Raw genomic sequence first — 72,089 nt, forward strand, 5'->3', positions numbered from 1 at the left:
GACCCTGTCCCCTGAATTTAATTTCCTGTACCTTAAAATACCCTTATGAAAAAATGAGATCTCAAGGTTATAGTTCCCTTGTCATAAAGAATCCTTTCACTATTAGAAGTCAGTGGAATAGGCTAGTTTTAAAACCTATGTGACAGGAAGAAAGCGTGTTTGAACAGGCTCTTAGCCTAGAACAGCCTGGGGCAGTCTGAATCAAATTAAATGACCAAAAGGTCATTTCCACTGACCTCAGAGGCCCTTTCCAGTTTATTTATTAAATAATTGGCATGGAGATTGGAAATCAGAGCCTTTGCTCTTGTTTCCCACACGAACTTTCTAGAGTAAATTTTAGCAAGGACCCTAATTGCCATGAAGTCCCAGGCTCTGGGGACAGCTGACAGGACACAAGCCCCCACAGGTGAGAACGGAGACCCCCTGGAGGCTCCAGGTCACAGAAGAAAGGAGAACGGAAGAGGCAGCATTGTGTGGAATGGTGTGTTGTTCCAGAAATTGTGTTTTATGGAAAAGCAACACCATAAAATGTAGAAACTAGAGTAAAGTGAGAAGAAAATTCTTGAAACAATGAGAATACAATTATGGAAACCAGTTGTGTGTGTGTGCATGTGTGTAGATACACAAAATTTGCTACAAAAGTACTGTCAAATGCAAAATGGTCTTTAGGATTTGAAAGGGATGAAGTCTGAAAAATTGTTGTTACAAATATTCCTTGGAATCAGAGATTTCAAAGTTGTTTTAGATGACAGGAAAGTAATTGACCATGTGAAAGAAAATCACATTAGAAAAATCAATCACACTTTAAATGCCTGTTTTCTATCTATGAGCTTGGCATAGCACTCTACCAGGCAGTGTTCCCTATGGAATGATATGAGAAAATCGTTCAAAAAGGGCTTTGAGAAATTAAAAACGTTGCAAATGTAGAAAAAGAAAAAACCAGGAGTGGTTTTTCATGGGAGATGTTTAGAATTATTTGATTGTATTTAACCTTCAAAATTATTTATTAGAAAAATTTAAAAAATGACCTTTAAAAAAATGCTCTGGTATATATTTAAACAAAAAAAAAATTGTATTTTCAAAAGTCACTGAATCCTGACCCTGTTGCCTCCCTCCTGACCAATCCATGCACTCTTATCCATGATCGCTATAGAAGGCTGAACAGATCAACTTTAACTCTAGTTGTACAAACAGATTGTGTATCTATCTACCTCAATAGCCCTACTATTTCCCTGTGTTTAAGTAAAAATAACTTGTTTCCATTAATATGTAGCATTGATTCTGGCATAATAAAACTCAAGACAAATACATAGTGACAGACAAGGCAGAGCTCACCAGCATGTATTTTCCATAGTTGTGACCAGTCGCTACTCTGACGCAGAGGCCACACCTTGAATTCTCGATGTTAGGATCCTAATGCAATCCTGTTGGCTCTTTCACTTTTACCTTAAGAAAACCATGTCTCTGGCCTTGACCTGTGTGGCTTAATTGGTTGGACACTGTCCTACAAAAGAAAAGGACGCTGTTTTGATTTCTGTTTGGGGCACATGCCTGGGTTGTGGGTTTCTCTCCCTCTTTCTCCCTCCTTGCCCCTCTCTCTAGGAATAGACAAATAAAATCTTTTTAAAAAAAGAAAGAAAACCATGTCCCTGGACACAGATTAGCCAAGCCCAAGCCAGCGCAGTCACCCCCCAGCTAGGGTTGGAGATGCTCTGAGGAGAGTGAGTGATTGGGCACTCATCCATCTCCATTGCCTAAAAGAAATTCAGAACCAGCACCCTATTGACAGTGGATCTTCCATGTCTTCAATAGGAAAACTGTTACACTCTCAGATTTTAAGTGAAAAATGGGCTCTTGACTGGAAAATAATCTCAAATATTGACACAAGGATGGATAAATTCCTTTGATAAACAGTTTAAAACAATAAAAAAAAAAATGAAATCCAAATTCTGTACTCAGGTAAAAAGTTAGTTGAGGTACCCTTTAAGTAGACTGAGCTTAGGGATATGAAAATTGTCACTTTGTAGAATTACCGCTCTATAACAGTTTCCAAAGAAGTATCTTTGTAAATCATATTAGTTTAGGCTACAGTGTTGTGCTAACCACACAGTTTCAATTACATTGAGAAACTTTAATGGGAATCTTTGGCAAACACATTAATAAATCTTTGTAATGCAAATGGAAGCTGAAGGAGAAATCTTCTAAATCACACTCATGCTTAATTAGATTTGGTTCAGTTACATTTCATTAACTTTTATGGAGAATATCCATGACATGCTTTAAAACAAATAAATCAAAGCACAAAAGATTAGAGGGCACCGCGTGATACAGAGCCACCCACAATAGACCACAGAGGATAATGCATATGGAAACCATGAGGAATTCCAACAGATACTGCCCCTAGACCGGACAAGGACACAAGAAATATTCCATGGAAAGACAATTTTTGGTTTTAAAGTCTTTCTTTTGAGAATGCTTGATTTTCCAAATAGGACAGTGCCTCTAGACTACTTGATTCATGCATTCCCCATCTTACAACAACCAACATTTCTTTCCTATTTATTTATGGCATATGCAATTTTTCCTCTTTCCTCTTGAGGACCACAGGACAGCTTTGGAAAGAGTATACACCAAAGCCACAATGTGAGTTGTGGTGATAGTTGGAAAGTTTACAGTAGCCCACAGTATGTAGATCAGCAGCCTACCATGGTCATATGGCGACAATGTTCAAGGAATAAAGACGAATCGGTCAAGGAGCCAAGCAGGACATCTTGCAAGAGGAAACCTAAGACATCAAGTTACAGCAGTTCTATTTTAGCTCAACTAGTGTCATCACCAGTGGTTGGCTGAGATCTACAGATGCAAAGTGATTGCATGTCTACAAAGAAGGACAGTCACCTGATTTGTCTCCAGTAGAGGAACAGAGAAGTGCCAGAGTTAATCAGTAGTGGGACGCCAAGCAGGTATTCATTACCTTACTATATACTATCTTACTGACCCAAGGGGATGACCCTCGAGGTTGACTCCCACAGTCCATTCTATTTGTCTAGCCCTGTTATGACCTTGAAATAAAATCTTGCTTCCCTTTGGATCTATACTGTTCACATACTCTACTTTGAGTATGTCTCTTTGCCAGGACACTTTGCTCCTGTGTTTCCTCTGGAATGAAGCTAACATTGCTTATTGCCTTCCAGGATGTCAACCGTGTTTATTTGGCCTTTTCAGTTCATTGACCACATCCTGCAGGTCAGATGGGCCCTGGGACTGAGTGATACTCAGTACTGTGTAAACTGGAGCCTGCCTAAATCAGAAAGATAAGGTAGAAGGCAGCATAAAGTCAGGAACAGAGCTGTGTATTATTTTAATGACTTTGGAGGAAAAAGCAAATGCTGATTGTGATCACATGGCTATGGTTTAAGTCCCTCACCACAACTTTCCCAAAGCAGTTAGGAGTGCAAGCTCTGCTCTTTGCACCAACTTGCTTTTGACACATAGTGGATCACTTTGGGTGTTTTCCAGCTAAGGATGTGGGCCATATGAATTGCTGAATGGTTCACTGCGGCACCACAGAAAATCAGACAGCACCAGCAAGAGAGAGGCCTTGGCTTGTTTCTCCAGCTGACGTTTAGAAAAACCACGCAGCCTCATTATCTTGTTTCCTCCACTGTAGAATGTATGAAGTCCAGACTAAGTGGCTTCCCCAATTTGATGGTTCTACTCTCCTCTGAACTAGCTAGGTAGTTCTGCTTCTTCAGAAAGCAAGTTCTAATTAAATTTTGCATGCTGTTAGAAGAGTTCAGATAAAACACTGGAATACAATTCTTAGTTAAGGGGCCAGCCCCATTGCCATGTTAGGCTGTGAAGTTGGACTGCATCCTGCAGATCTATAAAGAGGGTCCCTCCCTGCAGGTGAGAAGTGGCAAGGAGCTGTGCAGTTCTCCCTCCAGGGCCATTATGGACAAAGACCATGCCCTCTACATGGGGACCTCAGTCCTTCCCCATTTCTACACCCATCCTTTCCTCTTGCCCAGCTGTAAAAAATTTCCCTGGTTATCAGTTAGGAATCCTCTGGTTGCACAATGTGTGCCTTGATTTAGCATTTATATGACTTTGATCTCCACTCAATTGTTGCTGGTTCCTGTGAGGTTTTCTTGTCTTATGAGTTCCTCCACAAAAGGAGCCATGTCTTACACTTCCACATTCTCTATATCTGAGTGAGTGGAGGAATGGTCAGTAAGTTTGGTTCATTGACTCAAAGGAGGGGATTGGAGACAGAAAACCAGTATATGACTATTGGTAATTGTATTTGAACCATTGTAATTGTTCAGTCTGAGCCTTTAACCAAGCGTGTTCTAATTAAAGCCTGTTAGAATGTAAATTTAACAGTAACAGTAAACATGACATGTAAAGTCCACATGATAATTTTGGATATGCCAAGCACTTTCCCTCATAATGTAGTCAATTCTTACACCAACCTCGTAGGAGTTTATTGTAGAGGGAACTGAGGCTCAAGTAGGTAAAATGGCTATTTACCTTTCTATCCAGGGTCTTTTTCACTAGTCCATAGATATTTCTTTCCAAAAATAAGATTGAAATTTAATGGATGGAGTGAACTTGGGAGCTGGAAAATTTGGGCATAAATCTAGTTTTTTTCTGAGAAATGGATTGTAGAGATTATGACTCTTTTAGAGAATATGTGTATGTGAGTGTGTAAAAGCATATGTGGAACTGGGCAATAACTTTGTTGCTCATATAGAACTTCCTAAGCCCTAAATAATCTTGATGTCCCAGAAAGCCAATAAACCACGTGTGGGTCTCATCCATAGCTGTTGTCCTTGGTGGCAGTCGAGGGGGCCACCTGGGAACAAGAGAAGTCAGGCCAGGAAAACCATTAAGTGGAAAGGAGTTGTGGCCTAATGGGAAGTGCACATGAGTTTGGCTCTGTGGCCTCCGGGTAGACTGAAGTTTCTACTGGTAATTGGGGATATGGAGCTGACAAGATGTGGATGTCTGTACCCTGGTCTAATTACTCCTCTTCTGTCCATTAGAAGAGGGATGGATTTCTCAGCCCATCTGTGGGAACATGTCCTCAGCCAGCACACTTGCTGGGTCCGGATCTAGTCCCTCCCACATAGAGCCCTGCAGGCAGATGCCCACTTCAGAGGAGTGCAACACAGAGGACTCCACATAGGGTGATCGGGCACATCCAGGCTAGGCTGGCTGTTGGACCAACACTGTCATGTTTGCTTATGAGTCTCCAGACAACAGAAGGGAGATCTTGTTTCTGATTAAAGGTCAAAGCAATAGTCAAGTTTTCAATGATTCCCCACTGCTTTTAAAATGAGAATATCATCAATTTAAGTGAAAAATGCTATTCCTTCCACTGAAGAATATTTCATCTGTAACTTCCAGTTTCTAATAAACCTAATGAAAATGCCAACCAAAAGACATCAAATTCAAGGTGTATAGAGAGTAGAAATGGAGCCAAATGTCTCCTGTTGCTATTGGCAGTAGCTTAGCCCTCCTTTAGGTTGTAACAACCCTGCTGGCTGCCCCTAATGGGTGGCGTCTTCTAAAACAACACACACAAGGTTTTCCACTAGCTAATAGAATTGCGGTGACCCAGGTTTGGACATAAATAAATATCTTCAATTACATGCATATGGTTCCTTAAAGGAAGTGGCCTTTAATTTTACATTAGAAGAGGAAACTGTTCCAGCCAAGAGGGAGATGTAGCTAGACATGCTGTGTCTCCCTCCACAAAGAAAGAATACAACTACCTCAAAACTGGCAACAACCAGAAGTTCCAGAAAATCAAATTTCATGGAAGTCCAACAAACGAAGATATAAAGAAGAAATACTAATCCAAGCAGATAGAAGGGGCAGAGCTAGGGTGGAGAGGATGTGGTGTGGTGGCAGTGGTGGTGGCCAGCCGGTGGAAAATGCAGTCACACATTATAAAAGCCAGGAGGGACACCTGGGGAGCACTCCCAGCATGAGACCAGACCGCACAGCTCATGGTTCCAGTGCCAGGGAAAATAAAACCTCATTGCTTCTGACTGAAAACAAGTGGGGGTTGGGGCAGCAGAAGAAATGAAGTCATTTGTTTAGAGGGCCCCCATGGTCTTAGAATGTCTGCCGGCCCACTCACTCTGGAAACCATGGCCAGGGAAACAGCTAGAGGGGCACCAGTCCCATACAGGAAGTGGGAGAAGTGCCTGGAAAGGGGCAAGTGCTGAGCAAGTGACATGTTCCCTCTCTGACCTCTTCGCCACATACAGCTCTAACGAAGTCACAGGCAAACACAGGAGGCTGTCGAGTTGAAGAGGCAGAGAGGTATGGTCCAAAAGAGGGAACAGATCAGGGTCCAGTGGGAGAACTAAGTGATGAGGAGAAAGCCAACCTAACAGATGAAGAGATGGCCAGCCTAATGGATACAGAGTTCAAAACACTGGTGATAAAGATGTTCACACACTTGACAAATATGCTTGAGTATGGCAAATGCAGAAGGAAAGAAATGAAGGTTAAGCTAAGTGAAAAGCCACACAAAACCAATGGTGAAGGGAAGGAAACTGGGGTTAAAACCAATGATTTGGAACATAAGGAAGAATCAAGAAACAAGAGTTGAAAAAAATGAGGAGAGGCTTAGGAACCTCTGGGAAAACTATAACTGTGCCAATATCTGAATCATAGGGATGCCAGAAGGAGAAGAGGAAGAGGAAGAAATTGAAAACTTATTTGAAAAAATAATGAAGGAATACTTCTCAAATTTGGTAAAGAAAATAGACATACAAGTCCAGGAAACACAGAGCGTCTCAAACAAGCTAGACCCAAAAAGGACTACACCAAGGCACATTATAATTAAAATGCCAAAGGTTCAAGACAAAGAGAGAATCTTAAAAGCAGCAACAGAAGAGAGTTTCCTACAAAGGGGTACCAATAAGACTATCAGCTGATTTCTCAAAAGAAACTTTGTAGGCAAGAAGGGACTGGCAGAAAATATTCAAAGTGATGAGAGAAAAGCACCTACAACCAAGATTACTCTATCCAACAAAGCTATCATTTAGAACGGAAGGGCAGATAAAGTGCTCCCCAAACCAAGTAAAGATAAAGGAGTTCATCATCACCAAGTCCTTATTATATGAAATGTTAAAGGGACTTATTTAAGAAAAAGAGGATCAAAACTATGAACATTGCAATGACAACAAATTCACAACCATCAACAGCAAAACCTAAAAAAATAAAAACAAAAACAAACTAAGCAATCAACCAGAACAGGAACAGAATCATAGGTATAGGGATCATTTGGAGGGTTATCAGCTGGGAGGGGGAAGGGGGAGAAATGGAGAAATGTTGCAGGGATTAAGAAGCATAATTGTTTGGTACGAAACAGACAGGGGGAAGTTAAGAATAATATAGGAAAAGGTGAAGCCAAAGAACTTATATGTACAACCCATGGACATGAACTTAGGGGTGTGGGGTTGCTGGAGGGAAGTCGGGTACTGGGTGGAGGGGAGAAAAGGGAGAAGAAATTCAGACAACTGTAACAACATAATCAATAAAATATACTTAAAAAAAAAAAGACAAGGAAACTGTTTGGAAGAAATGAACTCAGGTGCTTCTCTGGCAAGCTGTTTCTGTACCAGCTCTTTAATGTCCACAGTGTGGTTCCATTACAATAAGTAGCTAAGGGCCCAAAACCTCTGGCTAAATGTCAGGTTTCCAGGACGGTGAATTCCTCTGCGGAGGATCAGATGAATGAATGCTCTAAGTTCATTGTCATTGAATTTCATTGACCATTGTTACTCAGAGGGAACTTGAGCATTCTCAAGGCACTGTCATTTGGGCTGAACAGAGCTGCATGTGTTTTGGGGCACATAGAAAAGTGGTTAAAAAATAAAAGTACCCATAAAAGGCAGATTTGGTGAGTGGCCAATCATGCTGGGAGAACTCAACCCCTGTCCTTTGAAGCCAGATTAGGTCTCTGACAACATCGGACAGGGAGCAGGTAGTTTTCCGGGTAGCCAAGACCGCCTGAAGAATGTTATGTCATCAGCAAACATTTCTCTTCCTTCAGAGTGCTAAAATATAATCGGCAACATTCAATTTTGGCCAAATCATCCCTTTATGTGCCAGTTTCTAGCTATCTCCCTTGTTGTTTCTGGGGGACCATTTTAATAAAGGCTACGGGTTCCAAGGACTCATCTCCCGGATCTCACTGCAGATTGCTGTCATGCTAGTTGCAGTATTTGAAATATTAAAATTGCTAAAATAGACTAAATATTTTAAATAGAAGTGTAGCCCACAATGATTGGATTCTTGAGGCAGTGTGTCAGGTATGCATGATTTTATTTCAAATGTGTCCAGTAAGATTTTCCACTTGGGGTGAACATTTTTCCTCTTCCCACATATTATTATTATAAACAGTACCTCTTCATTTCATGGAGTTTCTTAGAAAGGTCTAAGTAACATAACAGAGGAGAGAAATGAAACCGTGGGGAGATTAAATAACAGGAAGTTTATATCACAGCAGGGTGCTCACGCATCCCAGCCTCAGGGGACACACAAGTGACTACAGGGTGAAGAATTAAACCCGGTCATGCAAATCGTCATACAATCACTTGGTATCCTTTGGCAGTTCTGGCATTCCCTGTCACTAGCACACATGATAAAATGAGTCAGATGACTTCAGTGAGTGGAAAATTGTCTTTTGGTTTTGGTGGTGGGTTGACCAGCAGAGAGAAGACAGGAATAGAAACTCGCTGTCAGAGGAGCATCTCAGGATATCGGAAGAGACTGTCCGCATGCCACCACCCTTTGCTCTGAGCCCCAGGGAGCGTGCGCCTGGCATTTGCAGGTTGTGTGTCCCACTGTGGCCACAGCAGCCCTGCCTTTCACATAAGGGCTCTGCTTTCTCTGTGGACACCACCCCATCAACACAGAGAACACATCTGAACCAAGAGGGCAGTTGTTTTAAATCACTAGAACCTGGCAATATTAAAATTTTGTTTTCATGAGCCAAAGGTCATAGCACAAATGAGGTCTACATGTTGTCACACGGGCCACAGAAAGACATGTCTTCAAGTGATGTTGCCCTGCCAGGGAGAGAAACAGAGATAGAGAGCACAGCAAACACGTACCGGCGCTGCAGGGCGCTCCTACGGAATATGAATGGTGCCACTGACACGAAATGGGTTGAGCAGAGGGCATCGTGTTGCCTGCCTGCTCTCTGGAGCTGCTGTCATGGAAAGAAGCTAAGGGTAATGTGGTCAGGGTGGAGGGGCGGGGTGGGGGGGGGGGGGGAGGGGAGGGGATAGGAAATGTCACCATCTCAATATTTGTTCTACAGTGACCTAGAGATGATCATTCATTTATGATAGAAACTTAATCCCGAACAGCGTTTGCTCTCTCTTTCTCTCTGTAAACACATCTGTTCATAAATAACTTAAATGTCTCCTTGGCATTCAGGATTCAGTTCCGGCTGGAGTAAAAAAGGATGGAGGACGCTCAGCGTTGAGGAGGAGATGGGGGTGTCTGTGTGTGTGGAGAGGCCGCCGAAGCGTCAGAGGCGGCATGTTGCAAACATCAGCCATCAGAGACGGGAGGGGTGACCCAGCCGTACTTTTCATGCGTCTTCACCAAACTCTTAAAGGTGGCTTCCGCTTCCTTGCGACTGAAGGACTTTTTTGATTTGCCGGCTTTTCTACAGATCCGCCCCTGTGGGAGAGGGAAAGAAACCAGGTTAGAAGCCTGGCAGGAATCCTGTTTCCCACCATCTGTGTTCAAACACATAGAGTGGGCTGCTAAAAGGGTGAAGGAAGACTGGAAGAGAAGACAGGGAACTGCCACTTACTGACTTCTAGAAACTTCCTCATGTCTCACCAGGACATGACTCTTAGTTTTAATTTTATAACTTCCTATGGAGCGTATTTGGTGTAGTTATACTTGATTAAAAGGGGCCACCAAAAGCTAATACATTTATAATCATCATCATGGGCTGAGATCAAAGTCCAAAGTTACTTCATTAAACATATGCAAATGCATCTGTGTAGTAAGAGAAACATCAACTTCTACATGAGTGAGAACAAGTATTAACAGCTATGTTTTTTGCATAAAATGTAAATTCTAATCACCTCTATGATCCTTTTCTATAATACTGAAAATTTATGGTGTGATTTGAGAATTCTGTACTAAAAGCAGCCAGACAAATACAGGCTGATGATAATCTTGAAATATTCTGTCGCTTTTGGCATGAACATATACATTGCCTGTTCTTTGTGAAAGCCCCAATTGTTATAAAAAACAACAGACAAAACCCCAAACGAACAGACCACTCTTTGTGGCCTTTTTTCCCGGGAAGAATTATGAACATAAAGCGCCAGCACTCAGTCCATTCAGCAGCCAGGAGACAGAGCCTGCTGTCAGCTAGCTGGAGGTCTCCACGCCTTCACTGTACTCAGCTGTCCACAAAGAGCTCTCCTCTCCTCTCCTGTGTCCTACACCCCACTTTCAGTTAACAGACACCTTTTCATAGATTGCCTGCTCTCTGCTGATTGGCTATTTAAGTATCACCCAGTGAAACCCTGAGCTTGAAAACAAACACTTACATTTCCTGGCTCTGCCAGGGTGGCTGAGCCTTTTGCTGAAATGCCCTTCAGGTGCCCACTGAGTGAGGAAGGGGAGGATTGCTCCATCCATCCCGGGCCCCTGATGTCCCATGGCCATGCTGCCGTTGAATTGGTCCCCATTCTTCCTTCCAGGGTCCAGTCTCCTGGAGTCTGGACTCCGAGCAAACCTTCAGCTTCACTCGTCTGACTGTATTTTCCTCTATAAAGTAGGGACAATAAGTGCTTCACAGTATCACTATGAATGCCATATAGATACTGAATTTGGAAATACTGTACTTTGAGAATTTTAAAGTATATATACTTAATTAAGAACTATTTTCCCTATTTTCATAACATACATATTTCTCCCTTGCCTATTTCCACTTAATTGAAAATCAAAGAGTCTATTCTGGGCACTTCCATTAGAGTAACTTTTTCTACTAAAATACCTACTTGTATTTAATGCTGAAAGACCCGAATGTGACAATTTACTCCACCCACTGTGATCACATCATTGTCATTAGGGAGTTAGATAAGTAAACACTCTCCTGAACCACAGGTTGTAAATGTAGAATTATGAACAACATAGGATTTTGTCCCAAGCATCCGAAAAATCTCACCATAATATGGGTGCAAAACAGTGTTAATGAGAATACAGTTCTCTGGGGCTGTTTCTGTCAAACAAAAGCATTAGTTGGTGCTTCGGTTTGACCTTTTTGGGGGCCAATCACAATAGTCAACATGAAATCATTTCTACATAGCTATAAGTTTCCCCAAACTCAGGTCCCCAGTTCAGCCACCTGCTCTTACAGGGTTTTCATGACCTCGGTGTGCACATTGAATTTCAGTCTGGCTCCGTCACTCTACATTTCATTCATTCATTCATTCATTATGCTGGGTGCTTAAAAGACAAAGTGACCTATGCCCCTGCCCTTGGGGACTTCGAGTCCATTATGGGGAGACGATGTACATCAGGGTTGCTCAGTCTCAGTACTATTGATGTCACAGGCTGGATAATTCTTCATTGTGGGTGAGGGGGCTGGCTGTCTTCTGGATTATAGGATTCTTAGCAACACCTTTGGCCTCCACCCACTAGATGCTAGCAGCACTCCTTGAATTATGACAACCAAATTGTCTCTAGGCATTGCCAAGTAAAATCATCCCTCAATGAGAACCTATGGTGTACAGAATAAAGATGGCCCAGAGCAAGGGGGAGTCAGTTCATTCTGTTTGTTTGGCAAATGATTGCTACAAGGCTTCTCCATTAAACACTGTGCTGGTTACTGGGACTGCAGGACTGTTCAGGGTGGAAATAATTCTGTTCCTCATACAGCTCAGGGGGATAGGGATTAGTCTATCATGGGGAGAGAGAAAGAAAAGATGGGGAGAGAGGTAGTGTCAGTTGTCTGTGCATCCAGAAAGATTTCTATGCCTAATTACAGTTGAGCTGAGCTTTAAAATATGGGTGGGTAGGAGTTTACCAGGTCTGATGATGCAGATAAGGGGTCCCGAAGAGAGGCTGAAACAGCCAGCTATACTTAGGAAATCATAGGTAGACACTTAGTAAAGTTGGGGCACAGAGTATGCATGTGTGTGTGCATGTGCATGTGAGTGTGTGTGTATGTGTGTATGTTGGGGTTGGAGGTGGTATAGAATTCAACAGACCTGGCTTCAAATCCCTGCTCCAACAATTCCTGGCTGTGTGACCTTGGACGAGTTACTTAACCTCTCTGAGTCTGAATTTTCTTATCTGTAAAACAAGCATAATAATAGTATTATATGACACTGGATGTTTACAAAGATTTAATATGTTAAAGCATATGATATGCTTGGCACAGTGCCAGGCACAGGGTTAACACAATAAATAGCGCATTTTATTTTTTAAACTATCAGAGGGTCTTCTTTGGCAAAGTTAGTTTCACTGTGTCCTCTTGAAAAAAAAAATACACAAAATCTTCTTTCTTTGTTGTGGATATTATAACTTGGTTTATTTGGTCACAAAAATGTCTTCAGGTAAATGCAATATTTGAAATTTATGTGACTAATTTCTCAGCCTTCTAAATAATGTTTTTTTTAATGAGTTTACACAAATACATCCCTTCTTCTATAGTTCTCCCTTAATTAGATTTTTCTTCTTATTTTTTTTCCTTTATAAAGATATCTTTATGGCATTTTTGTGTTTCATTTACCTATGAATTACAGGCTTCTGCTCCTTTAAAAACAGAATTTCCGACAACTCATGTAAAGTTTTGGCTTCTTCACTCATTTCCTGGACTGAATTACAGAGTACCTATCTATTTTCAAAGTCTTGGAAAGTGTAATTGCTAGTCTAATAGCACTCACAACCCCTGATCCCTGCAACGTGGGTTTCGAATGTGTGTTGGGCTCCTTTCAGGCAGGGGAGACTTCCTGGAGGAGGTTGTTCAGGAGCTGGACTCAAAGGATAAGTGGAATAATCCAGCCAGAATGTTGGAAGCCAGGAGGAGCTCTAGGAATTTGTGTCCAGGTACTTCTGGGAGGAGAGGGAGAGAGGAGGCTGTTGGAACAGAGTGTCATGGTGTGTGGCTTCAAACAACAGAAATTTAGCCCTGGCTGGTGTGTCTCAGTGGATTAAGTGCTGACCTGTGAACTGAAAGGTCACTGGTTCAATTTCCAGTGAGGGCACATGTCTGGGTTGTGGGCCAGGTCCCCAGCTGGGGATGCACGAGAGGCAACCAATCTCTGTATGTCTCATACATTGATGTTTCTCTCTTTTTCCTTCTCCCTCCTCCCCCTCTTTCTAAAAGTAAATAAATAAAAATAAAATCTTTAAAAGGAGAGAACTTTCAAAAAAAAAAAAGAAAAGAAAAGAAAAGAAAAAAGAAAGAAAATAATAACAAATTTATATTCTGATGGCTCTGGAGGCCAAAAGTCCAAAACCAAAGTATGAGCAGGGCTGTTTCAGGAGGTTCTAGGATGGAATATGTTCCACGCTGCCCCTTAGCTTCTGGTGGTTTGTTGGCAATTGTCAGTGTCCTTTGGCTTGTAGGCAAATCACCACAATCTCTGTCTTCATTTTCCCATAGCCTTCTCCCCGTGTGCCTCTCTGTCTGTGTCAAATTCCCCTTTTCTTACCAGGACACCAGTCCTAATAGAGAATGACTTCATCTTAACTTTACATCTGCAAAGATCAGAAATGAGGGCACATTCACAGTGGGAGTGGGGGAGCGTTTGGAGTTCAATATGTCTTTCGGGGGGACACAATTTTCTCTGCTACAAGAGATAGGGTTGATAGAAAGGTCTTCAACCCCCTTCTACAGCATCTAGACCTCTCCTGGGGGTGGCAGAGCATCAAGTCAGGTGGTTTTTTTGGGGGTGGCAGAGCATCAAGTGCAGGCCATCAGGTTGGGGTGTTGGCAAGTTAGGTTATGGTCACAGTCCAGAGAATATGGGCAAAGGCCCGGCCTGCAGCAGAGGCAATGTGGGAGGAGAGAAAGGGGCTGGGTCCATTGAAGGCCATGTCAGCAGAGCTTGGAAGGCATGTCACTGAGGGAAAGGAGGACTAAGGCATAGAGGTTTCTGACCTGGGAGAAAACAGGTTTCCAGGATAAGATAACGAGTCTCTGTGGGTAGGCTGGGCTTGGCCTGAGTATCATAAATCCAGGCACACAGGCCGGAGGCTGTTGATGTAGTGCTTGGTGCTCTCATATTACGGGAAATGGGCGTGAAAGAGAGCCCATAAAGGGAGATGCAAGGGGTCAGGACTCCACTCTGACCACTAGCTACAGGCTTTGAGCAAGTTGCCCTCCCTGCACCTCAGTCTCCATGTCTGATCATGTGCTCACGGACACCTGTGGTGTGGGGTGAGCCTTTGGAGAAGGATCAATCACTGGCCTAATGTGAAGGGTGCCAAGTGGGCACAGTGGTGGTGTGACCAGTGACACAGGAGAGCCTGTGGGTGACACTGTCTTAGAGGTTGCTCCAGAAAGGGGACTGGGGAGCTGGCAGTGGAGGTGTGGAGGTCAGGCAAGAAAAGAAGCAGAAAGCCATGGGCACAGTGGCTGGGCCAGGCAAGGGGAAGTCAGGGAGGGCATGGATGGGGGTCTGGGCGCAGGCTGCAGGTAAGTGCCTGAAAAGCACTGGTGCCAGCCCTTAGGAGGAAACAGTAGTCTCAGGAGCATGATGCTTGATTGATTTATGATAAAATCAGAACTTCATAAATTCTTCTTGATCTTATTTTTTTAAAGCAATCTCTGCATATTAAAGAAAAATCTGGTTCTTTAGAAGAGTTCGGTTTAATAATAAAAAAGTTCCAGGAGAACAACCGGTATTTCCCACAGATTAATTAAGTGCCTGCCGTCCAACAGACCTTGTGCACATTGCTGGGGACACCCGGTGACCCCAGGTGATGCCGGGTGAGCGACATGCGCACGGCTTAGCCAGGGGCCTGGAGGGTGGTAGCAGTGAATAAATGAATGAATGAATGAGTATAAATGGCCAGATTCCAGCTCCCTTTCCTGACAGGGCCACAGACAAGCTCAGCTGTGACAATGACTCTTAGCAGGGCAAAATATAAGATTAATGCCCAAGATGTAAAGCCACTTCACTCAAAAAGGAATGTTGTCTTAGTGAAACATTCTAAAATTTTCCATTGAGAAATATTATGTAACTACAGACTCTATTAAAGTCCCTGAAATATTTTCTCAAGTATTAGGTAATAAACATCGTCAGATATTTTCTCTTAAGTTTATGAAAATTCTCAGGATAACTACAAAGCCAGCATCCGTTTTATTGTAAGAACTTGCATAACATTCAATATTATCATTAAAAAATCCTCAAGCCACTGGCAGCACCAAGAGCACAGTTCTTGGATATTTTTGATGCTTGCAAAACATAAGCATCTCTTCCTTCTACATTTGAAAGAAAGTTCTAGCAATTATTGATTCTGTTTTGAGACATACTATATTTTCTCGCAAGAAGCAAGCAGAGGAAAAGGGACTTTCTGCTAAAAATTTAAATATCAGATAATCATTTCCAAAATATTTTTTTGGAGATTCTACTAATACTTATACTTCTGCTTAAGCAGCCGGGTCCCAGTGGGTTTCATTAGCTGCACTGGAACTCAGGAAGTGACAGCTAGACCTACTTATTAAAGGCACTGGTGGTGGCTCTGACTAGTGCTTGCTCTGTGCCAGGATGGGCTTGCACACCTTCATTAAAACCTTCCTGAAACTCTGCCAAGTGGGCCCAGCCTTGACTTATGGATGAAGGAACAGACACGGAGAGGTCAGTGTTGTGCTTAAAGTCACACAGGGTTCCAGTGCAGGATTGGAGGCCATGCTCTGAACCCAAGGCCCAGCTGGGTCTCAGAAACATCCAGAAGGGTCACAGAAATGAGAGAAAGAAAAACAAGATACTGGCCATTCACTCCACAAATGCTGCCCGCCCTGGCTTTCCCCCACTGGACGAAAGATGAGCCACTGTCACTGAATCCCCCCTGGCCCTCCACACTTCTTTTCAACACGGAGCTTCTAGCCTCCATCTCATGTTCACCACAGAGCTTGTTTAAGCCCTGAGCTGACTGATCAATACATTGAATCTGCCTCCACCGCCAAGAGGCTGGTCTTCCCGGCCCAGGTGTGTGGACCCTTCTCAGCTCTGGTTCTGGTGTGAGCGGAGCAGGTGGACCACCCTTGTGAGAATCTCGTTCACTCACAGTCCCTGTTCCCACAGATGACTGGCAATCTGTGGTTCCATTTTCGCTAGACGCAGAATGCTGCTTTTGACAGGCCAAGTCAAGGACACCGCATTCCATTTTCACGGTTAAAACACTTCTTTAGTGCAGAACAGTCATTCCTTCCATGTTTTCTACTTATGAGCTAATTCCAGCTACCTCCATGTGGGGCTCCAAAAAGCCGCGTGAGCCCACCCTCTGCCCCTGGTATCGTGGGCAGGCTCACAGGACCATCAGACAGCAGACCTGGCTCCACTGGACAAACAACGTGTTCACTGTATTGGCCTTGACCTCGTTACTGAGGACCACTCTGCCTCTGCTCTACACTGAGCGAGAGATTGGCAGCAAACGATGGCGGCCTTTTCCCACTCAACTTGACTTCTTAGGTCGGAACCCAGGCTGACCCTTTTCCTTACACACGTCAATTTTCTCAGGGAACCATATTTTCCCTTCTTCTTGGAACACATTTTGAAAAGGATAAGAATCAAGATTCTTCCTCACAGTGCCCCACTGGTTTTTCGCTCTACCCATTCATTCTCAATGACTTAATTGTCACTGCAGTCCTCCTGTCCTGGGGGTGGGGCCTTGCTGACTCCAACCTGCCATCACCTCTGATGCTCGAGGCTGCCTCCAACTGGCCACATGGCCTTAATTAAGCACGGGGCACTCTGGACTTTCTGCTGCTGGGAGTCAGAATAAAAGAAAGGATGGATGGGGTGGGGACATTTGTGAGAGAACCTGGGTCTTCCTCTCTACTAGGGAAGGCAGAACCCTGGGCAGCCAGGAAGAACCAGCAGAGTCAATGGCTGCAGAGAGACAAACTGCCCACCGTCCATACCTCCTGCCTTCTACTCACTTCCCCACAGACAGCAGCTGTGATGACTAGGGTCACTTACTCCTGAAAGCTTCACCCCACACACTTGAGAGACCATCTGCATCCAGCCAGGTGCCCTTCCCTCGGGCTCACTGATCCCAACACTCTCCATGGCACATTCCCATCAACAGATGCAGTTCTGTGGTAGCACAGACAATAATGACAGAATGCCATTGAAGGGAACTCCAAAGAAATGACGGAGACCCACACTGTCACTAGAACTCAGGACAGTAATCAGTGCTGGGAATTATCCTGTCAAAACAGAGGACAGCTATCTTCCCCCACTTTGCCTCTGCTATCAGGGACTTCATGTGTTTGACAAAATAATCCCAAAATGGGTTGTTCTGGAAAAGCTGCATCAAGTAATGTAAGATTTTCACAGAGAACCAAGGTAACATCAGCATCACGTTTTCACCCTCAAGATGCCTTGTAGTCTCAATAGGCATGTCTATGTGATTTACAATGACATTTCACAACCTCGCAATCTTCCCCAAGCATTGTGACTTGTAGTGACAGAGAATGTTGACACCACAACACAGTAACACAGGAACTTTATGATGTGAAAGAAAATTCTACAACATTAACTAAATAAAGCTGATGAGATTTTTGGAATTGTTGGAAGTCTTAAGATAGATTTTGTGGGAAAAATTCAAATGTACAAAGGGGGACCCAAGAAACCCCCAGAATGTATTTATAAAAAACTGTGTACTTATTTTTACATGTTTAAATTCCAGTCACCATCAAAGTACTCTCCATCTGATGCAATATGCCTACTAAAAAGTTTTTCCCACTGCTCAAAACAGTTTTTGAACTCGCTGATTTTGATGTCTTTAGGTGCTTCTGTTGTTTTTTGTTTCACCTCTTCTAAACTGGCAAAACATTTCCCTTTGAGGACTTTTTTCTTCTGGGGAAACAAAAAATAGTTGCTCAGGGTGAGATTGGGTGAATAGGGAGGTGGGGCACAAGAGTCATGCCGTTTTTAGTCAAAAACTGCTGAACACTCAGCACAGTGTGCGTAGATATGTTTGTAAATTGCCCATCATGAAATGGGCAAATGTGTTGAAAGAGTTTTCAAAAAAAAAAATTAATTGAAGCCAAACGTACCTTCTCACAACAATGCCAGCTGGTACACTTATACTGATGGGTTCCTAGAACACTCGCCTAGCAGGGGAAGCCTGTACTACAAGGGGTCTGCTTTCCAGAAGATAATTCTGATATTTTTGGAACCCCCCCCCCCAATGAAAACGTTATGATTTGGGCACAAATTATCTAAAATACATATTACTCTTGAGAAGAGTCTGTTTTGCTATAGAAACACAGTAATAACAAGACTTCCAATCAAGATGCAGAGGTAAGTAAACAAGCTTCGCCTCCTTGCAAAACCACAGAAAGAATTACAACTAGACTTCAAAACAAATAACACCCAGAACTGTCAGAAAATTGAGCTGTATGGAAGTCTGACGACCAAGGATTTAAAGAAGCCACATTCATCCAGACAAGTAGGAGGGGTGGAGACATGGAGATGGGCAGAGAGGCACGGAGATGCAGTGTGGCATGGAGAGATGAGGGTGGTGGAATGGGTGGTCTCACATTCACATTTGGTGGATAAAATTGGGAGGGATACTTTGGGAGCAAGTGATCCTAGCCCCAGGCTAGACCATACAGCCCCGAGTTCCAGTGCCAGGAAGATAAATCCCCATAACTTCTAGCTGTAAAAATCACTGGGGGTTGGAGTGGTGGAAGAAACTGCCAGATTTTCAGGACACTCCACTTAAAGGATCTGCAAGGACTTAAAACATACACAGGTGCACTCCCTCTGGGACTCAGCAGCAGGGCAACAGTTGGAAGGCACAAGTCACATAAGGTGAGTGCTGCGCAAACCTCCAGAAGCCAGGCAGTGGCATTGTCCCCTCTCTGAGCCTTTTACCCACACAGAACCACAAAGTGATAAAGTGGGCCCTGTCTTGGCAATTACCTGAGGCTCTACCCTACATAGTTTACAGGTGCCTCTTCTACAATAGGCCATGTTACTAAGACAGGGAGTCAAAACAGCTCTACCTAATGCACAGAAACAAACACAGGGAGGCTGTCAAATAGAAGAGACAAAGAAATAGGGCCCAAATGAAATAACAAAATAAAACCCCAGAAAAAGAACTAAACAAAATGGAGGTGAACGACCTATCAGATGAAGAGTTCAAGACACTGGTGATCAGGATGCTCAAAGAATTCACTGAGTATGGCAACAAAATAAAAAAAGACCCAGGAGGAAATGAAGGTTACACTAAGTGGACCAACAGTGGAGGGAATGGAGCTGGGATTCAAATAAACAATTTGGAACATAAGGAAGAAATAAACGTTCAACCAGAAGAGCAAAAAGAAAAAAGAATTAAAAAAAACAAGGACAGTATAAGGTGCCTCTGGGACATCTGCAAATTTACCAACATCCAAATCATAGGGATGCCAGAAGAAGAACAGGAAGAGCAAGAAGTTGAAAACTTATTTGAAAAAATAATGAAAGAAGACTGACCCAATTTGGTGAAGAAAATAGACATACATTTCCAGGAAGCACAGATAGTCCCAAACAAGTTGGACTCAAAGAGGACCACACCAGGACACATCATAATTAAAATGCCAAATGTTAAAAATACAGAATCTTAAAAGCAGCAAGAGAAAAGCAGAGTTACCAGAGTTACCATAAGGCTGTCAGCTGATTTCTCAAAAGAAACTCTGCAGGCAAGGGACTGGAAGAAATATTCAATGTAATGAAAAGCAAGGACCTACAACCTAGATTACTCTATCCAGCAAAACTGTCATTTAGACTGGAAGGGCAGATAAAGTGCTTCCCAGACAAGGTAAAGCTAAAGGAGTTCATCATCACCAAGCCATTATTACAGGAAATGTTAAAGGAACTTATTTAAGACAAAGAAGATCAAAATTATGAACATTAAAACGGCAACAAATTCACAACTATCAGCATCTGAATCTAAAAAACCAAACTAAGAAAACAACCAGAACAGGAACAGAATCATAGGTATGGAGATTATTTGGAGGGTGATCAGCTGGAAGGGGGAAGGGGAAGAATGGGTGCAACGGTGCAGGGATTAAGAGACAAAATTGGTAAGTAAAAAATAGACAGGGAGGCATTAGGAATAGTATAGGAAATGGAGAAGCCAAAGAACTAATATTCATGACCCATGGATATGAACTACGCGGGGGATTGTTGGCGGGAATGGGGGTACTGGGCAGAGGGGGGCAAAGGGGAAAAATTGGGACAACTGTAATAACATAATCAATAAAATATATTAAGGCCCTGGCTGCTGTGGCTCAGTGGATTGAGTGTCGGCCTGCGAGCCAAGTGTCGCTGGTTCGATTCCCAGTCAGGGCACATGACTAGGTTGCACGTCAGGTCCGCAGTTGGGGGCACGAGTGAGAGGCAACCACACAGTGATATTTCTCTCCCTCTCTTTCTCCTTTCCCCTCTCTCTAAAAATAAACAAACAAACAAACAAATAAATAAATAAAAAACCTATATTATTCCTGAAAAATATATATATATTAAAAAAAGAGAAACATAGCAATAACAAAAATCCTACATGGATTATTTACTTTACCTCTTTATTACTTTTTGATTCTTAATAAAGGAACAATGCTCTTAATAATGTGAAATTTCATTTCTGGTCATTGGAGATTCCCCCACTCCTGCTTTTCACATTGTTTTAGCAGGATACATCTGAGCAGATGTCAAAGGCCTGTTTTTGGCTTGCTCTTCCTTATTGAAGTGCTGAATAAATAAAGAACCAGTTCTTCATATTTCAAAGGTTGAGATAGTGGTCAATGGGGACTCCACTCAAACCTGACCTAGGGGAGGAGAAAGTGGGGCAGCTTCCCACCAGTTCCCCACCTAAGCCCATCATGCCTGCAGCAAACCTCAGCAGGCTGCCTTCAGTGTGAGGGCTGGGTGTGGGTGCAATGCACCAGGAGTCCCTGGCATGGCTGAAACCATGAGCTCAGCCTGAGATGGCAACTCCTCCTACATCAGTTTGATTGGAGAGAGCTCACATACTAGAACCAAACTGTTTGTGAGGCTCGGTGAATGCCCAATTAGTCTGAGGCAGAAGACTGTGTGTGTGTGTGTGTGTGTGTGTGTGTGTGTGTAGGGTCTGCCTGTTGGCCTTGTCCCCTGCCCCTCTCTATCGCCCCTGGGGATAGGGTACCTTCGTGTGACCACGGGCCTTCAACATTGATGTGAGCTGGTGATCCCAGAGCTCATGAGTCAGGCCACTTGCATGAGGGTGTTTGGAGACCAGACTTTCTGAGTCCCCGGAGTAGGGTTCATTGGTTTTCACTTCTCTCTACCCCAAGCAGGGGCTCCTGTCATGTATGCAAATCATTATTGGTGTCAACCAGTGCCCAGCAAAGACAATGGTGGTTTGGTTTTACAAATCCAAAGAATGTTTTCCTGCTGAGGAATCTAATTAACAAGTGGGCATGGCAAACAGCACATGACCGGAGGCCACTCCAAGTATGAAAAGAACCGAAAAGGATCACCTGGAACAGGCTATGCATTCACTATGTATTTCTGCTTCTTGTATTACTTTCACAAAAACTGTCATAAGCTTTGGGCCTGATTTGGCCCACTTGCGGAAGGCTTTGTGTGACTCCTTCACACCCCCTCCCGCAAGTTTCCACTTCATGGGACCACCCATAAAGAGTTACGGACCCTGCACAAGCTCTTCATTGCGACAATGCCAGCCCAGCAGGGCCGGCCCCAACAGTGTCTTCAAACGCGTGATTCCCTGTGGGAAAATTGGTCCTCTGTGTGCTGAAAATTTCAAATAGCAAACACCTTATAATAAACTTGACAGTGCCTGGTAAATTTGCCTGAGAACACACTTTTGGTTGTTTTGTGCACCAGCTGCTAATGAGGCGCTAATGAGGTTCCAGGGTGGTAGATGCTGGCGGAAGCACCGCTCTGCACAGAAATCAGAGGCCCCACCTGCAGGCCGATGGGATGAGGAGGATCAGGAGCGTGATTGGGAAAACACCCCTCTGCCCTGGAGGTTTGCAGACACTCACCTACACCATGTTCCAGGCCATTTCAGGAGTGTGATGGCTTATCCCAACTCAACTAATCTTAATGCACTTTCCTTTAAAAACTAAAACTAAGTGTATCATAAAACAGCTTTCTTGAGGGTCTAGTGGTGAAATTCAACACTGTAACAAGGGCTGCTCTGGAAAGCCAGCTCATTTCCCACTGTGGGCATGTACTGTACCAGGTCAGCATTTTGATTCCATGGCTGGAGTTGATTCTCCCTGTATCCCACCCCTGTTTTCTCTGGTTCCCTCCTCACTCCCACCCCTCCATCACCCCCACACCCTGCCTTCCAATCCCCCCCCAACCCGGCACCTACACTGGTTTCCATTAAATCAAGAGCTCTGAACACAGAGAGTCCACCTGGCCATGTGGCATGAATAACTGGATAAAAGTGAGGACTCCAACTGTTGCAGGACTACACACCCCTACCCCACTCCCACGTTTGCTGGTGTCACTCAGATGATGGTTCCAGTGTAGCTGGAACCCAGCACATGCTTTTTCTGTTTGTAAGAAAATGCAGGGCCAAGAAATGGCATAAAATAGTTTCCCCAGGCTTAAGAAAACAAGGTGATGGGGATGTTTCTGGACAATGTCATGTTCTGTTACCATAAAATAGTCCTCAGATCGTAATCAAGAAAGGAAGTTGGTTCTAAATTTATATTTCTAGCCTCTGACTGAAAAGCTTAGAAAACCGAGGGACCGATTTTGACTGACCTAATAAAAATTAAAAAGTGATTTTCTATAAGCAACTGGGATGGCTATTATTATTTTTAGGTCATTACTTTGGGGATGCTCTGATTTCAACTCTATTATTTGTGTAAGGGTGTTGCTATAGAACCTTGTCTTTTTTGATTAAGAATTATAATAAGTAGAGAAACGAATTCAGTCAGTGATTTTTATAAACATCATGGGGAATCTTCAAACAATACATACTTTACAATACAATGCAGGTAAAGTGTGTCCCAGTTACTGTTCCAAGGGCTTTACATATATAAGCGTGCTCAGTCCCCACCAGGGAGGGACTGCTATAACCTCGCTCATGATGAGGAAGCTGAGGCAGGCACCAAATTAAAGTGCCCAAGCTCATGTGGCAGGTAGGTGGTGGAGCTGAAACCTGAACTCGCAAAGTTGGGTTCCGAAGTTCCTGCTCATAACTGTTCTGCTATACTAGAGACACTAACAACAAATGATGCAAGTGCTAATACTGGGGGGCCCACCATCACGGCCTACACCCAAATGTGCCTCAATTATCAATATCGACGCAATTTTTAATGGAGCATTTCACAACTGTATTTAAATACTAAGCAGATTTTTAAGCAGTAATATATTTAATTGTGTCAGGCCCTTTTTGGGGGAAAAAAAGGTCATTTTACTTATTCATATCAGATTACTGGATCATTTCCTATTCCCATCCCTCCCTGCATTCACACACCCTGTTAGGATTTTATTTGATTGATTTTATCATTTCCTCAGATTCATTTTCCTCTTTTGTACAAGAGCTCTGTGCTTTGGGGCCAGGAAAATCTTCCATTTTTCCCCTCCTGCTGTCTCTTCTGTGATGATAACCACTTGATAGGAGGATCTTGGCTTTAATCAAAATACATGTGAGTGCTGAGAACAGCAACCACAGACCCCACAAGGACACATGTGTCACACATCCTTGCTGTGATGAGTGTGCAGGCATTACAATGGAGGTGGGATTCCCAGGTTTACTAGTGCTCTACCTGTGGGTTACTGGGCTTTACAATGTTATATAAAGGAAGTGCGTCTTATGACTTGATCAGCATCCTTGCAGAGTTTGCTATTGTTTCTACATCTTTTACAAATCACTTTTCTCATCTGCATCTCACTCCTTGGTGTGGCAGACAGAGCAACTATCCTCTTTCCTGACACAGCTGCGGAAATTGATGCTGGCAGGTGGGGAGCATGGTCACCCCACTAGGAAATGTTGGAATCAGGATTTGAAGTGGAACACAATCACTTTGCTAAACATTCCTTCCATGTGATCCAAGCCACTAAGCAGTAGCTTCCCAGATTCTGCCGAACACCTACTGCGATGGATACTAATTAGATGTCAAGGGAGTAAAGGAGAAAATCATCAAAACTGCCTTTTCCCTAGTAATAGAATTGTTAATTCCAGATATATTTTGCAATGATAGTTTAAATATCCTAAGAACAATTAAACACATTGATTTTCTTGGCTTTGTTATATTTATGTTGAACCTTACTATTAAGGTTCAAAGATTAAAAAATCAAGCTTACTCAATCTTCATATTAAAGGTGGCAAAAATAAGTTTGTTCTAGCTTTGCTTTCCTGCCTCTCATCATATTAACAATTTTTCTGGGCCACTAGGATGTGATATTCTATTGATTTTATTTGTAGATGATAGAACTTCCCACCTCAAAAATCCTAAAAGTCTCATGTATATTTTTAAACCACTTTTATTGAGCTCTGACTGACATACAAAAAGCTGAGCATATCTTATGTGTGCAGCTTGGCGAGTTAAGCTGTGGCTATTTCTGAGGAACTTGATGTGGTAGAGAGTGCTGGTGATCCACAAATAGCCATGAGTTTCCTTACATATTCCGCCTCCCTCCTAATCAAATGTGGCCCTGTGGCTAGTTCTGGCCAGTGGGCTGTGAGCAGAAGTGATGCGTGTTCATTCTGAGTGGGGGCATTTATTAGCTGATGAGCTCACGCATTCTCATCTCCTGTTGCTGTGAACTTGGCGGCCACATGTTCAAAATGGAGAAGGGAGGCAGGCTGCATCGGACCGTATGCAGGAAAGATGCATTTATTACAGTTTACTGAGGCTTCAGGGTATACTTGGTTGTGGAAGCTAGTGCTCACTACTATGAGCAAAATTATTCACAAATAATTGCAAAATTTACATGGAACATTAATGAGCTACAAAAAGTTAAGATGATTTTTGAAAAGATGAGCAGAGGAGGACTTGCCTTATCCAATGTTTGACAGACTTGGAAGGTATATTCCTAAAAACAGTTATGTATCATATTTGTACTGAAGAAGGCAGATAGATGAGTGGAACTGGAGAGAATCAAATTAATATGGGACTTGCATGTGATAAAAATTACAAAAAAGTAAGAGGCAGCAGAAAAGAGCCAGGTGGTTCAGCAGACGGGGCTGAGGAGACCTGTTCACTACATGGGCAGAAATGAAGATGGACTTCTCTCTGACAGAAAGCACAAAGAAAATAGATTAAACTTAGAAGACAAAATATGGGAGAAAAAAGGAGCCGATTTTGTGATATAATGGGGAGAAAAATGCTCTTCACATATAGTTTTCACTGTGAAAAGATGGATAAATGGAATAGTTCAAAATTAGATTTTTTTTTCAGTGTGTGTGTGAGAGAGAGAATATGACTCTATACTGGGAGAAAATGTTTGAAATGTCTAAAACCCACATAAGGAATTAACAACAGAAAACCAAAAGAATTCAAGAACATTGACAAGAAAAAGCCAGACAACCAGAAAACCCAGAGAAAAGTAGAGAAATGATATGAACAGAGGTCACTGGGGTGGGGCCTAATCCTATAGGTTTGGTGTCTTTATAGAAAGAGGAAATCAGAACACAGACACACCAGAGGAAAGGCCATGTGAAGACACAGAGAGAAGATGACCATCTGAAAGCCCAGGAGAGAGGTCGCAGAAGAAACCAACCCTGCCTGAATCTGGATGTGGGACTTTCAGCCTCCAGAACTGTGAGAAATAAATTTCTGTTGTTTAAGCCACTGGGTTGGTGGTACTGTTACGACAGCCCTAGAAAAGTAATCCAGGTGCTATGCCTCAGTAAAATAAACATGTATCATAAATTTAAAACTAAGATTTGTTTTGTCAGTGAGAATGGGCAGTACCAGGTAGAGGAGGAGATGGAGATGCCTGGGGAGGCATCTAGGTCCTCCAGTTGTTGGGAGTGTAACCTGGCATAACCTTCATGGATGGCGATTTGACAATGTGTATCCAATCTGTATATGGAGTGTCCACATCCTGGGATGCAGTAACCAACTTCTGGTGGTTTCCTTCACAGGCAGAGAGGCGCAAGTGCGAAAACCTGATGTACTGGGCGGTCCTCGCAGGGTGTTCGTAAGAGGGAAGGACTGCTCACATGGCGCCACCACGCCGGGGGTGCTCGGCCATCATTTAGGAGTGAGCCTTAGAGGTCCACCGTGCACTGATGCGAAAGGATGTACAAACTCAGACTTTCACGAAGAGTATGAGCCCCTTACTGTGAAAATGGTTATACCAGTGTAATTGTGTGTGTGTGTGTGTGTGTGTGTGTGTGTGTGTGTGTGTGTAGAAAAATAGTTGTTATCTCTGGCAGGTGGAACTATGGTGCTTTGCATTTTCTACCTCCTATTTTTTGGTACTGCATGGATTTTGTACAATAAGCATGTACTTTCTATAATCAGAAGAACTAAGAGTTTTTACAAGGCAGACAGAATAACATACAACATTACAATTGTGTGCATGATTACAAGAGCTATGCTTTTTCAGATGTCTTCATGAAAGACTGAACCATGGAAGAATCTAGAAATAAAAAATGAAGAAGATGATGATAAAAGCTATACTAATGTATAACTGGCTTGCTGAAGACCCTGATTTGCATGGATGCACTGGAGATGGACAAAGCCACATCACCAGAACTACCCTCTGGGAAGGACAAATCGTCTGAGGGGCCCATCTTTCATGCAGAGGACAAAGTCATGACATCCTATTCACTCTTCTAAGTACTGAGTATTTGGACTCAGCGCTGGTGCCCAGAAACAGACCTGCAACTTGGCCCCTGATTGCAGCAGCCCACTTGTCACTTGTGATCGCAGAGACCCACAAAGGGTCTTGCCTGAGTCTCTAGCCTAAAAAGCCTCCTGTTTTCACTTTCATTGCAGAAGGACGTCTGATTCCAACTCAATAATTGTTGTTTAATTAAACCAAATTAGAATAATTTACTTCTCTAATAAATCATTTTCATCATGAGGGCAGATCAAAGTTAGTAGTAACAGAGAAAATCCATTTGTTATTTTTCATTTAATTGGCTTTCTGGGGGTGGTTCAATGCATTTAGTGGAAGAAAAAAACCCTACAGATAGATCATTTTGGTTACGGTATTGTGAAAAGTAGGAATGTCATCCTGAAGTTAAAATGCAAACATTGAAGTCTCTCTGTTTGAATAAGAAAATTATATAAATACTTTAAACATTTATATATATTTTATAAAAAGCCTTGGGTCATATATATTAGTGCCCAGTCTTATGAAATGTTGTTAGGCTTTGATATTTGTGAAGTTCGTGGACAACCTGTCCACTCATGAAACATCTGGGAATGGCAAGCCTTGGCGATCAAGCGTGGAAAAGACGCAGTGTCATCTGCTCAGCTTTGCATCTAGACACACAGAAATAACCTAATTGTGATGGAGGAGGTGCAGGGAGGGTTCAGACAGCGTTGCTGCCCTCGGTTAGTATTGGTGATGAAACCAAGTCCTTACTCTACAGAGTTCAAGGTTTCAAGAAGACAGGATTCAGGAGGGAGAGTTTAAGATGAACTACAGCTGAACAAGGGGCGTGCACCGGTGACGAAAGGACGGGGGTGGCTGTGCTCACACGCCATGGTAAGCTCCTCCAGAAACCACCACACGGGGCCCTGCCAGCCTGTTCTCAGGTCTTGGCAGAGATGTTTGGGGATATTTTACTCTACTTTTGAGTAAAATAGGAACGCATGCAAAATACAAATGGCTGAACAGAACTGCGCTCCTCAATAAATCTTGCAATGAATCTTGTTAAGTGCTTAATTTTAAAAGTTGGATCAATAAAACTGCCAAATAAGAATTGTTTTCTGATGTAACTATAAATTGAATGAGTAAAATTACAATAAAAATGAAATTAAGGGCTTTTAGAAAGTATCCTACATCTAAGTTTGGTAAGATCATCTAAATTGATAAAAATAACTTTGGATTTAAAAAATGCATCAATTTGGGTATATCAGCATAAAAACCAATTGGATTAAAACATTCACAATTACTTCGACCTCAGTCGTTTCACTAGTGTGGCCTTCCAGGATCACTGGCCTTCTAGGATCACTGACTCTGGGGCTGTTGTTTGAATTCATCACCTCCTAAGCAGCCGCTCTCCCTTTCGGTTCACCTGGAATGTCTGTACTGCTTGTTCCAGGCTGTCTCCCCTGTACCCTGGCTTTGCCCATGGTCTTCTTTCTCTGCAGGCCCCCAGGCAAATGCACTGGGTCCCTTTTCACAGCCACCTGCTCCCAGGGCTGAGATGACCCTGAGGGAAAAGGGCAGACACTGAACCCTGGGCAAAGAGGACAGGGAATACTGAACCAGAGAGGAGCAACAGGACAAGTGACAAGTCCAGTGTGGACAGGGGTAGTTGAGACAGTAATGGCTGGAAAGAAAGGGTTAAGAGTACTCTCTTCAACCTTGGACAAGTTCAGAAGCTTGGAAAAGGGGCAGGGTGGGAGACTTACAGAGACCGTGAGAAGGAAAAGCGGGACAAAAAGTCATCAGGTAGACAGGACTAGAAGGGTGAAACCAGGAGAATGCCAGAGAAGAGGGAGGGAGCCCTGCTCATAAGTTTTACTAAAAGCAAGGGGAGAAGCCCGCAGCAGTCAAAGCCAGGAGAAATCCTTCAGGTGGAAAGAAAAAGGACAGCATGAAAAAATAAAGGCAATTATGGTTACTGGGAAAAGGTAAAAAAGAAATTGTGGGAAAGCTAAGAAAAACAAAACTAGGAGAAAAGCCGATTCTGGGAAACCTAAAGTTCATGAGGAGGAAGACTGCCAGAGGGAAAGGGGCTGAGGAGACATAGAAAAAAAGTCCAGTTACTAACACAGGAGACCTGGAGGCAGCAGGAGTGAAGGGGCCAGGCCTCAGGACAATGACAGGGAAGACGGGAATTCCAAGATCAAAGCCACAAGAGGAAAAGTAACTGGTCTAAATTAATATGTATTTGGAAAGAAGACTGTTTTGGACTGAATTGTGTCTCCCAGTTTTTATACGATGAAATCCTAATCTCCAGCACCTAAGAATGACTGTATTCGGAGAGGTGTCTTTACAGAGGCCATTAAGGAAAAATGAAGTCATTGGGGTGGGTCCTAATCTGAATTGACTGGTATCCTTGTATGGAGACTAGGAGATTAAAACACACAAGCAGAGGAAAGACCTCATGGGGATATAAGGAGAAGATGACTGTGTGCAAGTCAAGGACAAATAGCGTCAAAAGAAACAACCCTGCCGACACATTGATCTTGGACTTTCAGCTCCAGAAGTGTGAAAAAATGAATTTCTGTTGTTTAAAGTACCCAGTCTATATTACCTTGTATTCCAGCAGCCTTCCAATAGTAGTACAGGTTACTATAGGCTGCAGTACGAAAAGCCAAAGCTGAACGGATGGAAGAAAGGAGAGGGGAGAAAGGAGGTGAGAGAGAGAGAGAGAGAGAGAGAGAGAGAGAGAGAGAGAGAGAGAGAGAGAGAGAGAGAGAGATTCAACATAGTACAGAAACCTCCAATCAGAAAAAGATCACAAAAAAACCAAAGAGAAAATGTCTAGAGACACATTCTTTAAATAACACCATTCACGCTGAAATTACAAAATAAGCTCCAAACCCTAATGTGCTAATTGGTGACCTGGGGACAGAAAGCAGGATCCCCCACTCACTATCTCTTGGCCCCTGAAGACAAGACTCCATCCAGTGTCCACCTTATTTTCTGGCAAATAGTACGATGATGTTTCCAGGGCACATGATTAAAAACAAAAACTCATAACACTAATTCTCATATTTACTAAAATCTGATCAATAAATTCAGTGTTTAGAGAAAAACAGAAAATTCAATCACATGGGATGCACATGGTGCTGGAGGTGAAATTATTTTGGCACTTGGCCTTAACCAGATAACATCTTTCTGACCCGGTGTTGTTTTGTTGCTAAAAATGGCCACTTTCTTGACACTGCAATTATAGTGCACTCAATACCCGTAATTTTTCTTAGATGATTCATGATCTTGCGGTACCTGAAAGTCATCAACTCAATTTCACTGAGCAAGGGCTGAGTGCCTGCTTGGTGCAAGGTTTGGGCTAGTCCCCACGGGCCCCAAATGCCCTCCTGTTGGAGTCCCACCAAACTGCTCCGCCTGTGGGGAGTTATTCCCCCTGTGAGGAACATCCAGCCCAGCTGGGTGGGGAGACACAGCATGGCTCCCCACAGCAAGCTGGAAGCAGAGTTCTCCAGCGGTTGCACAGAGAGCTTGGGCAGGCAGAGGAGCAGAGCCTGCAAGGAGGACGTGACCTGGAGATGGGCCTGGTGGGTGGGATTCCAACAGGAGACTGGACCTTGGGGTACTGAAAGGGCAGCTAAAATCTTTGCAGCTCACTAAATCCTCTCCAGGAAACCAGGTGGCTGCACTCTTGTTTCCGTTTTCAGAAGAGGAAATGGGGAGGAGAGGGAATAGGCCAACTGCTGCTAGGCCACCAAGAGCTGATCTCCCTAGTCGCAGTCAGAGCACTGATCACCTTCTGCCAAATGAGAGGACAGGGAGCAGAGGTGGGGCGTGGGGAGCAGAAGGGAGGGTCGGGAGGAGAGGGGGAGATTGGGAGAAGAGAGGAGAATGGGGAGCAGAGGGGAGCATGGGGAGAAGAGGGGTGGGGGAGGAGAGGGGAAGGTAGGGAGCAGAGGAGAGGGTGGGGAGAAGAGGGGAGGATGAGAAAGCAGAGGTTTCCAAGAAGTAAGTTTTAAAGGATTTACTCACCCAACCTCAGAGTGAAACCTTCTAGGATATTCTGTATTTTTAAAAAATGCTACTTAGCTGTAAAAATTGTGACTTACTGACTAGAAGATTGGCAGAAAGTAGTGAAATGGATGATACTGGCAGGAGGTAAAGAAAATAAAGTTTGTATACAAGGTACCAATAGTCAATGAGATTATATAGAGAAAAATAACATGATAAGGAAAATATTAGGTAGCAAATGATGGTTGACTTAGAGATTCATACTTTCAAAGGGTAAGATTAGTTATGAGAAACTAATCCTTTTGTCGCTCACTCAAACTATGGTCGACTTACAAGGCTAGTTAATATCACTGCATTATTCTTCTTAAGACTGAACAGATGACAAAACAGCAGTCTTTCACTGTAGATTTAGGAACCAGCAACGTCAGGAAGCATTTGCTTGTGGCTGAGATCTTGAAACCAACAGTTAACAGTAAACATGTGTAGGTATTGGATCACAGACTCTAGAAATATAGTTCTAGGCTTCAACTAAATACTTCAATTGCTCTGATTGTCAAATAGCTTATAGTCAAAGATTAAGGAAGTGTGTTGGTAATGTCCTGGAGGCCTGCCTATAAACCAAGTTGCAGAAAAATTGTTTAAAAGTATGCTTTCCTTGAGATAATAGAAAAATGTGGCTAGTTAAGCACAGCAATGATAGTTTAAATAACAACAAAGATCACAAGATGTTCAGTCTCTGCCATTTGCTTTAAAGATAACATCACTGATGTGCAATCATGAGATGTTTGTGGTTCCTCAGCCCAGTTAGATCACCCGACCACAGAGAGGAAGGCTCCAGACAGGATGATGTCAGGAACTAAATTAATCAGACTAAGGAAAACCACAGAAGCTTAGACAAGAACTAACCAGTCAGTGTGATTGGTTAGTTCTTGTGTAAGTTCAGTGGTTAGTGTCACCCCTAACCACTAACCCTCAATCTTTGCTTTTAGAAACCCTTGATTAAAAACCATTAGGGAGTTCAAGTTTTAAGTGATAACTTCCTGTTCTCCTAGTTTGGAGTCCTGCCAAGAAACTGCTTTAATTTCTCCAGGATAATTCTCAGTGTTCAGTGTTCAATTGCTGCATGTCAGGTGGTTGGACCCTTTTAGGTTTGGTAGCATTCTTAACATTTCCCCCAATATTTCGGGGGCAACTTAATTTAATGGCAGAGTATGGAAGTTTCCATCGAATTTATGGGACTGTCCACCAGACTTTCGGATAAAGCATATTCTGTGATGAATGCAAGCCTAGCAAGGGCCATCTCTTACTTCCTGAGTCCTGTAACATGTTTTCTGCCCAGCCGTTCATCGTGGACCATCTGCTCTCTACTTAACAATCTCTCAAACTTGGATATTTGACAACTACTGGCTGATGCTACAACATGAGACAATATAAAGGGAAGAAGATGCCCCTTTTTGGAAATTCTCAGTAAGCCCCTCATTGCTACTTTAGCGGTAATGGTTTGGCTCAATAACGTTACTGACGGGAACTTGAGAAACAGGCACTTCCCTCATCCCTCCTGTGTGCCAGCTGCCTTATTCCTCATGCTGGGATGTCTCTCTGTCTTGGGCCTCTAGAAGGCCATGCGTGTGGAAGTGCTTGTGAAGCTTTGGTCTGGGATGAGGGATCTGACTTGTTCTTGCCAGCCTGCTTCAATCTCAGGCCCTCGGTGGCACCTGCTGGCAGAATCCTCACTCTTTTCTGCTTGCTGGCTGTGTCCTGCATACACTTCCTCCCAAATTTGGGTTTTAAGTCCTGGGCCTTGGTGTTTTTCCTGGCTGGGTGCTGATCAAGACCAAATTCTGAACTCTCTGAGGGACTTCTGGTCACAGAGACTGGGTGGCACTATTGATCCTCTTTGCAACAGGTCTCAAAGGGTTAAATGATAGCCACCTGCTTGTGTGTAGTCTACTGGCCCCTCAAGGGCAATAAAGTCAAGTGGTGACTAACAGAGCCTGCTGGGTTCATCCTTTCCAACTAAGCCCACTGATTTATCGAATAGGGAAACTGGCAGCCTTGGATACTCCAAATGGTGTGTAGTTGGTGCCAAGGTGTGGCTTAAGGGTCCTTAATATTTCTCTTAGGATAAAGCAACTGAAATGACCTCAGCCAAAAGATTCAATGACAGCTAAATAATTAGCTTACAGGAGAGAAAAAGAGACATAAATAACTGTGAAAAAGCAATCTGAGCAATGCTGGGTGGCTCTGCTTCTATTTGCTATGATGCTGAAAACATTACAAACCTAAAGGGTAGTTATGGCAACACCACCCAGGCTGTACACTGATTTAAATAGTGTTATATGCTCCCTTCCACGTAGATGATAACATACCTTCTTAGAATGATCTGCTCAGCAGGGTGAGAAACACTGGGGACAGGATGCTTCATGCCTCTAATGATCTCAGATACTAGATTTCAGATTTCAATATTGCTAAACTATGGAAAAATCATTGTGAGTACAACAAAATCAGCATAAAAATCTTGGAGAATCAATGAGCTGTACACCATTCCTCCTGCTTGTGAGAATGCTATTCTACCCATCTGAGTCCTAATGCTGGAGACATCTAGTCACTCTCCTACCAATGTAGGAAGACTTACCCTAGACATGGGGCCAATGCCCAGGACCCTAAGTGTTTGTGTTCCATTATTAATTACCCTCCATTTGTCTTAATATCATATATAATATCCCAGAGGTTTTTGAGAAAATTCAATAATTTGTGTAGGTTGAACATTTCAACTAGATTTCTCTTGAATTTCACTAAATGGAAGGGTAACTGACTACAGCTGCATTTTTTTTTTTCAGTTGTACTGAGGCAATAATTGTGATCATTGTTGGAGCCCACAGCATTTTACAAAATTTTAAATTCAACTTCTGAACCAGCTTTCCATCTTGAAACAAATTGATAGCCACAAAGCTTTCAAGTGGACATGGCATTCTGTAATGAAGAAAGAATCTCAACAATATTTAATGGCTATCAAGGACATCACATGCAGTTAGAGATGATAGAGGCAAATGCTTTAAAGAATAATATTTTCCCACATAGTTTTCTAACATAGCAGCAGCAAAGGAAATCAAGATAATTTAAAGCTACTACTAACAAACAAAATTCTTCAGAGAGCAAAGTTGTAAAGGAGGAAAACTTGTAGCCAGATGATAAGATGATCATTGTCATTATCAGAAATCAACTCCATATGATGCAAAATGACTTGATGATGGAAAGCCAACAGAGGCAATGACAACAGTCCATAATGAGAGGATACAAGAGGCTCTCCTGTCATTTTTGTCAATATTTATAAAATTATGATCAAGTATGAAAAAACTGGAGCCAACTGGATGTCAATATTGCCCTGAAATACTAATAATTATGAAAGCTGAACCCTTTGTGTAATGGTTGTTGAATGGAAGCCAAATTCTGGGTCTTGGGTCATACTTTTCCTGTGTATTTATTTCAATAAAAATTCTCCTTCTTTAAAAGAAGGGATATCTATTGATCACCTACTCTATACCTGACCCTTTTGTATATCGTTTGTTTTGAGTATCGTGATCTACCTGTGAACTGGGGTTTATGGTCATCTTCAGGAGAGGTACCTGAGGCTTGGGGAGGTTTTCACCTGTCTAGCAGGAAAACAAGCCCAGGAGAGGGATGGTAGCGAAGCCCTGCCTCTGCCTCTAGGCCCAAGGCTTTATCCAACCCCATTTAAGAAGAACCATGGTGAAATTGAGTCATATATTGGGCTCCTAAATCTTGTTCCCAGTGATTCTGGCACTGAGCTTCACAATTAGCTTTATGATTTCTCCCAAGACAGCCATCAACACTCAGAGACATACACTACATGGAGTTCTTAACCAGGGACCCATGCACCCCCCGCCGCCAAGGGTATACAAATTCGGGTGGGTAAAATGTCTTTACTTTCACTAACTCCTAACTGCAATTTAGCACCTCATTTAATTATGATGGAAAGTGACAGACTATAGCAGTATCAGCAACGTCTTGACTTTGTCACCACTAGAAATTCCAGATTTAAAAAAAATATCACATTGTACTTGTAGATATCTTGAAATGTCATCAGTACTTGTTACTATGTCTAATCAGGGGAGCTGTTGGGCCTGCCTCTAGATCTTGAAATTGAGTTAATAAAGATATGCCTTTTTAATTTAATATTTTAGTTCATCTTGTTTTTAAAAAATATTATAACTGTATTTCAGTATATAGTAGTCCCTCCTTATTCATGAGGAATATGTTCCAAGACCCTTACTGTATGCTAAAACTGTTAATAGTACTAAACCCTATATATGCTATAATTTTTCCTATACATACATAGCTATGATGAAGTTTACTTTATAAATTAGGCACAGTAAAAGATTAACTACAAAACCTAATAATAAAATAGAACAATTATACCAATATAATGATGTCAGGGTCCCCTGGGAAAGTATGGAGACTTGGAGCCCCACACAGGCCAGGTGAAGGAAACAAAGCCTGTAAGACTTGACCAGAAAACCAGGAAAGCTGGGTGCATACGTGCCTTGACACTATAGCCAGTGGGCCCCAGTGGGAATTGGGCCTTGAGAAAATGCTTTATGTCCTTTGAAGCTTGCCCTGTTCTTTTACCTCACTTGATTGCTTTATCATACCAGCAGCAGAGCTTTAAACTTTAACTCAAAATGAACTTACTCTCCCTATTTTATGGCCATCTGAAGTTTTTGTGTCCAACACACTCTGACCTGAGGGAGATCTCAATGTTCCTTCAATTATTGCCCCTGAACAATATCTGTTTTCTGTAATCTGCACTGTTTAACATTGATTGATGAGCTTTACATGCATGCTATATGCCTTAAGCTTACTGCACTCAATAAGAGACCTTGGAGGAAGGTAATCGAGGCATTTGTCTCTCAGACATTTGCTGGCCTTCTCTTGCCTAGCATAGGCTGCCTGGGAACTCTTCATTTCATCCTCAACACCAGGGGATCTTTGAGGGTCGAGGGTCCCCAACATACGGAAAGAAATGTTATGTAAATGTGGTCTGTCTCACAATATCTCATTGTACTGTATTCATCTTTTCACTTAAAGGAAGCGCTTTATGGCATTTCTCTGACACATCTGAACTGCCAGCATCACTACTCTTGCATGCTGGGGATATTTTAAGTAAGGGTGACTTGAACACAAGCACTTGTGATACCAGGACAGCTGATTTGATAACCAAGATGGCTCCTAAGTGACTAACGAGTAGGAGCACCTACAGTGTGGACACTGAAGAAAAAAGAATAATTTGTGTTCCAGGTACAAGGGAGTAGAATGCAGCAAGAATTCATCATGCTACTCGGAATGGCATACAATATAAAACTTATGAATTGTATATTTCTAGAATGTTCCATTTAATATTTTTAGACTGAGGTTGACTGCAACTGCAAATAAGGATGAACTACTATAACTACATTTCCTTTGAAAATCTATGAATTTATCTTAATGCATTTAAAAATATTATTCTGAGGAGGAGCCCACAAGTGTCACAGGTGCATAGGGGCCGTGCAATCCTCCATGTGGCCTTGTGGGGGCCAGAGGTGGCAGGGAGGGGTTCTGGGGTCACCTGTTACTCTATGACTGATCTTCAAGAATAACCAACAAGAGTCCTCCTTCTCGCTTATCTGTGAAAAGCCAGATGCCAGGATCTTCTTTTAAGTAGAATTGCTGGAAATAAATCACCTTAATTCAATCCAGCAGCATTCAAGTCACTTCTTATTAGATTAGTTTTATTTATGAATTGAAATTATTTTCTTTAAGCTTTACTAATTTTATTGATTAATCCTCTACTTAGAGAAACTACCTTTTATGAGCTCTCCAAGATTTTTACAAAATATACATTATAAAATTAATCAAAGGGAAAAGAAGCAGGGTAGGAGTGGCCACCTTGAGCAGTTCATCTACATAAGTTTCAGGCCATCTTCACATTGGACACAGGTGCTTCCCCAGAGGGCCCTACCTGCAGTTTCCTGGGCTCTGCCTTCCCCAGGCCGGGCTGGAGGGCAGCTCTCACCCTATGGGAGAGTTCTCCCAGAGCTCTCCCACACACGTGGGCTACAGAAGAAGCTTCTGTGTGAAAGAGTCCCTTTCTCACAAAGTGAGGTTAAAGAAGTTATGATTAATTTAGTATTTTGTTGACTTTTTAAGAGTTACATTTTAAAGGCTCATAATAAGTCAACTAGCTACAGTTAATTTAAGCTTGTAAAAAATTCAGTTGAAGTTTCCTCCATGGTATTTCTACTTTTGCCTGGCTGGGAAGCAAAGTAGAGGAGGGTATGTCATAAACCATGAGGGACCTCAGCACAGATAAAATTCTTGCAGCAATTTATATATATTTTGTATGATTATATCGCATTGTTGATTGGTGTATCCTGGGAAGCAAAATGGATGCCCACCTTGAAACCCCCAAATTGCCCTAATTCACATGTATCAGTAAGGCAAAAATAATTGTTCTAATAATTATGCTCAACTCTATGCAATAGTAATAACTGCTTTCTATTATAACCAACAATAATCAATTCTATAACTCCATGTTTTGATTTTTAGAAATTTATAAATTTCAAGATCAAAAAATGGCAAGCACCCCCTTAACAATATTGTCTGGAATTTTTCCCTTCAATTCCCAAGTGAGATGAATGCACTTCAACTTTAACTAGAATCACTTTCATCAAAGAACTCTTAATTAAAAAAATATTGAGAATGCTTGACAAATATTGTGACAGAGAATTAGTTTTTATTTTACAAAAATTAGTTTTTAAAGAAGGAATTTCTTCAATCTGAGTGGTTTCCACCAATGTAACCATTATGTTAAAAAAGCATTTCCTTCTTGAATTATTTTCAGAACTTTTAAAACGCTTTTCCCTTTTGTGTATTGCAGAAATAAAGCAGCAATAATTATCTTTCTCCTACAGCTCAAAAGAATTAAAATATTATTCTGTTTTGCATAATAGGAACAATAGCTTATGGTGAATTTGAACCATTCCAGGCATCCAACTTTGCCGATAATTCAGTACCATGTTAGATTTGATGGCTACATTATCTCTTCCCTTATGGGTCAGTTCTGGGTGTCGCAGCAAAACCAAGAACAATATCATTGCCAAGGTTCCCCTAAGTTGCATAGGGACCCCTGGGAACAACCAAGCTGCATGGGCTGCTTAGTGGGCTGGCTTCCACTTGCCAGTCCCACAGCTCTTCAGAACTAGGTGGCTCTAGCACTGGACTGCTTCATGGCTACTCAGCTCTGTTCTTTACTAGCCTTGTGCTTTGGGGATGCTCAGTTTCCTCCTCTGTAAGAGGGGAATAACAATAACACTCATCTCATAGGTTGTTGCAAGGATTTAGCCAAATGACCCATAAAGCATCTTGCACAGCACCTGATACATGTTCACTATCTGATGTCACATTGCAAGAAGGGTCAAAGCTAAGGGATGGGATATGTGCTCAGACCAGCACTCTCATTTATTCAGCACAAGTGATGTGTTGGGCGTTGGTTGAGGGGGAGGGGAAATATCGTTTAAATATGTAAATGTAATAAAGCAGGATAAGCATAGAAATGAATGCCTTCCAGAATATGCAGAGGTGGTTCAGAGGAGGGAGCCATTGCTTTATTGCAGGAATGGTTGAGGGGCTATTTGCAGAGGGGTTGGAGTATCTCGGCAGGGTTTTGAAGGATAGCCAGGGGCTTCCCTGGTGTATGGGGGGAAAGGGCTCTCCCGGTGGGGGCACACCTGTGAGCTAAGCAGGGGTGGAGAGAACCAGCTAGTGTGAGTGTTCTATGGCTGGAAGGGATTGGTGGGAGAGGGACCTCCATGGGGGCCATGGCGGCAGAGGAGTGCCACCATGGGTGGGCAGCACTGGGGGCTTGGGCTCTGTTCTCTAAGGGTCATAACCAATTGTGTGAGAATGCCAGGTCTGCATTTTCAAGGAACCAGGAAGGTGTCAGTAAGGAGTATGGAAGGAGACCGAGAGACTGGATAGGGGCAGTGCAGGAATCCAAGCAGAGATCACAAGCATCTACTGAGGTGGAAGTAAAGGGTGGACAGGAAAAGCAGGGCTTGACAAACGTGAATGAAGAGTTCCAGTTAATCCTGCTCCCTGACCACACCGAAATCTGCTTAGCGGGGAGGGGGATAACCTCACTTGGTTCCCATGCCCTGTCTTCCTCTTTCAGTCCTTTGCCACATCATTGGTCCCAGATCTTCTACGTTCCCTGACTTTCTCACCCTGGGGTCTTTGGTCCTCCTGCTCAGCTCACCTTGCTTCTTCCTGGCCTCCCCAAAGTAGCCAGCCTGGGAGATGGCCAAGAGGATGAAATGACACAAAATGGGAAAGAGTCACCCCGGCAATGCCAGGAGTTATATGGTCATAGCACACAAGCTGTGGTAGGCCCTCAGCAAATGGGTGCTGAATGAATGAATGAATGAATGGATTGAATGAATGAAACGTGTGACAATGAGAGAAAAAAACGAACAAAACCTTATCCTAGTTTGCTGACTCCCTGGTAGGAAAGCATAGATATTACTAGAAACATTTCTGCTATTACAACAACTGCTTTATATGTTTGAGAAATGCCTGATCTTTCCACTTATTAGCAATGAAACAATGTTCAGAAAATAGGCTAGCCCCCAACATTAGAGTCAAGTCTCATCCACCTGTAAGTAGAGTGTTCCCTCTGGGAAAGTCATACAGAAGTTTGAAGATGCTGCTGACCCCGGGACCTCACCTCTCCCAAGCCCCCAGTGCACACACAGCCCATATGTGCTCAAAAAGTGGGCACTAACCTGAATACCAAGCAAAATATAACTGTGCAGCTGCCTGCCTCGTCAAAGACATATGAATGCGTTTGCACTATCTCCACTGGAGAGTCATTCCTCCGTGCCTAGCACTCCATACCTGTGCCCTGTGAATTAGCTGACGATCCACAGTCCTGGGTCATCTGTACTTGAGTCCTCCCAGCTGTGTCTAATGAAGAGTGAGTGACCTGTCTAGAGCACATGTCCTCATGCAAGGTTCATGCCCAGTCTTGGTCTATGCATGCTGTCCAGGGAGGAAGGACTTGGTCTTATGATGACAGGGCTTCGTGGGGGCCTTGTTAGGGTTGACAGACAGTGGGTCCAATCAAAGGTAAACAGGTGAAGGTTGGGGGTTTGAGTATACCCCCCACCTCCTTAGGCTTCCTGCTATGGCTGCTGGTGGGAGGACACATCCCAGATGGGGGGACCTGGAAATGATGAAGAATTACTGGTCCAGGGTGGCTTTTCCCACCCTGGCTGCCCAGCAGCAACACATAGGAGCTTTTCCAACAGGTCTCTCCCATGGCCTGATGTTAGACCCAGGAAGTCTGAATCTCTGAGGGTAAGGCCCTGGCATTGGAATAATTTAAATACTTCCCACGGCATCTAAATTGTCAGCAGGCAAGAACCACTGACAGAGGAAAGCAGTCATACCTGTCACCCATCCTTCTCCCTCCTCACTACCTCATCAGCATAGGAGAAAACTAGGATTCAGAAATGAAATATGGCTCAAAGAGACCATATTTCTATGAGCTGCTATGAGCTGCCTTTTTTTTTTTTTAAGAAGAAAATAAATTAGGCATTTCCAATGTGGTACCTGAGGCTGCCTTACTGGATTCACACGTCCCTGTTCCTGGGGGTGAGAATGGGCACACGGGGTTGTGGCTCCCAGACTTTAAAGCGAACTTCAACTCACTGTCTGCCTTGGTGCTCTCCATTAAAGAACAAGCAAATATAACTCCTCTAACTATGCTGTTTCTTGAGAAGAAAAATAAACCTCTCAGATCCCTAATATAAACCAGAAAATCAAATAGAAATGCATTTACATCCTCTTCCTGCAAGTTTAGATTCTCAGAAGTCGACGGCTCAGGGAAAAGCAAGTCGCTACTATTATTAACTGTCCGACCAGCCCCGGGAGGAGCTGCAGTGCCAGGGAGCAGAGCTGCGGGGCTGCCAAGTTGGTGTGGGACTATTTTTAGGATGTAGAGTCCTGTCTGCATCCTCCCGCCTGCCCTACTTGATAGCAGAACAAGCTGTTTTTTTCCCCTCTGAATAGTCAAGCACCTGGATACCTCAAGCTGCAGAGTCATCCTGGTGGGTAAATCTCTCCATTACCTACACATGGCACAGAACAAAACCACACACTGACTCACAGAACACCCCCCTGGCAAGTCCACTCTGCTTGGGTGAGCACGCACATTACCCACCCAGGTTATCACTGTTTACGCTCTAGGTTCTCCAGCCTCTCGCTAAAGGGGCTGCCAAGTCTCTGTTCCAAGGTGTACCACAGGCTGGCCCTCCTGACCATCCCCAACGTGTCCCTGTGCTCACACAATTGCCTTCATTTATGTTACTTTGCAAATCAGCACAGCCCCTAGAGAAACAAGAGGTTAAACTGGCTCAGGAGTTCTTGTTAGGACTCTTTATGGGCTGCATTATGTCCTAACAAAATTCACGTTGGTGTCCTACCCCCAGCACTGCAGAATGTGACTGTATTTGGAGGCAATCAAGTTAAACTGAGGTCATTAGGGTAGGACCTGATCCGGTAGGACTGGAGTCCTTATATGAAGAGATTAGGACACGAATAGAAGGGAGAAGATGTGAAAGAAACGGGAGGAGACAGCCATGTGCATGCCGAGGAGAGGCCTAGGAGCAGATCCTCCCTCGCATCCTGGGAAGCAGCCAACCCTGCTGGCACCTTGGTCTCAGACTTTTGCCCTCCAGAATTGTGAGACGATAAATTTCTGCTGGCTAAGGCCCTCACTCTGTGCCATTTTGTTGCAGCAGCCCTAGCAAACTAATACGGGGCTTTTCAAACCTGTGTCAATTATAAGAGTTTAGAAGTTCATGCATCTTAAACCATGAACCCAAACTGCTGTTCATCTTCACTGCTTTTTAAGATCTGGAAATGTCGCAGTCATAAGTAAAATGCTGTTCTAGGCCTCATACTTTGGAAGAAGTTTTGAAAATGACTTTGTGTGTGTGTGTGTGTGAGTGTGTGTGAGTGTGCGCGTGCACATGCACACGTGATACCCAGTGACACCTATGGTACAGACCCCTTTAAGGCCTAAAGTGAACCTCAGAGAAGCACGCTATGACCAAAGTTGATCTGTAGAGCCCTTTACCTCCTTACCACATTCTGACAAGTGGCCATGTCTGCCAGTTCCTTTATGCAAAAGCCCCAGAAACTAGGGCTGTCAGGCAAACGCAACAGTCCTGGCACTGCTGACCAATTTTTAATTCAAACGCTAAGATCTGAGGTGTTCCAGTCTTGTTGCTCTCAGGCTTCTGCTGACTGCTGGCTGCACATCTGTTTTCTGTGGATACAAAGGCTTCTCATGCGGATCGCAGTTCAGAGGACTGCCTGGTGAGAGGGCAACATGCTTGGATGGGTGGGCTTGACTGCCATTCCTGACAGCTTTTGCTCGAGTGGGTTGATTTTTACAGCCTTGCCTCTCACTGCTGGTATTAGAACATGAGGCTGTATTAATGGCACTTGACTGAGTGGAGTGGTGGTTTCCTCACCTGTACAGTGACCATTGAAACAGTAGAACCAAGTGAGATGTCATAGCCTAAGTGCTTAGCTGGCCCAGAACGTGGCCCAGACAGAGCACACAGATGTTAGCAACTGCTTCTATTATGGTGATCAATATCATCTTCATGGTGGGTCCAGTCCTGCAGTTGGCTCTGAAGGGATAGAGGAGGAGTGCCATCTGGCCCCCTGCCCCTGGCCACATCTAGCTAATAAAAAGGGGGATGCTCAGGAGGTGAGCAGATGTGGAAACAGAACCCTGAGTTAGTGCTCCCGCAAGCAACTTCTGGGGACTCTTCTGCTCACACAAGTGCAAGAAGAGGGTCTCTTTCCAGTCATCCAATTATCCCTGACTCCACCCCTGGAGGACAAGTCAGTGAGCTGCAGGTACTTTGGGCAGGATCCTCCTGTGTCAGGTCCATAGAGTCTGTCCACTGTCGTTTCTATCTTAGGTTGCCTGTTAGGTGTAAGCACTATGCTGACAATGAACCTGACTTTAGTTCCAAGACCAACTTTTTACAGCGTTGAATGTCAAAAATTCTGTACAGGAACTGTAGACGGTCTCCTTTGGGTTTAGTAAATGATAAAGGGTATAAGTAATGATTTAAACTTTGAATACAGTCACCAGTTCATTTAAAAAGTACAGGGATTTTCATCCAATTGTCAAGAAGCATAAGAATTACCTAAAATGTCTCTATTAGTCAAAGCGCTTTGTCCTGGACCGTAGACAAATAAGCCAGGATGTCACTGTCTCCACATAGAATATAGCATACACGACATTCCTATTGATCTAATTGAAAGCAGTCAAAATCCATAAAGCAGCACACCAGAGATTTTGATAACATGGGCCAAGGAGTCAGGTAAAGGCTTAGTGAAATGATTGAATCGATCATGTCATGTGATAAACACCAGCTTTTATTTTGTCCACAAAACGATTAAGCTGATCTTTTCATAAATTACCGATGAACCCCTGAACATTATTTTACAATTTCTCTAAAGGTATAGAAACAAAATCAACTTGGCATACCCTCAATTCAGAAAGTTAAGCTGAGCAATTATGAAAGAAAAAAATGGAGTCTTTTCTGACTTTGTCACTTAAAAAAAAAGAATCTTAAAAAGAAATGTCAACAGATGGAGGAATGTACTAGAATGAATGATTCTTCTCTTAAGAGTAATTACTGGTTCTCTTGGAATACCTAATCAGGTATTTTGAGTGCCTTCCCAAAGCCTATTACCTCTCACTATGGAAAGAATTTGGTAACTACAATATTGCAATGAGCAATCTGTAGGTAGGGAGTTCATAAAGGTAGGAAAGGCACAATAATGCTCAGGTTCCTGAAACACCTTTGTGCACAGAATCCTGAAACATTATTGACTTCATTTCTCCTATTCTTACATTGCACTTCAAATAGTTTATGCACACCCTACATTCCTCTCTTGGATGTGAATGTCAGCATGAAAAAATGCAAAGAAATTGAATTGGTATTTAAATAACTTGCTGAGTTCTCACCTTCATTCTAGATATTTTATGCACTAGAATTTAGGATAGGCAGTATAACACAATATGCTAGGTGGTGGACCCTGAGTTGAATTAGATAAGCATTTGAAATAAATAAATAAAATTTTATTGATAATTACTTTCATCACTGAAGTCTCTAACTTGCAAGCGGTATGCAAAACTCAATTTTAATGACAACGAAAAGGAATACAGATACAAGGGCATGCCTATTTTAGTAGAAGTACATGGGCACCAGCAGAACTATTATTCATAACATTAATATAAACATGGAAAGCACTTAACTTACTAAGACATATCTCTTTAAAAACAATAAAAAAAAAAAAACTTAGTTCTCGTTTGAGATCTTTATTTTCCTGCATCTTTTAAAATGCAGACTGCGGTCCAGGTGACCTCTAGGAGCTCTTCTAAGTCTAAAATGTTGCGATTCTGTGATTCTATAAAACAAAATGGCATTCTTTCCCCATGATCTCCAAAGTCATCTTCACTGTGAAGAATGCAAAGACTTCTGATTAGCAATGATTTCAGAGCCAAACAACAGAGGCATTTCTGTGAAATATTCTTCCACATCATTTGTATAAATTTTGTTGGAAAAATAAACTGAGACTTCACTATCAACCCTGTGTCTTATATCAATTCACAGGCCCCTTACATTAAAGCCATTATTGAATTACAGGATTTGAAATGAACCTCTGATGTTAAAAAGTTAAACCTTGCTCAGTTAGAGATGTCTTTCCAGACTTGTCACATCCATCCTATTCCTAACTCAAGAAATAAGTAGAACCTAAACCCCAGAAAAGATACACTAGCAGGATAGTTACTTGGTAACAACAGACCTCAGTCAAGAATTAAGTGCCCTTTTCCACTGGAGTTAGGATGCTATTTGCTTGGTATCCCAGGGGCACCAGCTCTAGTGAAATTGGCAGAACAAGCATTATTTGATTAGTGTGAAAGATCCTGCAGTGAAAGAGACAATGGCAGGTGACAGGGGACTGATTGCTTCTGATATGCTGGCTACAGAAAAACCAAATTGAGGCCATTCAGTCTTCTAAACAAAACAATTATTCTTTGTAAATCTAAAAGATGCCCATATAAAACATGATTTTATTAAGTAATGTTTAATATTGATTTGGGAAACTATCAACCAACTGGAACACAATCAAGAGCACATAACGTGGGAAGAAAAAACCTTCATGCACCTGTCTGCAGCCAGGTGGGAACATATTTCAGGAGATTTCATTCATTCTCTGCTCTCAAGTCCTATGGGGTTTCATTTCAGTAAAGCTGTCATCTGGTGCAATAGGCGAGTAGACTCAGGCATCAAACTCGCCCCTTATTTCACTGTTTAGTAGAAAAATCTTTAGCTCTGATAAAGGATTTAACCACCAGGCACCAGGAAACCAAAGGAAGAAACAGGTCTGAAAGAGACCAAGACCTTGAACATCTACCCCAGCTGTGAACGTCTAGGAAGGGGCAGGTACCAGGCATTTCCCTGAGAGTCTGGCCTTGTCACTTAAGCAGACACTCATACCACACCTCTGCCTCGCCAGCGAAATTTCTCAAGAGCGAAATTTTCACCTTTACTTTAGCTGCTGCTCAGGAAACGCAAGCACGGCTGGGCTGGGGAGCAGATTCACCAGTGGGTGGCCTCTGCAGAGCACCCCTCCTGCAGAGCACCCGCCTGAGAAGCTGGGGAGGAAACGTGTGTGTGTGTGTGTGTGTGTGAGACAGTTACTGAATTACACATGAAGTTCCACCTTTACGGGCATCATGGGGAGAAGTGATAAAAGACGCAGATGAGGGGAGGGGTAGAAGTGGGAGAGGGAGGGAAGAGGAGAGTGGAGGAGACTGGGGAGGGAGGAGGAAAGGCAGAGAGGGAGGGAGAGTTGAGGGAGGCGGTGGAGGGCAGGAAAGACAGGAGTAGATGGGGGAGTGGAGAAGAGGACAGAGGGGTGAGGGGCTGAGCTAAGGGACGACAGGGGAGGGGTTAAGTGGGAGAAGAGACAGAGAAGAAAATGGAGACGAGGGTAGGACAGCGGAGAGCAGGAGAAAGAATTCTGGGGAGACAAGGAGAAAGTGGGCAGACCAGTGGAGACAGGTTGGGGGACCAGGAGAGACGAGAAGGAAAAGTAGGGAAGGAAGATAACGCTTTGAGAAAAGAAGTGGAGGCTCGGGGAAGTCTCTGGAGTCTCCTGGCTGCAGCCCAGCGCGCAAGGGCAGCCTGGGCTCAGAGCGAAATGGCCAGAGTGGCCAGCCTAGCGGTTAGGATCGCGGGCGCGCGCCCCAGCCCCTCCCCGCTTACCTGGCCCTTGACCAGGCTGGCAGCAAACTGGCGCATCACGGCCTCCACCGTGTAGGCGCTGGACCAGCCGCGGGGCGTGAGCAGCTCCATGCAGATGGCACCGCCGTCCAGCACGTAGCCGTTCTCCAGACGCGGGCTGAGCACCCGCATGAAAGGGGGTGAGAAGGGAAAGTTGTCGGGGAAGGTGAGGTTGAGCAGGATGAACTCGGTGTTGGTCTCCTTCATGTCCTGCCACAGCACCGAGTCCTTGTCCACTTGGTGCAGCTTCACGTTCCAGTCGAAGAGGCTCTCGTCCACCAGCTCCACTGAGATGAAGCGGTCGCTGAGGCGCGCGATGTCCTGCAGCTCCTTCATGAGCCGCCGGCTGCGCACCTGCGTGCAGTGCTGCTGGCGCGCCGCGGGCACCAGGCTGCTGCCCGCCGCCGCGGCCGCCCCAGCCGGGCCCGGCCCCGCCCTGGCGCCCGCCGCCTGATCCCGGGGGCCCCCAGAGCCCGCTGCCCCTGTCGCCCCCGCTGCGGGCAGCGGCGGCTTGTCGCGCGGGGCCAGCTCCTGCGTGCGCTTGCCCTTGCCTTTGCCCGGCCCGGGGCTGGCGTCACCCGCGCCCCCGGTGGGGTGCTGCTGCTGCTTGTGGCCGCCACTCTTGGTGCCGCTCTTGCCGCGTAGCGACGCGCTCTGCTGGCCGCCCCCGCCGCGATGGTTGTGGTGGTGCTTGGGGTCCTCGGTGTCCCGGTTGTGCAGGCGGATGAGCCCGATTTTGCGGAGCAGAGTGGCCATTTTAGGCTCAGCACCGGCTTGGGGCTTCCCTTGGCTCCTGCCCCGGGAGCCCGAGAGCCGGGGCGCGGGGTGTCGGCGACGGGCCGACTACTCAGCAGGGCGCGACGCGGGCCACTCCGGGCGCCAGGGGTAGTGGCGCAGCGGAGCGGGCTGAAAGCGCGCTCGCTGGCCGCGGTACCGCTGCTGTCATATGACGGGGCCCACTCTGGCTTGGGCTCCCGCCGCCCGGGGAGCGGAGGCAAGGAGGGGATGCGGCGTGGCTGGCTGTCCCCGGGCTGTTGCCTGGGGCAGCCCCTGGAGCCCGATGTCCGTGGTCCTTTGTGCGCGGCCGCAGCCGGGCTGGCCTGAGGTCTGAGCGCTGCGCCGGTGCGCACAGAGTCGCCCCCAGAGCCCTTGAGGCAGCAAGGGGGCAGCTGGCTCGCGTGGTGCGCGCCTGCCCAGCTGTGCGGCGTTCGCGGCTACCGCGGAGCCCCGACCGCAGCCGCTCGCTTCGCCGCCGCCGCTGCGGCTGCTGACATTGCAGAGGCTGCTGCTCCGTCTGAGCCGAGCGCGGTGCGGAGGGGGGCGGCTCTGCTGGCGGGGAGGGGAGGCGGCGCGGGGCGGAGCCGCGGGCTTGCTTGCGCTGTGCAGCCCTGCCGCCCTCCCGCTGTCCGTCTCCCGCGGTGACACGCGCTCGGCCGCTGGGGGGAGACAGCGGTGCACCGGGCTGGGGGATGCGGGCTGCGGGGTCTCAGTGTACGAGGCCGAACAGCTAGCAGAAGCTGGGGAGAGGGTGGGGACTAGAGGAAGAAGGGGTGTGTGAGCGCGCTGATGGGGTTGTCACAGACTCAGGTTCCTCTCTTGGGTATCCTCGATCGCTGCGACCTCCCACCCCTAGCCTCCAGCCCGAGCCTCCGACCTCGCTTAACCTCGTTAGAACAATCCGAAAGGGAAGAGGTTCCGGGAAGCCTTGAAAGCAGCTCGATTACTGATTCCCTGGGGCCAGATGGAGCCCAATGTCCGTCACAGCCGTCCTGGGCCGGCAGGATCCGGGACCAGGGGACCAAAGGCGGGTACGCTTTCATAAAGACGGATCAAAGAATCAGGGTCGGGGGAGGAGGAAGTGGAATCAGCCTGCCGCAAACCTCCTGAAGTCCCTGAAGTTAACTGTAAGGGGTTAATGTTATGTTCATTAACCCCTCTGCCCTAGCAAGCTCCTCTCCAGTCCCCAAAGCAGGAGGGTTTCTGTGCTCTGAAAGGGATCCCCGGAGGAGGGGACTATCGAGCACTGGCTTCTGACTCCTTTCCGAAAGGCTGAGGGAAAACACGTCCCACGCTGGCGCCTGCGGGTGCTCAGGGTGCGGAGCAGTCCCCCTTGCGACCCCAGAGCCCTCGGTAACCACGGCTGACCTCAGGACTGCTCTTGGATGAGGAGGGAAGCCTTCAGCCTGAGGCTTTCCTTCCTTCCTCCCTTTCTGTCTTTAACCCTTGAAACTTATTTTTATCTGTGAAAATTTTGAGTAAAATGCATGTTCAGAGAACATCAGAAGCTGGAACAACCTGGGAAACAGTGAAACGTCAATGTTTGCAGGAAGCTTGCTGCCATGCAAGGTCTAGTGTGTCTGGTCAAGTCCCACGGTGGTGAGAGGCAGAGATGACCTATGAAATACAGGAAAAATTACCATGTAAACCTTCATGGCTCTAAGTTGATCAGCAGAGTGTGTTCATTCTGTTGCCACCATGATTTTTTTAAAACTGCATTTATTATTTTCACTTTTCCAAATTATTAAAAATTTTCATTGTGAAAAAATAGGACGGGTCTGGGGTTTGATTTTATGGGGTTGTCTACTAGGAGAGTCATGTGTCAGCATAATCCTCACAAACTGTGGCAGGTGAGCAGGAGGTGCCTGCACCCTGGAGCACTATTGCCTGGAGAGGTGACTGACTATACCAAAGGTGCACTTTCATAGAGGCTGTTTTCAGGTGGGTGGAACTGGGCAGTGCAGTGGCCCAGACAAGACCAGTGGCTGGTGACGCAACTGCCTGAAAGGCCTATTTGTCTGGGTTTCATGGGCTTTTTTGGCAACTTTGCTCTATATCCAGCTCTGTTTTTAAAAAGGTTGAGAAGGAAACTGAAAATGTCTGTCTCTTAAGTACTGTGAGTTTATTTAAGCCCCCAGGGGAAGAAAGGATATGGAAGGGTACCATTTTATTGGTGAAGAAACTGAGTTGTGAAGAGGCTCAGCAGCTGACCTAGCTCAGCCATGTACTTCAGTCTACACCCTGGTCTCTGTGCCTCCAGACCCTGTGCTGCAGGTTGACCAGCTGCCTCACACAGCACACTGCATTACCAGGTCTGTGACATGGTAGGGCTATCAGTCCCAGTCCCCAAGGTGAAGGTGAGAAAGCTCCACAGGTGTCATTGTCATCGCTATAGAACCAGCTGACCTTGGGCGAGATGCAGGAATCTCATCTGGTGTGCTTCAAGAATGGTTTAACTCCTGGCTGCTGTGGCTCAGTGGATTGAGCATCGGCCTGCAAACCAAGTGTCGCTGGTTCAATTTCCAGTCAGGGCACATGACTAGGTTGCACGGCAGGTCTCCAGTTGGGGGTGTGAGTGAGAGGTAACCACACAGTGATGTTTCTCTCCCTTTCTTTCTCCTTTCCCCTCTCTAAAAACAAACAAATAAATACATTATTAAAAAAAAAAAAAAGAAAAGAATGGTTTAACTGAAACCCCAAGGAGCTGTCTATAAGGCCTTTATTCTGAATGGAATGATTGCTAGGGTGATAATTTAATTTATTGTGTGAATGCAGATTTTTTTGTTTGTTTGTTTGAGGGCAAAAGGATCACAATTAATACTGATGCTGGGACAAGAAACCAAAGCAGAACTGATCAACATATGAGATGGTGGTCATCTTACTTATCTGCCACACTGAATCTCTGACCAACTCTTTAAAGGGCTAAAGCCATATGGTATTTAAAACTTGGAAACAACCTAAAGTTACAACCAGAGGGAGAGCGTTAAGTAAATTATACCTAATCCACTTGAGGATATATTATACAGCGATAACTTTATAGGTATAACGATTATATAGCAAATGAAAATATTCATGATCTATGTAATAATTTTAAGTGAGAAGGCAGAGTTCAAAATTACATCCACGCTGTAGTTGCAACTACATAAAACTATGTGTAGGAAAAAAGATTAGAAGGAAAAAAATTTAGATGGTAACAATTATGATATCAGCTTACTCCCTTCTCAGTCCTCTAGTCCAGCAATTTTCAACATTGGTGTGCTGCAAGGAAATTTTAAAAATTGCAATGCCTGACTATTTAGTCAGGGGCACTGACCTCTCTTCCCTTGGATTGTCAAAAAAAAAAACAAAAACAAACAAACAAAAAAAACCAATGACAACAGCTAACTCAATAGCTGTCTCGTGCAAATGAGTCAAATTATGCCTATTTTTTGTCAGATGGGCAAAAAATGTATTTTTTGGTGAGCCACAGAATTTTGGTAATTAGCTTATGTGTGCCATGAGATGAAAAAGGTTGAAAATCATTGCTCTAGTCCATGGATCCAAACCTTTGCTTCAGTGATGGAATGGTAGGGCAGGATGGAGAGAAGAGCCTGTGTGGTTTGTAAATCCACCACCTTCTCCTGTCCCAGAAGATTCTAGACATTTTCAGTTCACCAGCCCAACAAAGTTTAGAGATTATATTTTGTTGCTATAATTATTCTCCTCTTTGATTTTCAAATATTCTGAAAAGGTATATATTACAGTTATGATGAAAAAACTTGTTAGCAAACTTTGAAAATTAGCTTATTGAAGATTAAGTTTACAATACTGAGACAGACGAGTTGAGAACATTTAGTTAAATGAAAGAGTCTCTAAGGGCAACAGTGGGTCCCTAGCTCCTCCTCTGTTCACAAGTAGTGATGAAGTGGGGATGAGGATCGTTAGGGAATGTCTGCAGAGGATCCTGGGCCAGTCTACCATGAAAGGAAGAAAGGGAAGGAGGAAGAAACTCTGGTTATCACAATTGCTGATGGTTGGGGAATTGCACTGCAACTGCCAATGACTCTCCCAGGAGCATTTGAGTCAGGGGCCAGCTGTCTCCAGGGGCAGTTCTGGTAAAAAGATGCAGATCTGAGGTTTGCCCATTTATTCTCTGCCTCAAAGGACTACATCCCATTTTTTTCCAGTTGGTTCTATTTCCTTGTAAGCCCCAATCTCATAGAGTCACCAAGGCATCAACCAGACCACCTCAAAAGACCTGCCCCCAATTCATGCACATTGTTTATTCTTTTGAATGAGAATGTTAAGATTACTGTCAAAATTAAAAACAAAACAAAACATTTTCTACCAGAAGAATTCACTGCAAAACAGTATAGTGTGGATCTCTGATTTTACCGAGTCACATAACCTACCATGCCATTCATGTATTGATTCTCAAAGCTAGCACTTAGATGGCACTGGTCATATTTCAAATGCTTTTCCAAGCGATTTTTGTGACAACTTTAATTAAGTAGGTGCCGTGTTTCTCTCCCCTGTTTGTATGAATAAACCAAGGCACCAAGAGTCAGCAGAGCCTTGATTCGAACCCTGACATCTTTGGCTTCAGCTGGTGCTGTAACTATTGCTCTGTGAGCACTTACTGCATGCAGTCACTGTGGAGACAGCAGAGAAGGAAATCCCATCCTCCTGGATCTGAGCTTCTTGGGAGGACATCCTTATCCTCTGCGCCCTCCACAGAAAGAGGAACCACTACAGAAAAGAACATGAGGACACAAAGAGACATTCAATACTCACCTCTGCATTTACTCAACACACACAATGGACACACCCATTTTTTGTTGTTTAATTGAAAAATCAATCTTTCTTTTAAAGCAGACATCTGAATTCACCGCATTTAGGATCTTGCCCAAAGTCACCCAAGAGGGGGTGAGAGAGGGATCCCAGTCCTGATGCCTTGTCTAAGGCTACCTTATCCTCATGGGGCCACATTCCACAGGTGAAGAGCAGTAGGGAAGGAAGAGAGGAAGGGTAGGAAGTCCAGAGAGGACAGAAGGGAAGAAGGTGGACCATGAGGTGAGCATTGCCAATCTGAAATAGGTGGTGAAGGACTTCCTTCATGCTGTTTGTCCACTAGCTCTTTAGCACACCCTTTCTATGTTTGGAGAATTTCCCTCCTGTGGCAGATTGGATTTCCCAAAGCTGGCAATGCCTATATTTTGGTCCCATCCCACATATTCTTTTTACTACAGACTGTTCCTCTTCTTATGGAAAGATGGGTGTTTTACTCCCTCCTATTGAGTCTGGGCAGGTGGAGTTGTGAATGCCCTGATCAATAGAGTAGGAGCATGCAACGAAGCCATGTCACTTCTAAGTCTGGGTGATAAAATAAAAATAAATAAATAAATAAAGCAGGCTCTGACTGCTTTCTCTCAGAATGCTTGCCTGCAGAATTCAGCCACCATGTTGTATAGAGGTCCAATCTGCAAGGAGAGGCCAGATGAAGATTGTCCAGCCTTCAGCCCAGCCAGGGTCTTTGCAGACAGCTAGCAGCACCCCCTAGACATATATATGAACTTATCTTCAGATGATTCTGGCTTTAACCTTTGAGATTTCCAATTGAGGCCTCATTGGGGAGCAAAAATAAGCCATCTCTACTGTCTTCTGACTGAGTACCTTACCCAAAGAAACTTAGAGCTAAGAAAGATTGTTCATTTAGGCCATCAGATTTTAGGACAATTTGTTATGCAACCAGCCCTGGCTGGTTTGGCTCAGTGGATTGAGCGTCGGCCTGCGAGCTAAGTGTCGCTGGTTCGATCTTCCAGTCAGGGCACATCAGAGAAGGAAAACTCTGATTCCAAAAAACCTCCGCTGCCTTGTGGCATACCTCTTTAGGGGAAAGGCTAAGGGAGTAAACCCCGACAGAAAATCCGGAGCCGGAGTCCCTAAGGCGGTTTGACGTTGTAGTCAACACCGGCAACTCCTGCGGCGCACCTGAAGCCAAGCTGTATTGACTCCGTCTTTCCCTTGGATCCCTCAGCTGCAAAGAGAGGTGGGGGGGGTCTGCTGCATGGGCAACAGCCTACCCTCCATATCACCCTGCCCAGGCTCTGTAGCTTCAGCTTCACTGGAGAGGACACTCCAGCGTCATCGTAAGATGTCGATTCAACATGGGAGGAGACAGATACCGTGTCACTCCCGAGTCGGACTGCACAACCATTCTCGGCGGTGCAGATAGACACTTAAGAAGCTACACCATCGTCTCTCGAGACGGACGGCTGCCGACGATGTTATGCAACAATAGATAATCAATAAAGTTCCTGATGATTCTCATTTCCTTGAAGCCAGAAGCTTGATTTCCTAGACTCCCCAGCAGCCAGGCTCAGGCATGTTATTTGGTCTCAGACAATCCAATGTTCCAGAGTGAAACTTCAGGTTACAAGATAGAGGCCCAATGAAGGTAGGTCTTGGTGAGTGGACCTGGTGGTCCAGCTTTCAGAGGCAGTGACCACTCCTCCTGGGACTTTGGAACTGAGTGGATGCTTGTACCTTGGCTGGAACAGTAATGTCTCCCTTAGGGTGGTTCAGTAATAGAATCTTGGTGTTATAGTTTTCTCAAAGCTTTCTGAGTCAACCCAAATGAAGTCATTTCAATTGTCAGGGTGCTACTTCTTCAAAACTGATTCCCTAACTTACCAGAGTGTCGGCCTAGCTGTGAATTCAATGTATTTTATAATTCTGCAACCTCAAGCATCAAATTTTGGGAGTGATTTTCAACTGTACCAGTCCTGCAGCTCTCGGAGTTATGACAGTCTGTAGGGCCATCGTGGAGTGTTCTGTCTGCTCTGACTCTTGAGCCGAGAGTTCCAATCTCTGAGTCTGCCATTTTTCTTCTGCAAGCTCTCTGTCCACTGCAGTCAGAAGCTGCCTGTCCTGTGTTTTGCCATTGTCATTATCACTCCCCCTGCAGTGGTCAAGGGATGCAGTTGCTTGCTGTTCCAAAGCTTTCCTCTAGGTATGTCCTTCATCTCAGGGAACCACAGGTGGTGCTAATCACAGAATTGCGATGCTTCTGCTTTACAGTAACTGCCACTTCTTCACTTCCCACTGGCTTTGAGACCATCACTGTGCTAAATGTCAGAGATGTTAGTCATCCCAACCTTCAAACCCACTCCTGAACCCAAGCCCTGTACTAGTCAGGGTCCAGTCAAGAACACGCAGATAAAGCCCTGGCTGCTGTGGGCTCAGTGGATTGAGCATTGGCCTGTGAGCCAAGTGTCTCTGGTTCAATTTCCAGTCAGGGCACATGACTAGGTTGCACGTCAGGTCCCCAGTTGGGGGCACAAGTGAGAGGCAACCACACAGTGATGTTTCTCTCTCTCTCTTTCTCCTTTCCCCTCTCTAAAAATAAATAAATAAACAAACAAATAAATAAATTATTTAAAAAAACATGCAGATATGCTAAGGGTTTCAATTGATAGATAGTTATAAAGGTCCTGAAGCATTTGAGAAATAAAAGAAGAAACAAGAATGCTGAAGAAGTTGAAAGAGGGTTGTGAGCCTCACCTTGCAGCTCTGGAGCTTGGGGGTCTATACCTGGAGCTTCCCTCGGTGCTGGAATGGCTGCAGGGGCACCATCCCCAGGGTCTGCCTGCATCTGCAGCTGCTTCACTTTCACCGCTACTGCAGTGACTGCCAGGAGCTAGCGTGACAGCTTAACTCCTTTGTTAATCTATTACCTGCAAAAGTCAGGGGGTCCAATCCAACCTCGGGTCAGCGTGTGGAGGACCTGTGTGAACCATCACCGTGACAGTCTCTGAAGGGTTCCTCTCTGGCTATACTTAGCTTTTTGAGCAGAGAAGAAAGGACCCAAGATGGCTTTTGTAATTATGGAATATAGATTTCCTCTGGCAGTTGGGAGGAATGCTTGAGTGATGAGATGAGTCATGCATTCTTTTCTGAAGAAGAAACTGCTTGGTCCTAAAGAGATTTCCAGAGATAATAATCTAATTTTCCCTGTCCTTTTCATCTTTGCTTGAGGCAAAGACAGCTACTTTCTGGTTGTGTGGAAGTGTGAACTGACAGTTGATATTGTGTGTCAAGGTGGCATCTCTATTCAATGCTACCTTAAATATTAGGTCTAAATATAGGTCCAAAGAGAAAGAAAGTCAGTTCTGCTTCCCGGCACAGCGGAGGGATGGTGAGTGAAATATTATAATTAGTTGAAAGTGAGAACATGTATTATATTTATCTTATGCATTTTTAAAGCATTAGAATATAATGGAATCTTTTCAATCTTTTTGCTATTTATCTCACCAACAATATAAAACAGTAAAGGTCTTATTGCTCTTATGACAACTTAAAAACTATAGTTAAAATAAACTTTGCTAATTTGGCAATCAAAAGTAGTAACTTACTTTGTAAATTATTTTAAATAGAGGATTAATTTACACACAGTGAAGTGCACAGGTATTACTCACACAACTCAATGGGTTTTGTATACACCTATGTAACTTACACCCCAATCAAAATATGGAATATTTCTATTGCTCTAGAAAGTTTTCCCATGTTTCTTCCAGTCAAGCCCACCCCACTCCTCTGCCAGATATATCTTCTGTTCTGATTTCTATTACCATAAATTAGTTTTGCTTATTTTTGAATTTCATATCAATGGAATTATTCAGTATGTAATTTTTATATCTGGCTTCTGAATCTATATATTCAATATATGATTTTATGGTGAGATTCTTCATGTTCTATGTGTGTAATTTTTTTTAAATCAGTAGTATTCATTGCATAAACATATCACATTCTGTTTATCCATCTTCCCATCCAAGGACATTTGCGCGGCTTCCAGTTTTGCTTTGAATATTGTGATATAGCTTCTATGCACATGCATGTCTGAGTCTTTTTGGACACATGTTTTCAATTCTCTGGGTTATGACAAGGAGTGAATGGCTGCATCAAAGGCTAGGCATCTGCTTAACTTCACAAGAAACTTCTAAGCTCTTTTTCAGATTGGACCATTTTGCACTCCCAATGGCATAGCTGCTAGAAAACAAGGAAGAGGATCATCAGTGGATGTGAAATTTGGAGGGATCCCCAAAAGACAAGAGCAGACTGGAGAGAATTGTCAGAGAAATTCACCCAGGGGAGCCACAGCATGCAAGCTCTGCCACAGAGGTGAGAGCTATTTCAGAGTGAGGGAGATGAAGAATAAGACGGGGTGTCCAGATAGTCACTAAATGATTCTGGCTGTGCCAACAATAGGCTACACCCAAACTTAGGAGAAAGCATTGGTGCAGCTGGAGAACCCAGGATGAAATGGAAGCTGCTCACCCAGATGACCAGCTCCACTTCATTCACTGTGGAAGTGTTCCCCTCATCCTCAGTCATGAAGCACCTGCGATTCAGAATCAGCCTCTCCCAGGGGGTGAGCAGGGATTCCTGAGCAATCACATATTCGCAGAGAATATATTTCCACCAAACATTAGAGAAAAAGCAACTCTAACCAAAGAACTAACATCTCGGGAAACAAAGCTAGAAGAATAAAACAAGAGATTTTAATATATACAATGAATATCTTCAAGAGCAATGTGAAATACAATTTTGTTTGCTCTCCGTCAGGGGACGGCATTTGCAAATGCATTCTTACTGAGTGATGGAATATGTGCGCAAACGAATTAATCCAGAAATGAATATCAAAATAGAAAACCTGTGTCCCAATCAAAGCAATCTCCACAGGTGATGCTGCCCCGCCAGAAACAATCTGTGCAGTTTTCCTTGTGTGGAAAGGCAGGCACTGCAGGCAGGGAGGGGCCGCGGCCTCACGTGAGTTGTCATTCTGTCATTCTGGTGGTAGTGATATATGGTGCCTGCTATCCTCCCTATTTGCTTTTTTTCTTAAGTTTAATTTTTTTCTTTTCAAAAGTTATTGTTGTTTTATTACAGTTGTCACCATTTTTCCCTTGTTGCTCTCTACTGCCCCGTCACCCGCCCCCCTTCCATAGTCAACCCTCACCCTGTTGTCCATGTCCATGGGCCATTTATACTCCTATTTGTTTTTTACGCAGGGACTGATTCTCAGTGCCGCTCAGCTTGGGCAGCCTGCCCCTGAGAAATCCCACACTGATTGGAGGGGTGTGACTGCAAAAACAATATGTGGAACAGACACCAGGATTGCCCCACACTGGAATGCGTCGTGATTGCTTTTTGGCAGCCAAGACCATGGCAATACCATAGAGTCACTGAGCTCAGATGTTTTCTCAGAATCCCTGACATGGGGTTTAGGAAAGGGTTTTATCCTTAACATGTGACAAGAACCCCTTTGACAAGAGGACAAGAGAGCCCCAGTACAGAATTCTTTTAAATTCACAGACAGGGTCAGGGGTGGGGAATGATATGCTAAATTCTTACTTAGCTTAGGCAAGTGTTAACTAGGTAAAAAGGATGGGAAAAGCCAGTGTCACACATGATGGTGATTCTGATGGAATGCAGAGGCTGTAATTAAGGGTATGGCTGTTACTGTCCCATCGTGACTTTAGAATTCCATAGTATCCCAGAGTGTAAGAGTATTTGCCTATCTGGATGAAAGTGAGATATTTGGGGGATGATGCTGGTTGTTCGAGACATCAAGTACTTATTTCAGCAATGATATTTTTGGATTGCTACTGCTGACTCTGAGTTACCTCTATACCTCTAAACCTATGTGTGGGTTTCATTTGGTCCTTTATCTGGTTTAAAATGTAAATTTTAATTATAAACATTTGTGCAAGAAATTTATGTGTTTTGGACACATGGGATATGTGGGTGGTTTATAATATAAACATACACATGACATCCAAAATCTATAGTAATTCGTTAGAAGTAAATGGATCCTTTTGGAAACTGTCTAAACTGTCCCATTTTCTTGTTTGAAAAAGGTGATATGTTTTGGTGCACATTGATATTCTGATGGTCCTTTTCTCTTTGCCTCAGACTTTCATTTCTCTGTTAAAACCAGCTATTGAGTCAACAGAGAAGACTAGATCAGCCTGTTTGTTCTATAGCATGCAAGCAGAGACAGAGAAGCCATGACACCTGCCAGTCTAAGTCATCTTCCAACTCTTTCAGTGCTTTTTGTCTTAGCATAAATAGCTCAGGGGCAGTGTTAACTATTTCTGCCCAGGGGGTAGGAGACTGGAGAGTGCACATTTAGAATAAATTATCTTGCAAACTGGTAAGGGTTAAAGATTTGCTGAATGTTGTTTACCCTTCTCTGTGCCAAGAAGGCTCAATGAGTATTTTCTTATTTATTCTAATCTAATCCAGTCTAGTCTATTGTATTATTTCATTTTTTAGAAAATAGGCTTTGACCTGCAGTATTAAAAATGTACCCCACATCATTTTCCATTAGGAAACATAATCCCCTCTTCCTCCCCCACACCACAGAACACGTGTCTCAGGGAAACATTTTATAGGTAGGAATCCTGGGCTATGGCTGGAACGCTGAATATGAAGGCATCTGTTAAAGAAAAGGAATGGTCCTCTAAGACAGTATGAGCAAACAAGACTAGGTTATTTCTAAATGAAGGGAACACTCCCTTTCTCTCCCCTTACCCACCGGGGTATGGTCAAGCCATCACCCCAACCCGCCCAGTGTGCCTGTGTACAAAAGAACCAAAACACAGCACTGCTTTTCTTTGCTGTCACAAGTAGCTTGAAAGCAAAGGCTTCTAAGACCTCCCTCTTCATCTATCACTCTGCAGTCTCATCTTTTCTGAAAAAAATCTTCAACTGTTTTTAGTGCTGCTTTTTTTTCATCAAAGCAGTGATATTTTTCTTGAAAAGAAATTTTATTCAGAGTTAGCCTCCACAGAATATTTAAAATTAGGCAATATAAGAAGATAGCTATTATTTCCTCAAAACAGATAAATAAGTAAGCCATGGTGTGCATATACATATATTCAATTATCATCTGCCTAATAGAGAAGAGTAACTGTTGGAATTGAAGTTTATTGCATAGTTTTATAATTAGGGTGCCCTCAAACAGAATAGGTTTATCAGAATTCATGAAGAACATCTAATATTTTCCTTTTCTTTCAAACTCAGTTTGTAAACATTGTTTTGGTTTTTGGATAGAGGAATTTTAAAATGTAGAATGCTGTCTTGCAAAACAGAGCATTTTTGGAACTATATATTTGTTGAGCGGTGAAGGAACCACTCAAGTTGAGTGTGGATACTTTTTGATTGACATCAGTTACTGTGCATTGAGTGAGGTGCCTAATCCACCCACCAGGGTCAGTTATTGGCTCACTGAAAAGCAGGTGTGATCCAGCCTACATTTCTACCCAGTAGCCCAGTTGTTCCCTCCCTCTTGCATAGTTCCTCCAGGCATTCTGTTCAGCCTGTTCCCTACCCCGCCCACTTTTGTTCTCTGTACTTGAAAATAATCCCACCTTCGTCTCAGAGGCTCACTGCTGCCAGAAATGCCCTCACTCACCTTCCTCAGTTACTTGGATTATTCAATCAAGTATAAGTGAGGGTGGCGGGGTGGTGGTGGTGGTGAGGCGATGCTGTATCTCTCCTCTCCCCAAGACACACATGCACAATTTTATCCTGTTCTGGGCTGAATTGTGCCCCCAATCTCCCAATTTGTATGTTGAAGTCCTAACCCCTAATACCTCAGAATGTGACTGATAGGGCCTTTACAGGCATGATGAAGGTCAAATGAGATTGTATGAATGGGGCCCTACTCCAACATGATTAGTGTCCTTAGAAGAGGTGATTTAGGACACAGATGTACACAGAGGGAAGACTTTGTGAGGACACAGGAAGAAGATGACCATTGACAAGCCAAGGAGAGAGGCCTCAGAAGAAACCAATCCTGCTGACACTTTGCTCTCAGGCTCCCAGCATCCAGAACCATGTGACAGTAGCAGTTTGCTATGGCAGCCCTAGTAAACAATACATCCCCCCAAAAGAAATTGTTGACTCAAATGGGCCTACATCTGTGCAATACACAGGGAAGCTAGTTTTGAGCATGGAATCTTTGCCTCGTCTAGACAGCTGTGGCTTCTATTTTGAACCTTCTTTTCCAGTGAGTTTGGGAAGCACTGTGTCACCAAGGCTCATTTTTAAGTCTTCTAGAGAACAAATCATGTTTGTTCTAAAAATACTCTTATGTGCAGTGATAAGGTGCCCAGACCAATGGTCTTTTATACCTTAATATATGCAATTATTTTCTAGTCATTCTGTGCTTTCTCTCACAACTCCTTAGATAGACAGATACACACACTTAACCCCAGCCCCAGAGGGCTCCCTTGCTTTCTGTTCTGTTGTTGCCACTGGAAGCTTCCCCCTTGGGCTCATCCCAGGGTGTGGGGCTGGAGTGCTGGGAGAGACCCCATATGGAACCTGGGACAGGTATGTGGTGGAAGAGGGTAGTAGAGCTGAGTCCTACAGGACACTCTTCATTCCTCCACTGGAAAATATGTTATTTTAACAGATGGTTTTGCTATTTTTTCCCCAAAGTGCCTGTGAACAGGGCCCTCACCTTCTCTTCTATAGACCTCAATGTCCAGCAGAGCGCCTGGCACCTGCGGGGGCTCACTGAGTACTGGGAACTGTTCTGATAGATGCTGGGTCCTTGGTGGAGGGTGTGGGGGCAGAGGGGAACTTCTAACCTCTCCTTTCCTTCCTTGGGCAACCTTACCCAGAGAGCTAAAAACGTCTGTCCTTCCCTTTGCCCTGCACTGTTATTGAAGGGTGGAAGAGGCAGTCCCTGAAGGCTCTATAAGGGAAGGAAGGAGGGAGGACAAGTGCAGGAAAAAGGAGTTGCCCAGCTGAGCTAAGACTGGCACCTGTGGGGCATAGAAAACCAGCTTCATGGGTCAGAAACTGCTTGTTCCCGTGACCCTAGCTGGTTGAGCCCAGAAAAAAAGATCTCATCCAATTCCTGGACTTCAGAGACAGGCTTCTAAATGACATCAGTGTCATGAAAAGGTTTCAGAGGAAGAAACCAACGCAGCTCCCTGGGCCTCTGGTTGACTGCTGTGTCCCTGAGCTGTGGGCTATATCAGGTTTGGCAGGGATGCCCAGGCTCCCACACAGCTCCGCAGACCCTCCTGCCTGGGAACCTCTCCAAGTGAATGCAAATGCAAACAATGAGCCAGCTCAATGTGGAACCAAAGCAGGCTATTTTTAAAAGCAATACACAAAGGCTGTGCCTATGACACAGAACTAGCCTGCGCCCAAAGCAGAAAATGTGATCCATTTCATGACGATTTGCAAACGTCACCATGTCTGAGGTGATTAAGACATCTAAAAACATTAAAAAAACTTTTTTAATTTTGCGATTTGGGAGTAGTATTAAAATATACAGATTTTAAAATGGTGTTGAACTGAAAATATTGCCTTGTCTTCAGAGACATCCCTGAATTGGTGGCCAAGACATGTTTATATGTTTCTAAATGTCCTGTGAGGCTTCCTAAGCTGAACTCATCAGCTATCAGTTTAATTTACTTCTTTCTTTCTTTCTTTCTTTCTTTCTTTCTTTCTTTCTTTCTTTCTTTCTTTCTTTCTTTCTTTCTCTCTCTTAGCTAAAAAGATTGAAACATAGACATTATCAAGCCTAAAAACATCCGTAATCCATTCAATTAAATTTTGTCTTCAACCAGAGCATCAAGATTTCAGATTAATTTAACAAGCAATTGTTGAGTGACTATTGAAGTAGAGACACAGGAGTAAGCCTACTTTGAAGGTAGTTTCTAGAAGGATATCATTATCCTTTCTGATGTCAGTTTCAGAAATGTGCCCTAAACAGCCTTCTTTCCCATAAGAATGCCTTTAGTAATGTTATTAATACATTTTTATAGCTTGTACTATTTTTTTGTGATATTGAATTCTGTAAATTTCCTCACAACCATGTGAGGCTGTCCTTCCTAAACTTGTGTCTTTCATGCTTTGATGAAGCTTTTCTTCATTTGATAAGTAGAGGCATTTGGTGAATAGTTTGTTGGGTTGATATTATGGATACCATCATGAGTTACTTAACTTGGGGGAAGTTATTTTACTTCTGTGATACTGACGTTTCCTCATCAGTAAAATGAGGCTAATTCCTACCTCCCAATAACTGTGATAAGTATCAGAATTAATAAATTTTCCAATATTTCAGCAACTATTAGTCATTCAATTTATATTTGTGAACCCTCCCTTAGTGATCTAAAAGACATTAATAATGTTCCCTTTTAGCTTTATTTTCATTGCAGATGTCTAAAACTTCATTGATTCAACCCAGGGATTTTCAACTTAGATACTGTTAACATTTGGGACTAAATAAAAGTTTGTTGTAGGGTCTGTCCTGTACATTCTAGAATGTTTAGTAGGGTGGGCGGTCTCCACCCACTAGATGCCAATAGCTCTTTCTACCCCAGTTGTGATGACTACAATTGTCTCCAAATACTGTCAAGTCCCCAGGGGTGAAATCACCCCTGCTTGAGACCACTGCTTTAACAAAGAAGGATTGAGTTTCTAGTTATGGCATTTCAGGTATGCAATAAGCCCAGCGAAATCTCCAGATGCCATATCTGCAGTTCCCTACCTTGGCCCTGTTAGCCTGTCTCTGCTGAGAGAAGAGTGGGTGCTTAGCACAGAAATGAGACCCTGCCCAGAACTACTTTGTGACTGCATAGTGTTAAGTTAGAGATTTAGATAAAAACATGTGGTTTTGAGGCTATGACCACCCCTAAAGTAAACAACATGTACTGGGAATTTGCTGCATCCTTAATTCCTCTGACCATTCAATCATAGTCTGCTTCTATAGAAATGTTGAAATAATTGTATGAACTCTAGCTTTACCAAGCATGATCACCTGTATAATGCTTTTATATTACAAATGTCATTTGATTTAAGATATATATATATATATATACATATGTCAGTGAATCCTTTCATTGATCCATCTATTATTCTGCCATCTACCTATCAATTCTTTTTTCGATCCATCCATCCACTTGTCAAAGATCTTTAGGAGCAACCTATCTAAAAAGGCAAAAGGCTAAATGTGTCTTAGTCCTAAGTGCAGAGAGACTTTAGCATCTCCAATATAATATATTAAAAAAGATTATATATATAATTGTGTTATAATTATATATAGTATAAATAATTATAATATAAAATTATGATTACTGTATATAATTAAATATAATAGAAATAATTATGTATAAGTGTAGTTATATACTATATTACACAATATTATTTATATATACATACATTATTATAAATTATATAAATAGAATAAGATACTTTAGGCATATGTTCCCCATAAAACAGCATTAGGCAGAAAACGTGCACATTAGGAAGAAGGAAGACATTGTTCCTGTTCCCAAAGACATTTGAATCCAGTGGAACACAGCAAATGAAATAGATAGCATATTTTTAACAAAAAAAGTAGCTTACTTAATATTATATTATTATTAAATATATATGTATTTTCTTGTGAGGTAAAGAGATGGATTAGTCATAGAGAGGCTATTTTTCTTATTGAAACTTATTTCCCTATATTCTTCCAGACAGTGATTTCATTGTGCTGGGCCTCTGTTTACACACTTATAAAATGCTTGCATTTCTACCTGTTATTAGAAGTTTTTGCTAGGTCTCATTCCATGAAGAATTGGGGACTATTACACATTAGTTGTTACCACCTAACTTATTCCTACTCTCTCCTTCATTACTTACATATTTTCAAAATTATTTCTTAATCTCTTGTTTGCCTGAAGGGTTGTTTTTTCCCACTGTGTAAATGTTTGAGCCTAGTGGGCTGAATTTGATGAGGCATTGTTTGAAGTTTGGTAAATAAGATGTCATTTACCCAGGGTTTGTACTGAACAAAGAATGTTAAGTTTAAAAAGGTCCAGCACTGCCATAGAGCAGCCCACGTCACAGCCACACTCACAAATAGTTTCGTTCGGAATCCCCTTTTACTCACCAATTTTCATTTGTGTTTCATTTTTCACAAGTTATCGCTTTTGTCTGCAACTCGCCATATTTAATTAATTCCAAAGTCAAATTACTCTAGGTTTATTTGACTCAAATGATGTATGCTGTTAGCCAATTTTGCAGGTGTGGAAAATATATCGTTCACTTTTCATACAGCATTTCCCCTTTCCTATCAAATGACAAATTCTAGCGACTCAAAATATTACAGGAAAGTAACCTTCATCTTTACACAGCAGGAACCTGCAGATCTTCCTCTTAACTGGAGGAAACCACATAAAGGTTTTATTCATTCATTTATTCATTTATGAAACATTTGTTAAATGTGATAGACCATGCTAGACTTTATAATTAAAAGAAAAAAAGTAAAAAATAGAATGCAATACCAAGGACTTCAGGGCTTTATATTCTAGTTCAGCGGTCTCATCCTGGTCACACAGACTCACCTGGGGCAGAGGGTGGTGTAGAGCTGTCTTAGGAAGGACTGATGCCTGTTCCCCGAGGGCCAATTAAATACAACCTCTTGGGTAAGGCACAGACACCGGTAATTTGAAAATCTTCCCGGGTGTAATGTGTGGCAAGGTTAGGATCGCTGCCCTGGTTAGACAGTTGGTGAACAAACCTCCTGCTGTGTGGCGTGCTCTACCTCAGTGCCAGCCCTGCAGGAGGAAGCATGATTTTGCCTGGCAGCTCAGAGAGGGCACGGCTCCCACAGGCATGCATGGACTCATTCCTTGTGAGTGGCAGCCCTTCCAGCACCATTCCTGCGTGGCCTCTGTTAGGCTAACCTATCCACGGGCATGCTGTGGACTCTATCATATAAGGTGGTGTGCCTGAGTGGCCAAAGTGTGGCAGGGTGTGGATGGTGCTCTCCTCCAGTGCCACACATTGGTTTGGGCAGGTTCTAAGATAGTAACCTGAGTCCCTTAAAAAAGACCACAATCCTGTGATATGTGGGTGCTGGGGATCACCTGAGGGTCACTCTGGGTCTATATGCTGAGCCACAGTGCTGAGTCAGACACAATCATCCTAGATGGGGACAGAGGGTCTCCTGCCCTCGATCCAGCTGGAACAGTGCAGTGAGCTAACGATGCTGTGTTTCAGCTGTGGACCTACTGAACTCAAACATGGCAGAGGCATTTGTCCTCTGGGCTGCTGTAGCAGAACACAGATGGGGGTGCTTAAAGCAACAGAAGCTTATTGTCTCCCAGTTCTGGAGCATGGACACATGAAATCAGAGTGGGCTGCGCCGTGATCCCTCAGAAACCCCAGGTAGAGCTCTTCTGTGCCTCCCACCTGGCTTCTGGCCATGCCCATAACCTTTGGCATCCTGGGTTTGCATGGCTCCAATCTGCCTGTTACCACATGGTGACCTCCTTGGGTGGCTCTGCCTTCACAGGGCATTTCCTTTTCTTATAAGGATACTAGTCTTTGGGTTAAGGCCCACCCTAGTGACTTCCCCCTAACTCAATTATATCTGTAAAAGAGACTATTCACAAGGGTTAGAACTTCTACGTAGCTTTCCTGAGGACACAGTTCAACCCATAACAAGTGAGAGAAAATGTAAGAGCATGCCTGTATGGAAGGTGGCAAACAGTTAATGAAGTAGTGAGAAAGAGATGGCGACGATCGTGAACACAGGATGGGGTCCAGGAGGGACCCCTTGTCTTGTACGAGAGGTCAGTCTGGAAAATGTCCACCTATTGTTAATATAACAAGAATGGTTTGTGCCACATCAATGTAACCTAGCAGCCAAGGAGAGTGGACTGGAATACGCACACGTGAATAATGATGACTTCACTGTACTAGTCAGTGGCGGTAGTTGACACTCTTGAGTGAGCATGTGTACTGTGTGGCCATCGCATTCAAAATGACTGAGCGAGTAGAGCAATGAATGTGCATCAAATTTTGCATTAAGCTTGAACATCCCTCTGCAGAAACTATTCAGATGATTCAGAAGGCTTTTGGGGATGATGCAACAAGTGCAGCGCAAGTAAAAGTGTGGTACACATGCTTCAAAGATGGTTGAGAATCTGTTGGAAATGATCCACATTCTGGAAGGGCTGCAACAAGCAGAATCCCTGAGAATGCTGAACATGTAGGGGCTACAACCAACAAAGATCGGTGACTGGCAGTGCGAGAACTAGATGGTGATCTAGGGATTCTAAAAACTACTGTGTCCAAGATTTTGACATAGGATCTTGGCATGAAATGTGTCGTGGCAAAATTTGTTTCATAGCTTCTGCTACCAGAGCAGAAGGAACATTGTGCTACAGTTGCCAGTGACTTGATTCAAACCTGTAACAATGAATCAGATTTTCTCAAGAAGGTCATAACTGGAGATGAATTGTGGGTCTACACTATGATCTGGAAATGAAGGCCCCGTTGCCCCAATGGAAGTCTTCTGGTTCTCCAGGCCTGAAGAAGGTGCAGCAAAGTCACAGGAAGACCAAGACTGTGTTAACTGTGTTTTTTGATTGGGAATGTATTGTCCATCATGAGTATGCCCCTCCAGACCAAACGATTAATAAGGATTACTATCTCAATGTTCTTCATCAGTTGAAGGGTGCAATATGATGAAAATGGCTGCAGCTACAGGCAACTGGTGGTTGACAGCTTCATCATGACAACATGTGTGCTCATGCATCATGTCTTGGGCAGAGTTTTTTTGTAAAACATCAAATCACCCAGGTGACTCAGTCCCCCAACATCCCATATTTGGTGCCCTGCGACTTGTGGTTTTTCCCAAAACTATGATCACCTTTGAAAGGGAAGAGATTTCAGACTGTCGATGAGATTCAGGAAAATATGACAGGGCAACTGATGGTGATTCCAACAAAAGATTATGCAGAGTGTTTTGAACAGTGGAAGAGACACTGGGCGACCTGTGTGAGGTCTCCAAGGGGCCTACTTTGAAGGGGACTGAGGCATCATTGTCCTATGTACAATGCTTCTTGTGTCTTGTATCTTCTTCAGTAAATGTCTCTATATTTCATATTACATGACTGGATACTTTCTGGACAGACCTTTTTATATGCATATGCACACTGACTCTCACAAGCCCTCTGGGTGCTGCTGCTGTATCATAAACTATGCTCAAATTCCCATGAGAGTGGCTTCCCATGTGTCAATATGGAATTATTTAATGAATATGGTTTAAATGGACAGAAATTGAATGTCTTAAATCATGGGGCAATATACAAAGTCTCTCTTCCGATTCTGGTTACACTGCAAGGTGGAACTGGGTCAGGGTGAACAAAGACTGTGAAGGAAGAGCAATGACATCATCTGGAGTTCTGACTTCAGGCACTTGCTTCCAAGTCAGGATCCCATGGGACCCCATCCATCTGAGGTCCTGTGAGGCTGGCACTGCCCCAGAGTCACCCTCACCACCGTCACAGCTTGACTTTCCCCCTGAAGTTTGGAGTTGCATAATGCAACTTCCTGCTTCAAAGGCAAGACATTCTGTATTGAGAAAAAAATAGAAAACAAATAATCAGACACAGGATCTCCACTGCATTAATAACAACACTTTAACAAACCACTACAAAGCTGAAAGGCTGTACTTGCCCCCTAAGTTGGAAATATAAAATCGTAGAAGCAAGTTTCCTGATGACACATTTGTGACACACAAGGTGTTCTCTAGGGCAGCTGTAGAGCTCTTAGATGCTTATAAGAGCTCACTTAAAGCTAATTGACTTTAATTACAATGATAAAGAGAAGCAATTGGAAGCAGCAAGTTGGACTGGGCAAGAGCATTGCCTGTAGAATTGGTCAGACCTGTTGTTAAGCCCGATTCTAAGACACCCTGCTGCGTCAACCGATCAGATCAATCAATGTCCTCTCAGGTACTTCATATAAGTGAGTGTAAATTTGTGGAGGCTTTAAATTTGGGAATGAGTACAAAGGACTTTGTGTGATGTGTGGTGCTGAGGAGGCCCTCAGCAAATGGGTCCCTCACAGCACATTTATCAAGAAACAAACCAATAAGAGCAATGTGTTGTGGGTTGAATTGTGTTCCCCCAAAAATATATGTTCAGGTTTTCAACTCCTGTACTTCACAATGTGATCTTATTTTGGAGACAGATCTTTACAGAGGTAATAAAGCTTAAGTAAGGTACCCTGTCAGTGTGGGCTACTATAAAATATGGTCATAGACTCGGTGGATTAAGCTACTGTTATTTATCACGGTTCTGGAAGCTGGGAGTCCAAGAGCAAGCTGGTAGCAGATCCACTGTCTGGTTGGGACCCACTCGCAGATGACCACCTTCTCACCGTGTCCTCAGTTAGTGAAGAGCAGAAAGGGGAACCAAGCTCTTTCATGTACGCAGGTCCCTCATGACCTAAGCACCTCCCAAAGGCCTACCTCCTGCACCCTCACACTGGGATTTAGGCATCTCATACAAATTGTGGGGGACACAAACATTCAGGCAATTGCAGGAGGTCAGTAGGGTAGGTTCTAATCAGATATGACTGCTGTCCTCATAACAAGAAGAAATTTAGGTATTGAGACAGGTAGGCACGTTGAGGAAGATGGTCATCTACAAGCCTTGGGGAGAAGTGTGGAACAGAGCCTTCCCCAGCACCTTCAGAGGGAGCACAGTCCAGCCTCACCTCAAACTCAGACTGCTGGCCTCCAGTCCCGTGAGTGGTGTATTTCTGCTATTGCTGGGTGTGACAAAAGCTGGGTTCAGTCAATGCACAGATTTAGCTTATGTTACACAAGTTGGGGGCTGTTTTCACTGTATGATTCACATGATGACCAGAGCAAGGTAAGCGTCACCTCCTTAAACACCAGGAGACTCAGTGCAGGAAATAAACAAAAACATTCAACATTAAGATGCCTGTGTTAGCACTGACCTCGCTACTCCTCTATTTTTACTAGTTAGAGCTAGAAAAGACTAGAACATTTTGAAGATTGGGAAGTGTTTGGGTGCAGCACAGCCCCTGAGAAATCTCCCCAAAAGACGAGTTTTGCGCGCATCCTTGAGATCACATGCAGTAACACTGTACAAAGTATATGAGATATTACTGAACTGTAAAACGTGAAGCTGGAAAAACATGAACTTGAGAAAACTGGGTCTCCTCTGGGTCTAATTATGTGCCTCTCCTTTGGTTGACATTGTATTTACACGGTGATGTCACCTGGGCGGTTGCCATTGTTATTAATGTGAAGCACGTCAGAAAACATGCCAAATTGATAAAGTCATCACCAAAAAGAACACTCATCTTATGGTACCTAATATTTCAGTTGCACAATGATGTGATAAGATTGATTGCTCAATTTTAATGAACATCAACTGGAATATTAATGACTACCCATTTCCTTCCTTTGTACTTTTCTCCATGACTTTCTTTTGGTCTGTATAATATGACTATTTACATACTTCAGCTAGTAATGATTGGCTTAGTTCAAGGACCCTGGAGCTTGAAAACATTGCAGCAATTTAGAACCTGAGTTTATGGGGAAAAAAGCATGTTCCTCAGCCCTGGCACTATGAACATTGGGACAAGGTCATCCCTGTCCTATGCACTGCAGGATGTTTAGCAGCATCCCTGTCCCCTATCCACTAGATGCCAGCAGTAAAGCCGCTTGGTTATGACAACCAAAAGTGTCTCTGGACACTGTCAAGGGACTCTTGGTGGGGCCACATTGTCCCCAGTTGAGAACTACTGTGTTGTAGGAAAGTGTAGAAGTTATGCAAGGAGAAAAGAGTGCAGGCCAACTGAGTGAACTCTTAACTACTAATTACACAATCCTGATGCTGGAGGGCTAGCAAAGTCAAGTCCACATTTTATTGCCAGCAGTTCTTCTTTCTGAAGTCAGTCATCTTGTTTATTTTTTCAGGTTTACAGGGTTAAATCAAACACTTGGTTATTGGTAAAGCAGGAATAAATAATGCTGTATTAGTCTGCTAGGGCTGCCATAACAACAACTACAAAACACAGACTAGGCAGTTTAAAAAACAGAAATTTATTTTCTCACAGTTTTGGAGGATGGAAGTCCAAGATCAGAGTTGGTTTTTGGTGAAAGCTTTTTTCTTAGCTTGCAGGTGATACCTTTTGGCTGTGTTCTCACACGGCTTTTCTCCGTGTGGGGGTGGGTGGGGGAGATCTTGTGTTTCCCTCTTCTCATAAGGACACCAGTCCTACTGGATTAGGACCCCACTCTTACAACCTATGTATCTTCACCTAACTCCATACAGGTCCCATTTCCAAATATAGTCATATCGAGGGTTATGGCTTCAACTTAGGAATTTTGGGAACACAATTCAGTCCATGACAAATGCTGAGATTGTAATCTTGTCTCAGAATTTCCAAGTTATAATCAATTACAGGGAATCAAGAGAAAGTTTTCATCCTCTTTAAACAAAGGCTTGTTGAGGGCTCTCTGAACCCCCAAACTATGGCATTTTCCCTGGTTTGTGTTTGATCATCTTGAGCAAAAGCAACCCCAGGTGGAGCAGAGCAAAACCAAACAGCCCCATGGGCTGACCAGCTGGCCCTCCTGAAATGGCAGCTTTCCTCCCTCTCCCGTTTTAAAGCTTCCCTGTCAGGTGTCAAACTTCCCATGTCCCTCCTGATTCCATGTTCAGTGTATCCCACCTTTTCGGAGGAGGCTGCCAAGGAGGCAGAAAGGACATGAGCTCTTTAGAGTAGGAGATATAGCCCTCTGTTTACTTGATGACTATGCCAGCCACTGGGCCAGATCCTAGGGATCCCCCAGGACGCCCTAGCCATGTCCAGGCAGGACAGAGAAAAATCAAATGACCTTGGAATCAATGGCTGTAGACTTTTGAGTGACAGGGAGAAAAAGTCTACAGAGTTAGGAAGGCCCTTGACCATGGAGGTCAGAGAGGGCTTCCTGGAGAAAGTGACGGTTGGGCCAAGATCCTTTTTAAGTACTAATTTTCATGCTTGTTTTAGAAATTGAAACAGAGGCCTTGATTTCCTCTGGGTGAATCGCATCTGCCAGAGCGCTTTAATTACAGTGAAACTGGTTATGTTAAAATGCAATTTGAGATTATTTACTTTAAGGACTTTAATAAAATTTCCCTGATTATGGACATCCCTGAATAAAAGCAGGGAGCATTAAAGGAAGAGAGGAATCGTTTTCCTCTCCTTATAGAAGCGAGGAGGCCATGAATGAAAGGCCTTTGCAGGAGTAGCCAGGCCAGGAAGCTCATATCAAGTAAGGCATTTTTTACAGCCAGAGGCAGATTAAGGTTGGTTGAGGCCCTGGGTGCAGAAAAAAATATTGGGCCCCTTAAAAAAAAAAGAGAGAGAGTCCGGAGACAACCAACTGACCTGGAGTCTGCACAATCCTTCCGCATGTGGGAAGGCCACCCTCCCCTCCACACCCCCACTCTTATTAGGGATTTCTGGACCCAAGGGTAGGTAGGACAACGACCATGTCCAGCTTGAAGCAGCTAGAGAAGCTCGAGACCTTCGCCCATTGTCCTTTATAAGATTGTAAAGGGTCTTAAGTCTGAGAGGGAGGGATTGTTATTTTTTATTGTTAAAATAATTAATTATTTTTTTAAAAAAAGAGAGAGAGAGACAGGGAAAACAAAAATACATGGTTTTGCGGGGCCCTTCAGAAGTCAGGGCCCAGGGTGTTCGCCTGGTGTGCCCACCATTAAATCCGCCCCTGTTCATGGTGTCTTTGGTTTGCTATGACCCAATGTCCCAGGACAGGTACAGGAATCCAAAGCTTGACTTAAATGTCACTCTGAAATGGTAGTCTGTGAACAACTAAGACCCAAACTGTTTCAAACTACTACGAAGAGTAAATGGCACTTTTGACCCAGTGTTTGGGTGGGATTTCTCACATCAGTGTTCTGACACCCAATTCCAATGTGTGGTTTTCCCACATCAA

At 43.7% G+C, this 72,089-nt stretch overlaps 1 protein-coding gene across 1 annotated transcript; it reads right to left on the reverse strand.

The window, feature by feature from the left end:
* Positions 1–8,332: 8,332 nt before the first annotated feature.
* UBE2QL1 (ubiquitin conjugating enzyme E2 QL1) lies at positions 8,333–47,655 on the reverse strand. The gene is made up of 2 exons (XM_090278917.1): positions 46,466–47,655; positions 8,333–9,717 (listed from the first exon to the last, which is right to left on the reverse strand). The coding sequence occupies exons 1-2, from the start codon at positions 47,237–47,239 to the stop codon at positions 9,586–9,588; spliced, it is 906 nt and encodes a 301-aa protein (XP_090135043.1). The 5' UTR covers positions 47,240–47,655; the 3' UTR covers positions 8,333–9,585.
* Positions 47,656–72,089: the final 24,434 nt, after the last annotated feature.

Source organism: Furipterus horrens, unplaced genomic scaffold (assembly GCF_987537825.1).
Source record: "Furipterus horrens unplaced genomic scaffold, mFurHor1.1.pri manual_scaffold_5, whole genome shotgun sequence".
In the NCBI taxonomy this organism is placed as follows: Eukaryota; Metazoa; Chordata; class Mammalia; order Chiroptera; family Furipteridae; genus Furipterus; species Furipterus horrens.

What these genes read in the sequence shown, in the direction of transcription:
- UBE2QL1 (XM_090278917.1), bottom strand. Translation starts at nt 47,239, where the DNA reads ATGGCCACTCTGCTCCGCAAAATCGGGCTCATCCGCCTGCACAACCGG. An exon ending in CCAGCCTGGTCAAGGGCCAG is followed by an intron (nt 9,718 to 46,465) that starts GTAAGCGGGGAG and finishes CCTCTCCCACAG; the next exon opens with GGGCGGATCTGTAGAAAAGC.